Genomic DNA, 68,432 nt, shown 5'->3' with positions numbered 1-68,432 from the left:
AGGGAAGGCACCTGCTAAGGGCTTCACGTCCGTTATCTCTTTGGGTCCTCATTATCACCAAAAGGCCACCTCACAAAAGAGGCTCAGAGAGGTTAAGTGATTTGCTGAAGGTCCACACAGCCAGGTAGGGGCAAAGCAGGGATGGGAACGTAGGTTTATTCATTCCCAAGACTAGCCCTGGCCACTCTATCTAAGAAAGTGTCCTGACCCTCAGGGAAGGTGGGAGTTGGGGGCGGGAAGATGGGCAGACACAGCTGTGCCTCCGTCACAGAAAATTCTGTGGGTTCAGGAGGACCCCATAGAGAAGAATGGAAATGTGAGATGAGAATTCCTCCCCAAAAAGCCCTAGTGGAATATCTAAATTATAGTAACTATGGTGATAGTAATGAATATTCATATTATGCCTGCCATATGTTAGGTTCATTTATAAGGGTTTTGCATAGACTAGCTGATTTAAACTTCATAACATACCTAGGAGATAGGTACTATTATCTCCATTTTACGGGCAAGGAAACTGAGGCACAGAGATTAATTTATCCAAGGCCATGCCACTGATAAGTGACAGTGCGGGATTCAAACCCAGGCAGCCTGGCTCTTACCCATTACTCTGGGCTGTCCCACAAATGGACGGATAAATAAAATGATAAATAAATAAATGGGGGAGGTAGTAATGGGGCCTCAAAGGCCAACCCCGCAACCTCAGGGCTTGGGCCAGGATTGCTGCCTGGGAGTGGGGTACTCACCAGCCCTCCTCACCTTCTCTGCCCACAGGTGTGCCAGGCCTCCACGCCTCCTCCCACGTTGGACACCTGCAGCAAAAGGCTCATCACGCTCTGTGCAAGGCCCTGGAGACCTGGTGCCCAGCAGGCCAGGGCCGCTTGGCCCGTGTCCTCCTCACAGCCTCCACCCTCAAGTCCATTCCGCCCAGCCTGCTTGGGGACCTCTTCTTTCGCCCTATTGTTGGAGACACTGACATCGCTGGCCTCCTCGAGGACATGCTTTTGCTGAGCCAACCTGTTCCAGCCCAGGCAGAGATCAAGTGTAGGTTGGGCGGAGGCTGGCAGCGCTGACTTGGCCCAGCTGTTCCCGGGGGTGGCCTAATGCTCCCAGAGGGGGCAAGTCTGTATAGGCAGCGCTTCTGGAGTAAGCTGGTCCTCGCCCAACAAGATGGGCTTTGGGGCTCCGCACCCACCACACCTGTCCCCTTGGCCGTCCTTGGTTTGGCATGGTGCTCCAGCTCTCTGGCCATCCCTTAGTGATTCCTAGAGCCTCTGGGCCAAGATTCCTGTCCCCTCCCGAGGTGGGGATGGAAGATTAGATGACCCGTTGGGCCAAGAGTCCTAATGACTTTGTACAGAACTTATCTAAGTTATTGGTTTTTGTAATAAAAGGCATAACACCCTTGGAGCCTGACACTGTAATTTGTGCATGTGGAAGGGACTGTCCCACCTCCAGGGTCTACCCTGCCCCTATCAGAAGGAGTCCAAGAGAAAGAAACCATAAGGAGTGCTGGAGCCACTCGGGGAACTGGGATATTAATTTTTTGGTGTGGAATGCTTATTTCATTTTGGGGGATGAGATTTATTTTGTACAGGTCTGAATCCAGGGGATGGGATCAGTTCAGGACCCCCTCACTTCCTGGCGTTTATCTTTGGGGCTGGGGGTGTCTGTCCCTCTCCCCTAATCCGCTACTGACCCCTCCCTTGACCTCTGACCCCTACAGGCTCCCTCTCACCTCAACGAGCGTCAGATCACAGCCAGTGAGGAATATGAAGCAGTCCATTCCTAAACTAAAACAGACAAGGTCACTGGAATTCCTGCAGTTTGGGGTCGCTCACTTCCACCACCCCTGCTGATGACAGAAGAGGATAGTCCACTGCTCTCCCAATGGGAGGGGCAAGGGCATCTAGGGTTGACCTGGTGCAGCTGCTTGGAGGCCAAGGCTGGCTGAGGTTTAGCTGCCACACCAGATGTTCAAGTCTGAGACACTTCCATGGCAGTTAGTTCACAGATACTGCCCTGAGCTCCCCCCTACCCCTGAGTTCCCTTCTGTGGCCCCCCTGTCCCAGCCCTTCTCCTGGAATCCATTCTCATTGGCCACAACTAGAGGGGCAATGCTTGGCATAGCCATGGCCTTCAGGACCGCTCCATTCAGTGCATGGCTTGTGTCTGTTCTGATTGGTCAATGTCTGGCCCTCAGTGTTTGTTAAATATTTTGAATATCACCCAGGTTAGGGTAACTGACCTGCAGGCAGGAGGGAATGATAACAACACACATGCCTATAGGACCCCCTTTCAGGCCTCCCTCCTTCTTTAGCAATAAGGCCTGCCCCTACCAGTCCTACCCCCTTCACCACCGGTTTGGATTCTCTCCATGGGGCCAAGTTAATTATTGCTCAATGAGAGGTCATTCACTCAGGGACAACAGTTGAAGAGTTGTCATTCAGGCCTCTGCTGAAGGCCCCCAGGATACAGACCACAGGGAACTAACCATATACCCATTCTGGGCACCCAGTGCCACAGCAAGGGCACCCCATCCCTTACCCAATCACCTACTCACCACTCAGACACCCAGAGTGACAGAAACGCACAGCTCACACCCTACAACAAAGATACATACAACTCAGACCTACAGCTCTCTCTCTGTCTCTGTCTCTCTCTCTCACACACACACACACGCACACACACACACACACACACACACATACACACAAAGACGTACAAGTCAGACACACCTACAGACCCATAAAACAGAACCACCATCCGCTCACACACAGCATGGAAAAGCACAGCCAAGATGCACTCACTCAGTGACATACAGCAGACCCAAACACAGGACAATAGAGACATGCACCCAAGCCAGATGTTCACACATACATCCCTATGCCCAAGGGTGGGGCACACGCTATGGAGACACCCTCCCACTGGGGAATGTTCTCCATGTTCTGTAGGTCACAGGAAAGAGAACAGTGGCCCCCAAAGTAAGCAGACCTGTGTCTGCACATCTTCATGGTCTACGCAGAGCCTGCTAATCCAGCCCCAAACTGCCTGGCATTTTGGGCCTCAACTAACCAATCACCCCCTTTCCCCATGGTGACCCCCAACATCTACCCTCCTCTCAGACAGGCCATTTGCTCAACAGCTCCCCCAAGCCAGGACGTAATCAAATTCCCAAATAGAAGCATCCTTTAGAACCCAGAACAGGCCCTGCATTCCTTTGCCCCCTAACCTCCCACCAGAACTCCCCAACTCAGACCTTGGGCCGCCAGTCACCTCTCCCTGCCCTGCCCTTCCCAGCACTTTGACAGACACCGCCCATTTCACCTTGCAAATGCATGAGGCAACTCTTCTAAGAGCAGATGCCTTGTCTCCCCATAGGAGCCAAATTCAGAGGATTCCTGGATTTCAGGTCATTCTATCTTCTATGTTCCTTCAGTAACTGCCTCTGTTAGTTTACTGTTGCACCTCTCTGAACCTACAGGCTGGATCTTTCTGCCCTTTCCTCCTCCAACCGTGAACAGCCATTAGAAAGTGCTCCTCTCCACTACCCACCCCAGCCTTTTCCCTCAACTTATCTAATGTTTCCATCATCCGAATAGCTTCCCTCATTAGCCCTATCTTCCTCCTTCGCAAACTTCTTCCCTACCCCTCCACATGGTTATGGAGCTATACTTCTGTCTGTTTCTCATCTGTATCTCTTGTGTTGCTCCCTGTGCCCTGTCCAAACCTTCTGCAAGGAAGATAAAGACAAATCTAGCAAGACTAAAGAGAGAATTATAATACAATGTAATATGAGCAAGAATGCTTTCTCCATGAGACAGCAGGCCTTCCAAAGGTGGGGGACAGTGTTCCATTATCAGCAGCTTACAAGTGGGAATTGTGTCTCATAACCAGAGAGGGAAGAGGACGAAACAGGCTCAGACAGGGTATGCAACTTACTCAATGACTGATCACTATCTGTGCTGAGATTTGAACTCAGGCCTGTGTGACTGTGGAGGCCAGGCCCTTGCCACCAGCATAGGCTGGCATGAGTCATGGCCAGGAGCAGGCTGTCTGGAGCCAGCTCAGCCACTGTTTACTGACCATTAGCCATGATCCCTGTGCTCAGGCCCAGCCAGGGATGACTCACTAGGAATCAGGAGAGTGGCTGTGGCTCTGGGTCAGCGTTGGGTGCCATTTTATTATCACCATTATCTCTACCTTTATTAGCCTAATCACTGACTGCTTATTAAGCAGTCAGGCACTGAGCTGATGTGTGCTGTGTCATGTGCCAATACACCCTGACTTTCGGTGTCATAGAACCTATGATACCAGCAAAAAGCCAACACCCACTATCCATCCATCCATTCATGCCATCATTCAACATCTCTCTTGATGATCACTTGTACTAGACCTTGTGCTAGATGCTAAGGGGCACAAAATACACAAGATACAGTCCCTGCATTCACTGAACATCCTGTCGTTGGCAGAGAGAGACACATAAGTAATTGTAACACAGAGTGATCTGAAATGTGATAGAGGTATGTTCAATGGGCAGCAGGAGCTCAGAAGAGGGAGTGATTAAATCTGCCTGGCGGTGGAATAATGCTTCAGCCAAGTGGTCACTGCTCTGAGCTAAAGAGAATGAATAGGGGTTTGCCAGGTAACCAAGGGATGGACATTCCAGATAGAGGGAATGACAGGTGCAAAATCACAGAGGTGACAGAGAGCAAGGGGTTCAGGTAACTGCAGATGGTCTGGGAGCAACTTGGGCCCAGGGCAGCAAGAGATGGGCCTAGAAAGGTGGACAGGGACCACGTCACAGAACAAGGCAGCAGAGAAAGGCAATCCCAGTGAAACCGATGGAGGCAACAAGGCTAAGATCTCAGGGGAATCAGGTTTAACAGAGGAGATCATTCATTCATTCCTGGCAGGTAATTCTAGGTGACTACTAAATAATAACCAGCTAACATTTATTGAGAGCGATGCTCTCAACATATTACATGGGTTCCATTGCTCAATTCTCACAATAACTGTGAGGGAATTATCATCATTGTCTCTATTTTACAAATGAAGAAACTGAGGCACAGAGAGGTTAGGCGACTTGCTCAATGTTACACAGTTAATAAGTACAGTCAGGATTAAAACTCAAACGGTCTGAACTTTGGCCCTATGCTCTTAGTCACCAGGCTGTCTTGTGTCTTTAAAGGCCAGGGATTATCTGGGGCACCCGGCTGGCTCATCGGTGGAACATGCAACTCTGGATCTTGGAGTTGTGAGTTTGAGCCCCACGCTGGATGTAGAGATTACTGAAAATAAAATCTTTTTTTTTTTTTAAAGGCTAGGGATGATCAACTGGAGAATGAATGACAGTACCTACACCCCTTCCCTTCCCCACCACGCTACAAGGTGGAACGAGAGGGGAAATGTAGCCTCGGTTACCCTTGGGTTTAAGTTTTTGATGAGAAGTCCGGCCTGTGTGTTCCCCCAGGGAAGTGGCCCCCCTTTCCCTGGAGACAGTCCCCAGCCACTCCCAATGGCACATTCCCATGTTAGTGCCAGGAATATTCTTTCAATCAGCGGGGATTTACTGAGTCTACTACAGACTGAGTTCTGGAAATTTAGGCCCACAGTGGCAATGGTGTGGAACCATAAGTGCATACCTTCTTGGGTCAGCTAACAGCGCTTCCCGAGCTCACGTCTTGCTTGCTGTAATGCATTTACTTTTCTATTTTCAGATTTTTCAAAATATGGTTTTAATTCAACCTTTTCTGTATAATATACAGAAAAACACACAAATCACGCATGTACAGTTTGATGAGTTATCACAAAATGAGCCCCTCCCTGTAAGCACTGCCCAGCTCAAGAAATAGAGCTTTAGCAACACCCCAGAAACCATCCTCATCACCACGCTTCCCCTCCCCACTAAATGGCATCACTATCCCTGGTTTCCAGCATCATAAGTGAGACTGTTTGCCTTAAACTTTGTATAAATGGAACCGTACAGCATATACTCTTTTGTTTGTCTTTCACTTCCATTATGTCTGAGAGTCATTCTGACCCATTCATATTCATTGCCGTAAAGTATCCCATTACTACACTACAATTCACTTATCCGAGATACTGCTGATGACCCTTTTGGTTCATCAAATAATATTTCTTTTTTTTTTTAATGTTTATTTTTGAGACAGAGAGAGACAGGGTGTGAGTGGGGGAGGAGCAGAGAGAGAGAAGGAGACACAGAATCCAAAGCAGGCTCCAGGCTCTGAGCTGTCAGCACAGGGCCCGACGTGGGGCTCGAGCCCACAAACCGTGAGATCATGACCTGAGCCGAAGTCAGACGCTTAACTGACTGAGCCACCCAGGTGCCCCTCAAATAATATTTCTGAGACTATTCCTGCACACACCTTTTGGTGCACAGATGTTTGCAGATCTAATGTTATATAGCAAGAAGTGTCATTACCAAGTCATAGAATGTGTGCTCAACTTAAGTAGATCTTGTCAAGTTTTCCAAAATGGGTGTACCAATTTACACTTCCATCAGCAGATTTTAAAATCCAGATATGTAAAATGATCCTATCCACAATTACCCAGACTCTCATTAGAACTTTTTTTCCCTCAAACAGGTGTCTATTCGTGATCAACAAAAGTAAACATTTGCTTAATTGTTTTTTGAAATGAATTGTTTTCCCTTTTAAGATGTTTTACTAAAATTGAGTAAAACAAAATAGCATTTATAAAATATATGTTAAAAAAAAATAAATAAAATATATGTTAAGTATAGGGGCGCCTGGGTGGCTCAGTTGGTTAAGCATTCGACTTCAGCTCAGGTCATGATCTCATGGTTTGTGGGTTTGAGCCCCATGTCAGGCTCTGTGTTGACAGGTCAGAGCCTGGAGCCTGCTTCAGATTCTCTGTCTCCCTCTCTCTCTCTGCTCCTCCACCGTTCTCTCTCTCTCTCTGTCTCTCAAATAAAAAAAATTTTAAGTATATGTTAAGTGTAAAGAATAACAGTACAATGAACCCTCATCATGTCCCATAAATTTTGAAGTCACCTCCCTCCTAACGGTAATGATTACCCTGCATTGGGGGTTAATCATTTCCTTACTTTTCTTTCTTATTTTAAGTCATATTTATTTATGTATCACTAAAAAGTAGTTTTTAGTTTGTATTTTTTCAACTTTATATAAAGAATTCTATTTCCTACTTGCTCATTTTCCCTCATCATCATATACCTGCTGAAAAGTATTAAATGCCGGGGGCGCCTGGGTGGCTCAGTCAGTCAGGCATCTAACTTTTGACATCGGCTCAGGTCATGATCTCACAGTTCATGGGTTTGGCCTGTGCACTGGCAGTGCGGAGCCTGCTTGGGATTCTCTGCCCCTCCCCCGCTCATGCACTCTGTCAAAATAAATAACTTTAAAAAAATCGTACTAAATGCCAACTTTTTGCTCTTACAATCGCTGCATCTATGAATACTCATATATATTGTCATATAAAATACAAATCTGGACTCAGTAAGGAGAGACTTCTTTTTAAATGATTGTTGCAAGCGAAGAAAGGAACTGTTGCAATGGAGAAGAAACTTATTGCCATGGGACCATAAGATCTACACGTGCCTTCAAGGTTGAGACAAGAGGAGTGGATCATTCATAGGGAGGAGTAAACAGGGCTAGAAAGAACTGGGTCTGAGGAAGTGGGGTGATCAGGAGTGGCAGGATGAGACAGTAGATCAGAAAATGTTTTACCCTGAACCCAGGCTATTCTCAGGAGGGGTTGTGCGCTGGCTCACCACTTGGTGGGTGGGTGGGGGAGGCAAAGTTCAGGGACTTGGGGGAAGGAGAGGAGCTTAACCAAAGTTTGGTTAACAAGCATTTGGTTCTGATTGATCAGCGGGGACAAGCAGTTCATCTAAGCGTTTACAAGGCAAAGACTGGAATTTGGAGTCTGTGGCTAGCCTTGACATACATACGTACACAAGGGAGCACCCGTGAGTTTTATCTAAGTCATATAAGGAGGCGTGTTTCTTTGCAGTAAGCTGTGTTCTAGAACACAAAAGGGTGGGATCGGGTTTCTTAACCTTCACTGTTTTCCAGGATCACAGGGCTGGGTGAAGCTCAACATTGTCAATACAGGGACATATGCAAAAATTTAAGTATATACAGAGAAGTGGAATATGGGTAGCTTCACTTCCTTCTACTGGGTTATGTCGTATTGTTTTCCAAAGTGGTTGTACTAGTTTCCACTCCACAGCAGTGCATGGGAGATCCAGTTACTCTGCACTATCACCAGTACCTAGGATTTAAAAATTTTTGCCAATCTGGTGGATGTTAAGCACGTCTCACTAGATTTCCTTGATTATTAATGCGATTGATGCTCTTTCATTGTTAATTGGATGTTTAGTCCACTTTTCAGTTGGATTATCTCTTTCTTAGAGATGTGTGGGAGTGCTTGAATACGCTTTGGAAGAAGTGGCTGAGCCACTAAAATGTCTCTAAACTGAGAAAACTGAGATTAGGTGTGGGAAATCCCCAACAACTAAAAATCTTAAAAAGTGCCCCTCCCTCAGGCTTCTAATTTTATCACCACCAGAGTCTTACGAAAGCGATCTGTAAACACATTTCCCAAGTGATGTTTTCATCATCGCCGGCTGCTCTCTGCAGGAAACGGACCCCAAATCCCGCGCCTTCTCAGCTCCTCAACCACCACCCGACGGCCTAATCACCAGTTACACCTCATTGCACCACGGAGGCCTCGGTGCCGCGATATTCTCGCGAGAGTTGGAAACAGCCGATCATGTGACAACGCAAGATGGCGGTGCCCAGCGAGGCGGAGGAGGAGGCCACAGTCTACTTAATAGTGAGCGGCATTCCCTCGGGTTTGCGCTCTGCCCATCTCCGGAACTACTTTAGCCAGTTCCGAGAACAGCGCGGCTGTGGTTTCTTGTGTTTCCACTACCGGCATCGGCCTGAGCGGGCTCCTTCCCAGGCTTCTCCCGACTCTGCCCCAACTCCTATCGGCCAGGTTCTCGCCCAGACTTCAGTCACCGATGCCCGCACTCTTTCCCCTCCGGACTCTGCTCCCGCCCAGACCCGCACCTGCTGCTGCGTCATCTCGGTACGGGGGACAGCTCAGGCCCAGCAGCTTCTTCGCATGTACTCCGGCCGCCGGTGGCTGGATACTCAGGGGACTTGGTTGCCGGGTCGTTGTTACATCCGCAGACTTCGGCTACCTACTGAGGCATCAGGTACGGATGGGGAAGATAATAGACTAAGCCTACCGGCCCTGGAACAGAGACACCTTTCATGAGGGGATAAGTCAGGTCTCTGATTATCAGGCTCTTTAAGAGTTTAGGTCATTGCCGGACAGAGCTTCAGGCTCAACGCCATGTTAAGTTTAGGGGTGGAGGTCGTGGGGGGAGGGTACGGAAAGAGGCCTATTGGGATGATCCTTCTTTTTCCAGTTTATTACATTTCTTCTGAGACCTTTTTTTTTTTTTTTTTTGCTCTCTGAGAGGTCGATATTGCACTGACACAGAAGGAAAAAAAGGGAAACGAGGCTTCTTATTCACTTATTGTCTTTATTACATTTTTTTGTTGCTTCCTACCCAGCCCTCTCTTGGCAAGATGCAAATGAAAAGACAATCTCTTTTCTCTGGACAGCTCTGGAAGTCACTTTGATGGGTGGCAGGGAACAGCGCAGAGTTCTGTAATTCATTTATTCGACACATCTAGCTTTTGTGCTCACCCAGTGTGATTCTCGCTGCTGTGCAGAAAACAGACATAGTCTGTGCTCAGGATTCAGAGAGGAAAACAGATCTGTGAAAAAGTAACTGTCACAGAGATGGCATTCTAATTGTTAACATTTGCTGAGCACTTCCTGTGTGCTTACTAGGCATTGTTCTAAGCCTTTCATTTTCTTATTGACTCCTCACAACAATCCTATAAGGTAGGAGCTATTGTTACCCATTTTATAGGTAAGGATACTGAGGGATACAGAAGGTGTGTTACGTGCCCAAGGTTACAGAGCTAGGAAGTGGCAGCGTCACAGTACAAACCCAGGCATATTGACCCAGAGCCTATGCTCTGTATCAGCAAGTGTGAGATGACAGAGGAGGGAGAAACTGATCTCCTAGAGGGATCAGGAAATGTGGCTTTTCATCTGGATCTGAAAGATAAACAGGAGTTTGTGGGAAGGAACGGTGTTCAAAGTAAATGGCACTTGCAGAGACACAGACAGAGATGTGAAAGTCCATGGAACTTTCAGGGCATGTTAAATTGTTTGGTATGGTTGAAGCACATGGTTTGAGGATGCACAGGGAGTGGGGGTTGGTGGCAGTTGAGAATCAAAAATTCGACAGGAACCAGATCTAAAAGAAACTTGTGTGCTCAGCCAAGGTGATGAGAAATGGCATGAAATTGTTAGGTGGTTCTGGTCAGGAAAAGGAGGAAGTTACTCTGGAAAAGTATGAAAGGGAGGAACAGCATTAGGCTAAAAGATCTGAGCCAATTTCTGGCTCAAGTGTTGCTGGAGGCTTCGAGGTTTCAAGAGCCATTCTTTCTTCTGCTTTCCAAGGTTTCGGCTCCTTTCCTTTCAAAACCCGCAAGGAGCTGCAGAGTCGGAAAGCTCAGAGTGAAGCCTTTACTCTGGCTGACCTGAGGCAACTGCCAGAGCTGAACCCACCAGTGCTGATGCCCAATGGAAATGTGGGGACTCCTCTGCGGGTCTTTTTGGAATTGATCCGGGCCTGCCGCCTACCCCCTCGGATCATCACCCAGCTGCAGCTCCAGTTTCCCAAGACAGGTTCTTCCCGGCGCTATGGCAACGTACCCTTCAAGTATGAGGACTCAGAGACTGTGGAGCAGGAAGACCTTGTGTATACCGCCGAAGGTGAGGAAATACCCCAAGGAAGCTGCCTGGGGGACATACCAGTCAGCTCCTATGGAGAGCCGGAGGAGGAAGGGGAAAAGGAGGAGGAAGAAGAGTCGCACTCAGATGACGTGAGTAGAGCGAGCTATCCTTTCTTTGCTGGCAGCTTAGAGAGGCTCGGCCATCAATATACTACCACTCTTCAATTGTATATTACAATAGTTCTAAACCTGGCGGTGGGGTGGGGGTGGGGTGGTTCCCAGGAGAATTCCAAAGAGTTAGAACTCCCTGCAATTAAATATAAAACTATAAAACTTCATTTGCATGTGCAAATATGCATTTCTTTGAGGAGAGAGGCCAGAGCTTATCGCAAGATTCTCAAAGGGACCTTCTTTGCATTCTCTAGAAGGAATGTAAGGAGGGTCCTCTTCATAGATGAAAATGTACCCACCAAGAAGTAAAATCATCTAAGGAATTAGAGGCAGATGTGGGATGTGAACTTGGTCCCCTTTGCTGCTTGTCTAACCTCTGTGTGCTTTTATTACGTGGCTGAGAAATCACATCTATTTTCTGACCTTGAGTCTGTGGCTTGAACACCAGCTTCCACTCTCATTTTTTATCATGTGCGATAGACATTTCTTCTACCTCTTTCTCCAGATTTGGGTGTTCATCCGTAAAATTAGGAAAGGTGTGCTTTGGGGGGAAACTTTGTGCGTGTGCATACTCTGGGTGAAACAGTAATTCATCTGTGTCTTCCAACCGCCAGCCCAGAGCTGCTAACATCTGTACCACATCCTTAGTGTAGTACTCTCTGGACTTTTCCCAGCGCCTGCTCTGCAGCAGTGATTCCTGAGGCTTCTTGGAGTTTAACTAGGACAGGAGCCCCCAAGATTTCAAGCCAGGAGTCATCCTATCATTCTGCAAGTCTAGGCAAGCAGTTGTACACATAGGCTAGCGCAGGATTCCAGAGACATTCCAAGATCCATTTCCTGCCCTGGAAGAGCCTTAATATTGCCTGAAAAGAAAAAAACAGCAGCATCTGGAAAGGCTGTATGGTGTAGCCACGTGGGTTTGAATGCTGGCTCTGCCACTCTCCGTGTACTATCTTGGGCAAATCACCTTACTCCTCTGGACCCAGGTTTCCTCATCAGTAGAATGGGAATGATGGTACTCAACCTCACAGGGCTGTTGGGGTGATTAAAGGAGCTAAGTTATGAGAAGGGCCTGACGCACAGTAGACAATAGGTATTATTTATTGTCCCTTTTTTCTTTACGACATAACGTATAGAGGCCTAAACAGCGTGTACCGATTACCTCCAAACTGAGGAGTTTGGAGACGAGCGAGAGTGCTGTGGCCTCAGTGTGGGGGCTTCACGTGGGCTGTAGAACTTGAGGGATGAGGATTCACCAGGTGAAGAAAAAGTGGTGGGAGAGGAGGGCAGATAGTCCCAGCAGGGGGAACAGCATGGCCAGAAGCACAGGGATAAGAGTGAGTTGGGCTTGGGGGAAGGCACCAAGTGTTGTGACACGGGATGGAGAGATGTGTTGGGCAAGGCTCCAAGGACCAAATGTGTGCTGCTTCTAAGAGAAATTTGGAGGAATGGAGCCTGCTGTGCTCTGAGCTGCCCTCCTTGTGGGCATGAGGTCAGGAAGCTGAACAGACAGATCACCTCTGTCTACCTTCTTCAAGGACGATGACCGCGGTGAGGAGTGGGAGCGTCATGAGGCACTGCATGAAGATGTGACCAGGCAGGAACGTACCACCGAGCGGCTCTTTGAGGAGGAAATCGAGCTCAAGTGGGAGAAGGGCGGCTCCGGCCTGGTATTCTACACTGATGCCCAGTTCTGGCAGGAGGAGGAAGGAGGTAATGCTGGCATCCAGGCAAGGGTAGGAGTGATCCCTGCTGCATCCACTCAGGGCTCTCCATTCCACATGGGGATTCTCTGGCAAGGAGGCCAAATATGGGGCTAGAGAAGAGACTTACCTTGATTGTGTGTGAGAGGCCAGTCATCCTTTTTGGGGGTGGCGGATTAGTGGAATGAGGGAAAAATGCCCTCCGCCCCTGCAAATTCTGAATGCCCCCCGGCGGAGATATTTTAAAATATAATCAAAAGTCCCAAGTTCTAAGGGCACCTGAGTGGCTCAGTCGGTTGAGCATCTGATTCTTGATTTCAGCTCAGGTCGTGATCTCATATTTCGTGGGATCGAGCCCTGTGTCAGTGTGGCGCCTGCTTGGGATATATTCTCTCTCTTTCTCTCTTTCTCTCTCTCTTTCTCTCTCTGTCTCCCCCTCTCCCCCCACCTCTCTGCCCCACTCGTGTGCACTCACTCTTGCTCTCTCTCAAAATAAATAAACATTTAAAAAAAAGAGCCCCAAGTTCTAGAACATATGTCTAAGTCTAGATTTAACTCTCAACAGAACTGCGAATCCTTAGTTTACTCTCTTTGATGCTTTTTATTTGCAGACTTTGATGAACAGACAGCCGATGACTGGGACGTGGACATGAGTGTATACTACGACAGAGGTACTGGGCCAGGGATTACAGTATGGGGAGGTGGAACTGGTGCCCTGACCTTGCAAGGACACTCTACTAGGGCTTGCTTAGCAGAGGCTGAGACAGGACCAGTTCCCCTGGGGTAGCCCACTGAAAGCGTTCCTCTCTTAAATCATCTCTAGTTGTGTGCATTAAATACTGGTTGTGGGCAGAGCCCTTTTCCTTTGTAGAGGAAGGACATGTGGGGTCAGCCCTCAGGAGGCTCTGGTTCTGATGGGCAGACCCTGGTAGAATGGGAGGTTGAGGTGTTCAGGCTCTGGTTGAGAATTTAGATTCTGGAGGGGTGCCTGGGTGGCTCAGTTGGTTAAGTGTCCGACTTTGGCTCAGGTTGTGATCTTGTGGTTTGTGAGTTCCAAGCCCCACATGGGGCTCTCTGCTGTCAGTGTGGAGCCCTCTTTGGATTCTTTGTCTCCCTCTCTCTGCCCCTCCCCACTCGCTCTCTCAATCTCTCTCTCAAAAATAAACAACAACAAAGATTTTTTTTAAAAAAGAGGGAATTTAGATTCAGGAGTCAAAAATGACCTGGGAGAGGTTGGGGTAGGAGGAGAAGACCTGAGTTCTAATTCTGTTTCTCATCTCATGGCTCAGTGACTTTTCTGTACCAGTTTCCTCATCTGTAAGATAGGAAAGCCAGGGTTCCTACTTTTGGTGAGCCTCCAGTCTAATGAGAGAGATCATAGTAAAGTAATAAAACACCATAAAGATGAATATGCAAATCTTGTGAGGAGGTCCTAGAAACCTGATTTTCCCCCTTTCTGCTGAGAGAGACCCTTCTACAAACTGAGCTCTGCTCCCTCAGATGGTGGAGACAAGGATGCCCGAGACTCTGTCCAAATGCGTCTGGAACGGAGACTCCGTGATGGCCAGGAGGATGGCTCTGTGATCAAATGCCAAGTGGGCACCTTTGAGCGCCACACCAAGGTAAGCACTGTGTCTAGCCCATCGACCCCTCTCTTTTCCTTCTCTATCTCCATTCTTTCTGCCACCCCCACCCCCCTGCCCCGCAGCCCCATGTCTTGAGTCTTTGCCCTTCCCTCCACAGGGCATTGGACGGAAGGTGATGGAGCAGCAGGGCTGGGCTGAGGGCAAGGGTCTGGGCAGCCGGTGTTCAGGGGTGCCTGAGGCCCTGGATAGTGATGGCCAGCACCCTAGATGCAAGCGTGGATTGGGGTGAGTATGGCCAAGAGACTTTCCTGGGGGCCCAAGCTAGGCTTTCATCTGTACCCTGGTTTCCCCCCTTCCGTCTGGTTTTGGAAGGGTATTGGAGACTCCTAGGGTTGAGCTTCAAAGCAGAATTAGAAGGAAAAGGTAGGTCTGGCACTATTAATTTTTTAGACCAAGCTCTAAGGCTTGATAGGATCACTGATCTCCTGTGGAAGTCATACCCCCTGGTCTGAGGAGTTTGGACTTGATTGCTGTTAGGGAGTGCCTGTAAGTCACAGAATGGTGACTGTTTTTTCTAAACTCTATGTATTATTTAAAATGAAGGCAATACGTGAGACCTCTGGTTGCTGGCACTGTCGATGGAGAGATAAGAGGACTGAAGAGCAAAGATCCAAATTTAAAGGCTCGATCTTTGGGACAAACCAGACGTGTAGTAGCTACTTCTCTGTCTTTTCCCAACCCTTTATTGGAGTTTGAGAGCAGGCCTCCCTCTCAGTTTGAGCCCTTTTTAATGCAGGTACCACGGAGAGAAGCTACAGCCATTTGGGCAACTGAAGAGACCCCGTGGAACTGGCTTGGGGCTCATCTCCACCATCTATGATGAGCCCCTACCCCAAGACCAAGGGGAGTCGCTGCTCCGACGCCAGCCACCCACCAGCATGAAGTTTCGGGCAGACGTGGCATTTGTGAGGAGTTCCAGCTGTGCCTTGGACAACCCCTCAGAGCATGAGTGACAGCTTCGGGCCTTCCTTAGTGTCACTCATAACTGCACCAGTGGCAGCCCTCTGCCTTGGCCTTATGTCCCACCACAGCCGAAAGAACTCTGGGACCAGTAATCTGCGCAGCTTGTTCACAGTGTTCTGTTCTGAACTTGCCTTCTGGCGCTCTACCTCAAGGACATTTTTACCAAAAGCCCCCTGTCCTCTTTTAATATTAGGGCTGAATGACCTCAGTGGTCTCCTAACCCCAGTCCCTGTTTGGGCTTGCCCATGTTGCCTCCTCCAGTACCTTGAACAGTTGGATTGACTGAAGTTGTCAGCACAACCTTCGCTGAGCGGGGGGTTCACTGTAAAGGTCAGAAAGAGGGGGAAACGGGCCTGGAAGAGGAGAGGACCCGCGGTGCTTGGGAAGGGACGATCTCGGGGCGGGCCCTCCATCGCCTCCACCCGTGACTGGCTGGGAGCCGACAACGGAAAGGTCGCGGGAAGGTGGCCCGGGTCTGTGACCTAACGGGAGAATAAAGACGTTTACTACCAGATTTCTCTTTATCTTCCAATTTGGGCCAGGGGAAGCCCGGGAAAATCTGGGCTAGAGTTCCCACCACCACCCCAAACCCGCTAGCGGAGCCCAAACCCGGAGGGGAAACGCTCCGCGTCGCCACGCCCCTCGGCGTCAAGCAGCGCCGTCATCCTGGGGGCGGGACTTCCTCTCGGGGCTCCCGTCGTTTCCGACGTCGTCCGGAAGTCGGGCGCTGGTCCCCTTACACTGCGCGGGTGTGTGCGGTTCCTCCTTCGGCTACCCCGGGGCCGAAGTGTACGTCGGGGATCCCGTAGCCTTCGGCTTGTGTCTCAGCCGAACTACCTGCTCCGCACGGGGCTGCGTGCAGCCTATGGCGGGGGCCGCCCCGACCACGGCCTTTGGGCAGGCGGTGATCGGCCCGCCTGGTTCGGGGAAGACCACATACTGCCTGGGCATGAGTGAGTTCCTGCGCGCGCTGGGCCGGCGCGTGGCGGTGGTGAACCTGGACCCGGCCAACGAGGGGCTGCCGTACGAGTGCGCTGTGGACGTGGGCGAGCTGGTGGGGCTAGGCGACGTGATGGACGCGCTGCGGCTGGGGCCCAACGGCGGCCTGCTGTACTGCATGGAGTACCTGGAGGCCAACCTGGACTGGCTGCGTGCCAAGCTAGATCCCCTACGCGGCCACTACTTCCTCTTCGACTGCCCAGGCCAGGTGGAGCTCTGCACGCACCACGGCGCTCTGCGTAGCATCTTCTCCCAGATGGCGCATTGGGACCTCAGGGTGCGTCTTGGGTCGAGCAGGCTTCTTTTGCAGATGGAGGAACTGAGACAGGGAGGACAGATGCCACGCCCCCATGTCACACAGCGAGGTAGGGGCCGAGTCGCTTTGGAGTAAAACTGGTGTGAGTTCGAATTCAGGCTCTGCCACTGACTCGCTGTGTGGTCCTGGGTAAGTCAGTTTCTCTCTCTGAACCTCAGTTTTCTCATCTGCACAATGGATGTACTAGCACCCAATTTGGGGTTGTTAGAAGTATGGAAAGGGTTATGTAGACAGTGGCATGGTGATTGCTGTTGTGACTTGGTGGGCAAAAGTAAATGAAATAGAGTCAGATGTAGTCAGAATGGAACTAGTTGCCCACCGGGAGACTTGGTGCAAGGCATCTTGTAAGGAATAATGCCCCATATCTCCTGGCAGAAGGAAATGAGTGTGGCTATTAGAATGGAGCAGAAGCAGGAGGAAACTAATGGGGAAGGCTTGTACTCTGTCCTCAGAAGTCCTCAGTCTCTTGAGAAAGACATAGGCCCCGATGTTTCCTGCCTTCCCAGGCCACTCACCCCGTCTCTTCCTCTCCTTCCAGCTGACTGCTGTCCACCTGGTGGATTCTCATTACTGCACAGACCCGGCCAAGTTCATTTCGGTACTGTGTACTTCTCTGGCCACGATGCTACATGTGGAGCTGCCCCATGTCAACCTGCTCTCCAAGATGGACCTCATTGAGCACTATGGGAAGTTGGGTGAGAGCTCCTGTTCTGGGCAGCCAAGGAGTAGGGAATGAAACATCTCAGCTGCAGGGAGCTGCCTCCAGGTCCTGACTCCTATTTATTTTGTGCACACTCTGTATGCTAGATATTGTTCTGGATTTGGGGGACAAGAGAGCTATAGATGGGGATATGTACACTGCAAAGGAATTAAAGTGAATGGTTGGGAGTGAGTTGAATGAGCAGCGCTATTTGAGGATGAGATCTGAATGGTGAGAAGGAGCCAGCCAAGGCTGAACTGTTCTAGGCAGAGGGACCAGTAGGAGGAAAGGCCCTTAGGGAAGGAGTTTTTTTGTGTTTAAAGAAAAAGTGGGGGGAGGGGAGGAAGCCCAGAGTAGTTGAGGTAGCAGTAGGGGAAGGGTGGTAGGAAATGAGGTCAGAGAGGGGGGCCAGGGCTAGAACCTGTACTGTTGAAACACTGGGGAAAGCCAGTGATGAATATTAGGCAAGGAAGTAGCACGAATTAAGAACATCATTATGGCTGTTTTGTGGAGAACGAATGAGAATGAGCAAGAATGCAAACAGAGATGTTGAGGAGGTTTTTTGCAGCAGCCTAAGCAGTGGTGGTGGGAATGGAGAGAAATGGATCGATCCAGAACTTACTCAAGAAACAGCGTCTCTTGGTGGGTTGGATGTGGAGACTGAGGAATTAAGGATGACTTCAGGGGTGCCTGGGTGGCTCAGTTGGTTAAGTGTCCGACTCTTGATTTCGGCTCAGGTCACGATCCCGGGGTCATGGGATGGAGCCCTTCATCAGGCTCCGCCCTGAGCATGGAGCCTGCTTGGGATTTTCTCTTTCCCTCTGCCCATCTTCCCTACTCACATATGCTCTGTCTAAAAATAAATAAGTAAATAATTTTTTTTTTTTTAAGGCTAGCTGTCAGGTTTCCAACTGAGCCAGTGGACAAATAGAGGCACCTTTGTCAGGGTGGGAAAGATTGAGGGAGAAGCAGGCTGGCACAAGGCAGGAGAGTTGCCTAGGGGCCTCATAGCCAGCATTTTTTTCCTGCACAATAAGTGCTCTCCTGAGCTGGGAGCATCAGCTCCCTAAATAGCATCTCCAGGCACAAAGGAACCTAGAGAACAAAAACTGAAATGACCAGCAGGGAACAGGAAGAAAGGTTGTTGGGATCATGGGGTCACAAAGTGTCAGGGCATTGTCCAGGGAGGCCTACTGGCTCTCAGTCAGGACATGGAGGGATGTCAGCACCTTGGAGGGGCTACCTCAGCTCAGAGTCCTGGTCCATCTCTTGTTAAGCCCAGAAGCCCTATTTTATCAATGCCCAGATTTGCAGTCTTCCTGAGCCCCTCTCCTCGCCCTTCATGGCCCCAGATGGCTACATGGTCATCCCTGACCTTTCTAGCTCTGACTCTGACCAGTCATCCTTACAAAAGACTGTTGTGCAAACCAGATGAGGCCATTGAGGCCCAGAGACATTACATGAATAGCCCAAGGTCAATCACACAGCTGATGTGTTAGCTGAGATGAAATCTAAACCCACATGCACCTGGCTCAAACTGCTTAATTCCTGGGGAGAAATGTACCTATCAGGCAATCCAAGAAGTTTGTTGGAATGCCCAGGACATTATTCCTTGCAGGCAGAGGAATGTCAGTTTCTGATTAGAACACAGTAGCCAGAATGCAGGGAGTGGGTCAATCAGTCTCCAACAGCCTGATTGCATTAGCTCACTGTGGGCCAGACCAATAGAGTAGCCCAACTGACTTGAGTTTTTTGGCAGAAATGGACAGTGCAAGGAGGCCCAGTTTCCTTTTCTTAGAGGAAGTTTGTATTCATAGAACTCCGAGTCATCTAGTCTGATGTCCTCATTTTACATTAAGAAGGAACTGGCCCAGAAGGGAAAGTGATTTATCCAAGAGGCACCTTGCTACAATCCTTATAGTGCGTGTGCTGGGTCCTGGGGCTACTACCTGACTGTGAGTTCCATGTGGCACGGACCAAGCGCTGTTCTTGGCACACATTTGATACCGTTATTTGTTACCATTGAGCAAGTGCTTCTCTGTACCAGACATTGGGATTTAATAGCATTTAGTCCTCACAGCAGTCCTGTATAGCTACTACGTGGCAGAACCAATGGGTAAAAGCAAATATTTTTTTCTTAGTAACTTCATTTCACTGCCTCAACAAATATTTGTTGAATGAATGAATGAGGGAATAAAGACAAAAGGAAGAAGGAAAGGAAATGTGGTTCCTGTCTTTGGGTCTTTTAGCCTGATGCCAATTGCTCCTGAACACCAGTTTCTCTCCTTAGCCTTCAACCTGGACTACTACACGGAGGTCCTGGACCTCTCCTACCTGCTCGACCACCTGGCTTCTGACCCTTTCTTCCGCCACTACCGTCAGCTCAATGAGAAACTGGTGCAGCTCATTGAAGACTACAGTCTGGTCTCCTTCATCCCTCTCAACATTCAGGTACTAGGAACTAAGAGGCCTCTTCCCTTGCCTGTAGGCTCTGACAGTGCCTGGAACTTCACCAAGCAAGGGTACAGGAGGCTCGGAAGGCCCAAACAGTGGTCTTTGTCCTGGGTCCAACTATCATTCAGTCCTCTTGGTTTTAGGACCAGTGGCTGTCATGGGCAGGATTCCAATAAAGAGAATAGACCAAACTTTGGCCCCGTCTATTCTGTTTTGCTGGGTTTTCTCCACACATGTTCCCTCATCCGTGTGAAAATGGGTGATATCAGAAAGTCACCATCAAGGGACTTGACCAAAGCTTAAGATAGGTCTCTCGACCTCATTTAGGATGGGCAACTATGTGTTGACTTTGCAAGGTAGTACCCAACCCCTGTGCATGGACTTGAGCAAACTTATCTCTTCCCTGTTTAATGCCATGCTTTTCTCCTCTGAAATGAGAAAGTGAACTCCACAATATTAATCATAACAATTACCACTTACTGAAGGCTTTCTGTACTAGGCATTATGCTAAGGACTTGTACGTGCATTATTTTGATCTTTTCTTCCCATCATGTGATGTATGGACTGGTCTTATTACTTTTATGTGAATGAGCAAGTAGATTATATGCAGATTTATTGGGTGCCTAAGTGAGCTAAGTACTGTGCCAGGCACTGAGGATACCTCCACAGAAAAGTCCCTGACCTCATGGGGCACACAGTCAAATAGGGGAGGCAGAGGAGTTAATAACTTGTCAAAAGTAAGCTCTAATCAGAGCTGTAGGATAGACCCAGGGGACTTTGGGTGTGCATAGAGGAGCTTATCTGTTCTGATTTGGGTGGGTTGGTGGTCAGGAGAGATGGGATGTAGCCAGGCCTCTGGGGACAAGTGGAACTACTCCAGGCACAGAAGCTGCATGAGGCAAGGTTGAAAGGGATGTTTGGAGGCTGCGGGCACTTTGAAATGTCCTCAGTTCCACATACCTCTGTTTTACTCACAAGGCTGTTTCTCTCCTCCCCACCCAGGACAAGGAGAGTGTCCAGCGGGTCCTACAGGCTGTGGATAAAGCCAATGGCTACTGCTTCGGGGTCCAAGAGCAGCGAAGCCTGGAGGCCATGATGTCCGCTGCAGTGGGAGCTGATTTCCATTTCTCCACGTATCCTTGCTCTCTAGCCTCTAGGCCACGGCCAAGGGGGAGACATGAGGCTCAGGAGTGGCCACATCTCCCCTTGTAGATGACTGATCTCTTGCTGACCAGTTGGGCTCCTTGGTGACTGTCTCTCGGGTGCAAAGGCTGGTCCCTTAGATGGCTTCAGTGTTGGTTGTACCTGAGGACAAAGGAGGATACTGATCAGAAGGAGCAGCAAATACGGATGCAAAGAAATGAAAAGGCATTGGTCGTTTGGGAGAGATGCAAGGGGTTCAGTTTGCTTCTTGTCCTGACTGTGAAAGGGAAAGGGGGGTGTAGGGGTGCAGGGGTAGTAGGCAGGGCTGACGGTGGGGGGCTGGCATGCCCTGCTGAGGCGTGTGGACTTCCGCTTGTGGGTGGGCGGTGGGAACCAGCATAGCCTGGTTGTGCAGGGTGTGACATGGCCAGGTGTACGTTATTTAAAAGCCCTCCGAGTGCAGAAATTGCGTTTAAGGGATGTGAGCGGAGGCGCAAGAGCGTTTACAGTCTGTAGATGGAAAGAGATGAAACGTTAGTAGTAAGAACGGAAAGAAGGGTACAGAGTGGATAAAAGGAGGTGGGCTACCAGCGTTGGTGACTGGGTGGTTATGGGAATAGATGGAGGTGGAGCAGAAGTTAGATTCCCAGGTTTCTGGCTAATACAGCGGTACGCGTGGGCAGTTCTGTTGGTCACTGAGGCAAGAGAAGGAAGGGAAGAGGACAGGCTTATCACCTGGATGGGAGGGATGGACGCTGGCAGATGTGCTGTGTTTGAGGGGACCGTGCGACAGCCAGAGCTGTCAGCTAGACCTCCGGAACTGGAGCTGGATTCGATGGCCAGTGGGATGGAGCTAAGGTCACGTGCAGGTGTCCCGCACGTCACCGAGGCCGCGAGTGAGGCAGGACAGGGAAGCGCAGGCCCACTAGGATGGTTTCAGACATTTGACACTTACACAGCATGCCGGACACCAGGGGGGCTCGAGAGCCCTTGGTATGGAGGAAGATCATTCCAGCCAGTACCTTCTGATCTGTGTCCGGCCCTTCCACACGTGGGAAACCAAGCTCGCAGGGAACCAGACAGGTTGTAAATAAAATGATGGCGGTAGAGCGCGCAGTGCTCACTGAAGGGGTTGAGCTGCTACCTCACACTTGCAGTTAATGTCGGCAAGTTCAACTGCAGGTGCTCAGCAAAAACGTGAAGGGACAGTTTCAGTAGTCCTGAATTTTTTTGTACGCTGTGCATTGCTTTATGCATCCGTACGTGTTATGTAAGGTTCTGTTTGTAAAACGGTACACTTTTTGATAGATGATTTAAGGGATTTTCAAAGGTATTTTTAACCGTATGCATTTGTGCTGATTTTATTTATTTATTTATTTATTTATTTAAAAAAAAATTTTTTTTTCAACGTTTATTTATTTTTGGGACAGAGAGAGACAGAGCATGAACGGGGGAGGGGCAGAGAGAGAAGGAGACACAGAATCGGAAACAGGCTCCAGGCTCTGAGCCATCAGCCCAGAGCCCGACGCGGGGCTCGAACTCACAGACCGCGAGATCGTGACCTGGCTGAAGTCGGACGCTTAACCGACTGCGCCACCCAGGCGCCCCTATTTTTATTTTTTATTAAAAAAATTTTTTTGCGTTTATTTATTTTGAGAGAGAGAGAGAGAGTGGGGGCAGGGGCAGAGAGAGAGAGGAGAGAGAGAAAATCCCAAGCAGGCTCCAAGCTCAGTTCGATATCTTGAACCATAAGATATCACCTGAGCTGAAATTGAGAGTTGGGACCCTTAACTGACTGCGCCACCCAGGCGCCCCTATTTGTGCTGATTTTAGATTCTGCCCCCTACCCTAATCCTCATAAGGTTCAACTTCATTCCACATCTAAGACAGTTAAGGATTGGGGCACCTGGGTGGCTCAGTCAATTGAGCGTCTGCCTCTTGATTTCAGCTCAGGTCATGGTCTCACGATTCATGGGATCGAGTCCCGCATCAGGCTCTGTGCTGCCAGCACACAGCCTGCTTAGGATTCTCTCGCCCCCTCTCCCTTTGTCCCTGCCCCAGCATGCTCAGAGTGCACTCAAAATAAATAAATATTTTTATAAAAAGAAAACTAAGGATTGGTATAAAGAAGGGAAACGTCAGCTCTCCTGAGGAGCGTGTGGGTCAAGGAAGCTTCACCAAGGCAGTGGTGCTGGAATTGTGTTATCTTAAAGTGAGGGTTAACCAGGCTGATTAAGAGGGAAAGGGAATTCAAAGCAAAGAGAGTAGTATATACAAAGGCATGGCGGTTCAAGGTCAAGGCACGTCTGGGGAGTTGCAAGTAGAATAGCACGACTAGTGGGCAGGACGGGGCTTTGGCTGAAGAGCAGTGATAGGGCCAGACAGATGGTCAAATAGATGCAGGGTTCCATGTGCCCTGCTCAGGAATGTGGACTCCAGGTGGAGTCCAAATGCAAGTTTGAGGTTATTTCATGTCAAGCAAGATGGACTCCACTCATCCTGAGTGATTCTCAGGGCGACTTGCACAGGAACAAGGCATTATTTCTTGAGAAAAAGAGAGGGGGAAGGGGCACAGGTTCAGAGTCTGCTTGAGTAGGGGTGCCGTGGATTTTGGTGGATGGATCCCTAAGAGATGAGAAAGAAAGTCCGTACCCTGAACATCATTTAGTGAACTACATACTCTACTGGAAAAATCTCATTTAATCCTCATTCGGTCCCTTCTTTTTTTTTTTTCTCAAGTTCATTTATTTTGAGAGAGAGAGTATCCCAGGTATCTGGACTGTCAGTGCAGAGACTGATGCAGGGCTCGAACTCAAGAACCGTGAGATCATGAGCTGAGCTGAAACCAAGAGTCGGACGCTGAGCCACCCAGGCGCCCTTCAGTCGCTTCGTATAGGTGAAGCAGTTGGGGCTGTGAGAGTGACAGGTCCAAGGTCCTTCTCCCAGGATGTGCTGGAAGGACAGTTCAAACCTCCGTCTCCCTGGTTGTGGAACCTAGTTTCTACTAGGTGAACCTCACTGGAGTCACCTAGTAGAACAGCCACGGTGGCCATCCTTCCGTGTCCAACTGCCATCTCCTCCTCAGACCCACACCCAGACCTCAGGCCGGCCAGCCTCACGGGGCTCACTCAGCAGTATCACAGTCTTTTCCTCCGTGAGTCTGATTGGCATCCTTCCCACTCCATGTCCCTGCTGTCCCAGAGAGGTAGAAAGAGAGAGGTAGAAGGCACCGGATAGCGCAAGCAGAAGTTAGTTGTTATCTTTGAGCTCCCCTGAGTTCCCTCCCGTGGCAGAAGAGAAGTCGGAAACACTTAGCACCTGCTGTGTACTAGGTGCCACAGTAGGCACTTTGTATTGTCTTCTTTGAGCCTCACAACTCTATCTTACAGACGAGAAAAAAGGATGTGGCAAACTCAGGATTTAAACCCCCAGTGGTCTGGCTCCAGAGCACGTGACCTAACACAGCTGCAGGGTTAGTGCCGTCTGGTCCTTTGATCCTCAGCAATGTGGGGAAGAGGCGAATACAGAAGCATTTGGGTCTGGATTGTTTGTTTAATGTTTGTGTATTTTTGAGAAAGAGCAATCATGTGCAGAGGTAGGGGAGGGGCAGAGGGAAGGGGACAGAGGACCCGAAGTGGGCTCTTTGCTGACAGCACAGAGCCCGACGTGGGGCTTGAACCCACGAACTGTGAGATTATGACCTGAAGCGAAGTCGGACGCTCAACCGACTGAGCCACCCAGGGGCTGGGGTCTGGGTGTTTTGAGGGGCCTCTCAGACCCAGTGGGTGCCTATTGCCTGGAGCTATAACGGTGAGAAAGGGAGAGGGGTGGGAGCAGAATCCGCCAGACGTGGCTATCGCGCCGGCATCAGTAGAGGTCGGATCCTGCCCAGACCAGTTCCCCACCCTTGCCTGTGCCAGCATCCTTGACACACCCTCCCTCAGCACCCTGGGCGTCCAGGAGAAGTACCTGGCATCCTCAGACCAGTCAGTGGAGCAGGAAACCATGCAGCTGTAGCAGCGAGCTGGGCCCTGCAGAGCAAGAAGCAGAACCCAGCATTGGAGAAAGTGGCAGCCGCCAATGACCACGGACAGCCCTGCCGCCTCAGATCGAGAGCAGTCTCCCCAACCAGGCAGAGCACTCACCGCACGCTCAGTGGTTGCTGTTGCCAGGAATTCAGCACCGGCCCCAGTCGGGCTACGATGGGATGTGCTACAAACACAAGAGTTTACTTTCTACTCTTTGTGACCTCCAAGCTTTCCTCAACCGTCTAGGTCCAGAGAGTTGGGGCAGAACAAGGGAATGGGACCTTCCCTTAGAAGAGGCCTATGTCTTCATACAGGACGTCATTCCCGTCCAAGCACAGGACTGTGCTAGAACTGACACTCAGTCTCCGGTGGTGCGGTTTTGTAAATTCGCAGTTGTAGCAGTGAGTCCGGTGCCTCAGTTTCCACAGGTGATGCTCCCTAGCAGATCTGAGTGTTTTGTTTTCATGGTATTTATTTTATGGTTTTATTCCTTTGGGGCAAGGGTCAACTAGTTTTCCATTTATACTCGTCATTAAAAGTTTACTTTGAAATTGCAAAAAGTGAGTTGTTTGAAGAAAAATATTAAGTATACAGCATGACCTCACAAGGAGTGTGGCTTGAGGTTGGAAATAATGGGGTTTGCTTCCTTTGGTTCTTCCTGCAACTGGTTGAGTGTAATTCATATTTTCAACCAATAGGTGGCAGTCCAGGCTTAGCAGTCACAGCCCGGAGGCAGCAGGGGACCGATGGCAACTGTGCCAGAAGTCTCATTTGCAGACACTTGGTCCTGTTAACATGTGAGAAGGGCTCGGCCTTTTACAAAGTGCTTCCACACACATGGTTCTCATGTGGCTCTCACAGCCATTCCCGGAGATCTAGACAAGATGGAATATTAGGAAGCCCCATTTTACAGTGAGGAAACAGATGAGTTTGAACTTGGCTCAGCCTGGCTGTCTCATTGTCCACTTTGCTGACTTCTTTTCTTTCTTTCTTTCTTTCTTTCTTTCTTTCTTTCTTTCTTTCTTTCTTTTCTTTTCTTTTCTTTTCTTTTCTTTTCTTTTCCTTTCTTTTCCTTTCCTTTCTTTTCTTTTCTTTTTTCTTTTTTCTTTCTTTTCTTTTCTTGTTTATTTGTTTACTTTGAAAGGGAAAGAGAGCATGTGGAGAGGGCCAGAGAGAGGGAGAGAGATTCCCAACAGGCTTCACACTGCCAGCACAGAGAGCCTGATGTGGGGCTCAGACTCATGAACTGTGAATTCATGACCTGAGCCGAAATCTAGAGTCGGACTCTTGACAAACTTAGCCACCCAGGCGCCCCTTTGCCGACTTCTTAATGGTGAAAAGTCACGGCCCTTCTCCCACAGGATTTGTGGCCAATCAGGGGGAAGAATTTAAACACCTGTAGAGTATTCCTGAATCATAAATCAAGGGGAAGATAGGTCACTGGGGGTTTGGGCAGTTGGAGAATTCAGCTTAGGAAAATCTGTTCCGAAGTGGCATTGAGACGGGGGTGACGGAGCTTTGCTTCCCAATTGGAGGAGTCAGAGCAGAAGGCAGAAGAGTGAGGGGCTGTGAGGAGGCTCCTCTAGCTGGGAGAGTATGAAAGCAGCCGACCTCTGCTCCCACGCCTGGCCGAATGGGGGGTAATTACTAGGTGCTGCTTCCCCAGCCTCTTTCATCTGAGAAGTTCAAAGCACCGTACCCCTATTAACACCCTACAGTAGGTAGGGAGGATCAACAGCAAGCCAGGGAAACTGAGGCCACGAGGCGCAGCCTGGGGATGCCTGTGAGTCACTTGTGGGGCCCGGAGCCCAGGAACCCTGACGCCCAGGTTGCTGGACAAATCCCTCATCAGGTAGGGTGTGAGGGTGGATCCTGTTTTGGAACGTAGGACCAGTAGCTGTGGTCAGGGGTTCTGCTGCTTGCCCCATCACCCTGGCACTTACCAAAGCAAACCAGCTGGAAGGAAGGTGCCATTTGAACTTTATGGCCTTGCATCCAAGCACTCTGAGCATTTATCCTCTGCAGTCACGGAGTGGAGAAAGGCGGAAGTCATCCCACAGTTAATTTTCAGGCCTTGGAGTGACAGCAAGGGTATTTCCTCCTCCAGGAAATGTAGCTCTGTTCACCTACTGATGGCAAAATGATTTTCTGTTCCCCTGCCATGGTGGGGAGGAGTTGGAAAATGAAAAGAAAATAAGTCACCCATGATCCCATAACATATAAATAATAAAAAATCTTTGTAATCTGCAATAAGTTTTATATTCAAATGTATAAATATATTTTGTGTTTCTCAGTCTTTTCTATACATGGAGGGGGGTAGCTGGAGCATTTGTACGAGTGGAATATGTTATACTTGCTCTGTAACCTGCGTTTTCTAGTCAACACTTATTTCATCCAGTTAAAAATAGAGAGACCTTTTTAATGTCTACATAATATTCCATGGTAAGGCTATGACATTGTTTACCTGTCCAGACTCCCATGGTTAGCCTAAGTCATTACCAATTGTTTGCTGTTGTGAATTGTGCCGCGATTATATTTTCATACTCAAATCTTTGTCTGAGCCTCTGATTTTTAACTTCTGGAGAGATCCTAGAGATGAAACAGCTGATACTTCCCAGGTTCTGGATTCATATTGCCAAAATGCCTTCCAGAAAAGTGGCACTTTGCCTCTCACAGACACTGTCTGAAAGTGCTCTTCTCACTTCCAGACCTCACTTGGCAATCATGAACAACTCCTGGAGGGAGGAAACCATCTCTGAGTGCCTTAGAAGGGACCTTCCCGGTCTTCTCTGCTAACCACTGACATTAGGATATATGCATTTCCTGGCTTTGAAGTGAGGACTCCCCCCGCCCCGCCCCACCCCCAAAATTGGAAGATACTGTTTGGAACTTAGCAGAGGCCACAGCTAATTGAAAAGGCTTCCAGCCCAGATAAAGAGGCTTAGGAGTGAACGTGATGCCCTAAAACCCACAGAGCTGAAGCACAGCCAGGCTGCTCTCAGCTGTTTCTGAATTAGCAAGATGCTCACCCACAGTTGGCTGAGAATAGGAAGCCTGATCCCATTAGAGTCTGTGGGAAGTTCTGTCTTAAGAGATTCTCTCTCCTTTCCCAGGGCTCCTGAGAGAGGAGGGGAGTGATGGCAGACCCATCCCAGCCCTAGGAAGAAGGAAGAGTCCCAGATTAGTGCACACTTTGATGAAATCAGGCCTGCTGAGGGGAGGGGAAAGCCCTACACCTTATTTCCAACCCCTCGTGTCAACTCATCGTGTCCTTCATTTCCAGCCAAGGAGCCAACTTCAGACAGCCCCAGATGTCCAGGTGGCCTAAGACTGAGGAGCTATGAGGGGATGGGCTGGGGATTTGGAACCCAGACGAGGTGAGAAAATATGAATATTGGTAAAAATGCTCCAGACTAGACTACATCGCAAAGTTTTAATTTTTTTTTCCCCATCCAAAACCTTGAAGCAGTTGAGGGAAATGACAGGCTCCTTCAAAGCCATCCCCATCGCATGAATCTACAGCCTCCTTGCTGCAAGAATCTGAAATCAAGTTTTTCTCAACTGGACATTTAGACATTGGAGGGTGTGTGTGTGTGTGTGTGCACGCGCGCAAGCGTGCACATGCATGTGTGTGAATATCTGCTTGTTGTGCAAATACGGTGTCAAGAGTTCCTAGTGCTCCCCTTCCCACTGATCACCACCTCTTCCTGGACATTAATCCTGAAGCCTTCACAGTCCTCGTGGAATGAAAAAACAGCAAAGGAGGAAGGAACACTGGAACGTGGGTAAGATTTCTCCCAACTCTTGAGTCGTCCCAGTGGTCACTAGCCTATTCTGACCTAAACATCAGGCCACTCTACAGTCAGACAGGGACATTTCAGGTTCACTTTATCTGGGGGGAAAGCGGGGTGGGGTGGGGGGGCATATGTCTTCCTTCTTTTCTTCTAACAAATACCTCTTGAGTACCATCATCTGATGTATTAAATACTGTGCCTAGACACAGACTGAAGACTCCGTGCTTTCCAGAGTCTGAGGTTTCCTCCTTTATCTCTAGACAAATAATGAGTTAAATTTCCCAGAGAGCAGCCAGTAGATTGGGTGGAGATGAGAGATGAATCAGCCTCTGACACCCCCAGGGTGACATACCTGTCTGCTACCCCCACAGACATTCCTGGCTCCTGACTCAGTGGGTAGGTGAGGCCGTGGGAAGGGGGGGGGTTGGGGGGGGGGAAGGTTCTGAGAGGAGGAGCACCTACCCTGCAGAAACCTGCCTCCCTCCCTCCACCTCCCCCACAGCAGGGATGGGGCGGGGGGAGGCCCTCTGAACAGAATTGAAGAGGAACAAAGAATGTAACCAGGGTGAAGAAACCTTAATTTAGTGAACGTGCCAGCAAATTGGTCCTCTGCACAGTCTTTTCTCATGAAGACAATTCCTTTCTGCCGGGCCCCGGGGTAGTGTTAGATTAAGAAGTCTTCCTTGATTCTTAGAAAGTCACCAAGATACGAGCAGGGCGGCATAGCATAATGTGGTCCTTTTCAAACTTATTTTTAACTCCTGAAACTCCAGTATACAAAACAGACCTATGTGTGGCTATCTTAGCCAACTCGTGCGGAAACGGGCAACCCAGACTGCTGGGCTCCTGCCCTGTGGCAGTTTATGGGGAACCCTCCGAACACTATTTGGAAACAGCGGTTGTAGTTTAAAAACCATGGGCCTTGGAGTTAGACGTGCTGCCCTCTCTAGACACAGAAGTCATTGTATGACCTTGGTTATTAGGTTATTGAACTGCTCTGAGCCTCGGTCTCTTCATACACAAAGATGATATGTATTGCTGTGAGGATCAAGGTGTGAACGTGGCTGGCACATGGCCGTCATGCCAGCTGCTATGATTACTCTGTTCTCTAGGAAGAAGGACTGGGGCACTGTGGGTCAGTTGTGCAATCTTGGTGCAAGCATCCAAGATTAGGTCTTCCCAAAAAGCACCGGACATTTGGACATTGGATATATGTGTGTGTGTGTGTGTGTGTGTAGGAGTATCTTGCCTTTCTGGAAGGAGCCATAGTGGCCTGCCTGACCCCAGTGACTTGGCCTCCCTCAGGTGCCTGGTTAGTTCGGAGAAGGTACCTGACTCCAAAGGCACCCCTTATCTCCCATTCCTGTGGATCTACAGAACCAGTTTGCATTTTGCTGTCTCAAGGAAGTACATATATGAGAAGATACCTTCTTTAGAAAATTTCAGGTTGTAGATTTTCCTCATACCACTCACATTCTTGGGAGAGGAAGATCTTTGCAAGGGCTTAGCCTCCATTTCCTGGGGGGATAATCTGGCAGTACAGGAAGGATAGGGCTGGGGTTACTTGAATCTTTGTGAGCCCAGTCTCTGTCTAGACAGCCCTGCCTCATCCCAGCTTTATTTCCATTTCTGCAATAGCACTGACACTAAACACGGTTTCCGGGCGTTTGGAAGGATGGTTTTAAAACTGAGTTCCAAGGGGCGTCTGGGTGGCTCAGTCAGTTAAGCATTAGCCTTCGGCTTAGGTCATGATCTCACGGTTTGTGAGTTTGAGCCCCACATCAGTCTCTACTGTCAGCACAGAGCCCATTTCAGATCCTGTCTCTCTCTCTGTGTCCCTCCCCTGCTCTCTCTCTTTCAAAAATAAACATTTTAAAAGAATTCTTTAAAAATTAAAAAAATTAATAAAGCTGAGCACCTTCCTGCACAAAACCCTGGCTGGAGACACTGTAGGAAGAAAGGAAAAATGATTAGACAAAGCTACCATTTTTAGGAAGCTCTCTGAGGAGATAAGAAATAAACTCAGGACCTAGCTGCAAACCCAGAGGCAGAGGCAAGTAGATATGAATCATAACTGGATTAATGTACCTATATAAACTAAAGGAGTTGGTAGGATATATTCTGTAATACTGTATGTGTGTTAAAGGGAGGTGGCTACCCATGTTTTGACCTGAAGATGGGCTTTGAAATTTGGAAAACCTGTGGAAAGGACAGTGGAACCAAAATAAAATGCACCTGCCACAAAACTCGTCCTTCTCGAGGGTACAGTCAGGGGTTTTTAGTATATTCACAAAGGTGTGCAAATACCAACTATTTGAATCTGGAACATTGCATCACCCCCCCAAAAATTCTGTGCCCAGTAGCAGTCGGACTGAAGAATTTTACCTGTCAAATTCTGGCCAGGAAGAGACGGCAAGAGATGCTAGACCCCACTCTGGGTAGCAATAAGAATGCTTTAGAGAGATTATGTCGTCAACAAAAAGGTCCAAGGCTTTCATGGTCAGAAGCCGGTGCCTAAGCCAGCTCACATCTAGCCATCTGATTTGGTGATATTCCAACCCACAGCATCTGCTTTTGAAATCTGTCAGCACCAACACACTACCTCAGGGTGGCTCATTTCTTTCCCGATATAGGGCATGAGTGGTATAGAGGGGAGAGGCAAAAGTCAGAGGCTGAGAGAAAAGAAGAAAGAAGTACCTTTCCCAGGACCTACTCCATTAAGAGAAAGTCACCAGACCTGCCTGGTAAGAGAAACTGGGTCACTTCCAGAGCCGAGGGAGAGTCATTTGCCCTAGCCCGGAATCTCTGCCTGCTTTGGAACTTTGAAACCCTACACCCTTCCAGGAAAGGAGAGGAGAATACAGGCGATTTAGAAGGCAGCAGGAGTGGTCCTGCCAGCTTCCCCTGTAGAATTAGTATCTCTGATAAAAGCCTTCAATTTCAAGTCCCCTGGTTGCGACCAAATTTGGACTCTGGGGAATCTGATGAGGCTGGACCGAGATCCCATTTTGCCAGGGGAAGCAGTGACCACTTGATGTCAGGACCCTGTCTCGGGTGGACCGGTGAGCATGCAGGTCAGCTTTGGCAGTAAAGGTGCTCCTCAGGACAGGGGCTGATTATTGGCACAGAAATGGATAAATCCTCGACTACTGTTGCTGGAAGGATTCATAATACCTAACGTGTATTAAACATGCACTATGGGCTACTATGTGTGCCCGTATCTTCTCAAGCTTCATAGCAACTCTTAGAGGAAGGTACTATTTTTTAGGGGCACCTGGGTGGCTCAGTCGGTTAAGCCCCCGATTTCTGCTCAGGTCATGATCTCATGGTTTGTGAGTTTCGAGCCCTACGTCGGGCTCGGTAGGGACAGCTCAGAGCCTGGAGCCTGATTCGGATTCTGTGTCTCCCTCTCTCTCTGCCCCTTCCCCACTAGTGCTCTCTCTCTCTCTCTCTCTCTCTCTCAAAAATAAACATTTTTTAAACATGAAAAGAGGAAGGTACTGTTTTTTAACCCCACTTTATAAACGAGGGCACAAACACACCATTGTTCAGGGCCTTGACCGAGAAGGGCTGGGATTCAAACCCAGGCAGTTTTGACATCACAGTTTGTTAGACTTTTGCCCAAGCCCTTTGATACTGAAGGGGAAACTGAGACCCAGGGGATGTATGGCTTTTCCAAAGTCGCACAGCCAGTCATGGACACAATCCAAGCCTGTCGGTTCAGGGCTGCCTGGATGCTGGAGTGTAGTGGGGACGCCTTGGTGGCAGGGCTGCCGACCCTGCCCGCCCGGCCAGGCCCGGGCACCACCGCCCGGTAGAGCAGATGACTCAAAGGGCGGGGACTGCTTTTTCCGCACGGCCCCTCCCCGTCCCGCTGCTCTGAGGTTGCGGAGCTCTCGGGCCGGGCGGGTGGCAACTTGTCTGGGTGAAACCGGCAAAGCGCCGCCCCTGGCCCTTGGCGGGTGGCGGGGGCCCCTCAGTCCCGCTGCGCGTCGCGACGCCGGCGGGGCGGGCCGGGTGGCGGGAAGACGCCCCGCGCGCGTTTCGCCGCTCTCTCCCCCATTGGCCAGTCGGGCCCCAGGGGCGGTACCCTGAGCGGCTCTCCGCCGAGATTGGACGGCAGCGGCCTGGGGCCCGCCTCCAGCCCGGGGCTGCGAAGGCTGGAGCGAGCCAGGCGGCCGCAGGTCGCGGCGTGCTGGAGCCGGGAGCGGAGGCGGCGAACAGGGATGGCCTGGGCGGGCCTCGGCTCCCCGCGGCCCTGCCCACCCAGCTCGCGGCTCCTCCTAGCCCGCCCGTTTCAGGTCGCCCCCTGGTCCGAACACGGGGGCGGGCATTCCCCTCTCCTCGGATGTGGGCTTTTAATGGCGTCATGCCCCTGCCCAGATTGTGCTCCCCTCCTCTCAGACCCGAGCCCCTGATGGGACTGTTCCTCCCTTGCAAATCTAGGGTGCGCACTGCCGCTCACTACAGCCTTTCCTTGCGGCGCTGACTCCCTGCTTTCCTGTCCCCCGCAGGTCTGAGATCTGGAGCCTCCCGCCCTGCGGCCGGCGCCGAGCAGCCTCAGAGCCGCCTTTGCGCTCGCCTGACCCTCCCAGGACCAGACCGGTTTGTTGGGGGCCACCGTGAACACCCGCCCCCCCTCCCCACGATTGGCACCAGCCTCTCACCTGGAATCACTGAGCCAGCCCCTTGAGAGGTCAAGAAGCAAAAGTCAAGGTCTCTGTAAATCAGAAGCCAATCCCTGTCCCACCCTTCCGCCAATAACTGGAAGAGACAGGAGGAGTGTCACAGGGGAACTTTATTGAAACATGGTCACACCCAGCAGACACACTTTCCCGCTCATCCTGGGTCTTGCGCTCTCTCTCGCTCTCTCTCTCTTTCTCTCTCTCTCTCACACACACACACACGCGCACACACACACACACACACACACACACTCATCTCCACACAGTCCAGCTCTCAGCCACAAGGGTGGGACACTCCTCAATTCCTAAGATTCAGAGGCAACAGGGGGCGGGAGAGAGGCGGGGGTGGGGGAAGAGGTGGCCCGGTTGGCGGTGGGAGGGGTGGAGGAGGGGCGCAGAGAGCAGGGGTGGGTGGGCTGACCGCTGGTGAGGAGCATCGACGGCCGCAGGAAGAGGGGTCCCCCTGGCTCCAGCTGGCCTCCGCTCTGCTGGTCCCTCTCTCGGAGCTCTTGTGAGCCGGGGAGCAGAGCATCCGGGGAGAAGAGTCGGGCCTCCCACCCCGTACTAGTCCTCTCTGCCACGGGCGGGGGCGCTGGAGAGGGCAGGGGCGCGGCAGGAAGGGGGCGGGCGCGGCTCAGCTCTGGGGTTCCTCGGGAGCCTCGCCCCCCTCCTCCCCGGCGTTGTCGGCCGTCCACAGCGTCAGGTTGTCTCGCAGCAGCTGCATGATGAGGGTGCTGTCTTTGTAGGAGTCCTCGCTGAGGGTGTGCAGGTCAGCCATGGCCTCGTCGAAGGTGGTCTTGGCCAGCGAGATGGCCTCCTCGGGGCTGTTGGCGATCTCGTAGTGGAAGACTGAAAAGTTCAGCGCCAGGCCCAGGCGGATGGGGTTGGTGGGCGGCATCTCCTTCTTGCTGATGTCCATGGCCTCCTGGTAGGCGGACCGGGCCGAGTCAATGATGCGCTTCTTGTCGTCACCAGTGGCCACCTCAGCCAGGTAGCGATAGTAGTCACCCTTCATTTTCAGGTAGAAGACCCGACTCTCGGCGTCACCGGCCTCCTTGATGAGGTGGGTGTCCAGCAGGCCCAGCACTGTGTCACACACGCCCCGGAGCTCAGTCTCCACCTTCTCCCGGTACTCTCGCACCTCCGGGCCCTTCTCTTCCGAGCTCTCCTCGTTGCCTTTCTGCTCGATACTGGACAGGACCCTCCAGGCAGCCCTCTGGCCGCCCACCACATTCTTGTAGGCCACTGAGAGCAGGTTTCGCTCTTCGCAGGATAGCTCCTCACCCTTTTCCACGGCGCTCTTCATGAAGGCTGCCATGTCCTCGTAGCGTTCGGCCTGCTCTGCCAACTTGGCCTTCTGGATCAGACTGGCTCTCTCCATGGCTCTGGCGACAGACACAGGCGGCGGGCTAACTGGCTGCCTCGAAACCAATGCCGGATTCTGTGCCTCTCCTGCTGTCTGCCTGCCTTTTGGCTGGGTGGCCTGGCCTCGGAGAAGGGTGGGGAGGGACAGAGGGCGGGGCTGGGGCCCGGACCTGCCTCCCGCTTCTCTTCTCTTCTCCCCACACCCTTTCCGGCTCTTCCTTAAAGGTAAAAGGCTAAGATGTGGGGTGAGTCATCAAGGCAGTCAGCAGGAGAAATCCGGCCCCACCTGCACAGACACCTTTCCAGGCTCCAGGCTGCCCCCTCTTGTTCAGGGCTTCGATTTACATGGGTGCCCACAGAGCGGCCCCACTTTCTCAAATCAGATCTTCCTTCCTGGTGTTCTTCCAGGGGCTGAGGGTTCTTCAACCAACGGGCCGCTTCAGCCTGGCTAGAAGCCTGGCTGGGCCAGGCTAGAAGCCTGAGCCTGGCCGCTACCAGCCTTGCTTCAGGAGGAGCTAATTACGTTTAGGTAGGGCTGTGGTTTCCCAAGCACCTTCACGATTGAATTTAATCCCTACCGTGTCTCTGTGAGATGGGCCAGACTGTGACTATTACTCCCACTTTAGAGATGGGAATGCTAAGGCTCAGAGAAGTATGAGATTTGCTCAGGGTCACACAGCTACTAAGTCCCCAGCATCCTACTTCCTTTGGCTTCTCTCGTCGAGGCCTCTGACTTGTGAGCTCCAGGCTGTATTTAGAAGTGAGATCCAGACTTCTTCCAGAGTCGGCCTGAGATGGCGCTATCCCCTGGTCATCACTGCCCCCCAGCGTTCCCGCTGAGTTCCCAGAATGCACAGGTGGCATCTTTCAGGGTGCCACTTAATGAGGTGTTTAACGAGCGGCCCCTGACGCTCCAGCCCAGCCTTTGTAATTAATCACCTGGTAGGTTTGTTGGACACCTTCCCCATCACAGCACAATTTTCCCTTTCAACTTGGTGGCCTGTTGCCACTTGTTTGAGGACCTACCCTCTGGCTCTCCACGCCAGGTCACCTACCCCCTCCAAGCCGCCTGCCATCATGTATCAGTGGGGTTCACACAGGGTGGGGGCCCAGCTCTCCTGACTGACTCAGCCTGCCCTCTGTCAGAGGCTGGGAAGCAGGCCACTTGGGTGCTCAGTCCAATTTGGTTCCCCAGGGGGGGACGCTAGCACCTGGGGAGAGAGGACTGAGAAAAAAGGTGGTGGTGACACATACCATTTTGTTTTAGGGGGTAGAAATCCCCAGCCTGCCTCTCAGAAATGTCCCTGTCCCTTCTGTTTGACTATGGCCCTCCCTCTGACCCCTGGCAGAGGCCTCAGAGATGGGAGACTTCTTTCTGGCCAACCTTCTGTCCCTGTTTGCTGGGATGCTGTTCTCATTCAGCCAGGAGTTTCACCTAAAGGTGTTGGCTGTGCCTGTGAGGGTGGGTTCCTACTTACCTGCCCCACCCCTAGCCAAAGCTCCGATGGGGCTCAGGGGTGGGGCTCCTCTCACTGGGATCCAGCCAGCTTAATCTTTGAGCCAGGACCATTTCATAGGCCTGTTCCTCCCTAGTTCCTCATGGTGCCCGAATACCCACCTTCCCCTCCTGGAGGCAGGCTTAGGCCAGAACTCTGAGGCCCAAAGATGAGATCTGTCTCTTTGGAGAAAAAGTAGGAACATGCCTGGGCTGATGCTACACGTTTTCCAAGGAAGCAGAAGGGATTTTAGGCTTGCCATCCCTAAGACTCGGCTCAGATTGGATCCCCGAGACAGAAAATGATGGAAAGGAAATGCACTAAGATAACTAGTTTAATAGAGCATATCTTTAGGTAGTGGTATTCTGAGTGATTTATTTCCTTTTGATTTCCCTATTCTCTTCAATGATAAATATGTATTATTTTTCTACGAGACACAGAATAGCCTAGTGTCGTTGGAATCAGACTGCCTGGGCTCAATTTTTGGAAGCTGTTAGGACCTTGACCAAGTGACTTTAACCTCTATAAGTCTCCATCTTTGTAAGTGTAAAATGGGGCTTGTTGTGAGGATTAAATGAGTTGATGGAAAGCACTTAATAGAGTGAATGGTAACCATTATTACCATGTGAAAAAAATCCAACCAATCTTATAATCACATACACTCAAAACACTAACATGGAGCTGGGGGTTCTGACACGAGAAAGGGTCTCAAACCAAGCCTCAGCCGAGTGTCCCTGGGGGAGAGAAGACAGGTGAATGGTCAAATGCGCTCCCTCAGCAAGGCCTCCTCCCTCCCCGTCAGACATTCCTCTGGCCTAAGCAGGCCCTAGGCTCTCTAGGACCGTCCTTCCTTCGCACTAGTCATCCAGCCCAGGCTTTCCCAAGTCCTGGGAGGGGGAGGGAGGAAACTAGAGATCCCAGAACACCAGAAACCTGGAAGGCACGGCCTGGCAGGCCCAGGCATTTTGGAGTTGCTCTGTCTCTAGGGAGGCAGCATTCCCTTCCTATCGCTCAAGCCAAGGGACCCGGTGGTGGTTCACACCACAAGCTCCAGCCCTTCGGCCCAGCCAGAAACCCAGAAACGAGAAGACGGAAGAGAAAACTCTTCACTCTTCCCCCTCCCCTGCTGAAGCTTAGGGGTGAATCTGGGAGCCAGGCTGCCTAACACCTCCTGCCCGCTCTGGCCTGTCGATCCTGACTCAGTTCCTGTCTCAGACACCTCCCTTTGCCTCCAGGCCTCCGTTTCCCAAGTCCAGAAGCCCAGGCAGGCAGGAGGCGGCAGGCCCCAGCAGGGCACTGAGTTCCACTGTCAGCCTCCTGAGTCAGCAGGACAGGAGCTGGGGCCTCGGCCCCAGGGGGCATTCCTCATCTTGCCTGCTACCTCCCCATCCTTCCATATAGCATCCAACCTGCCAGCAGGTTCAAGGCTCTGGTCCAGCCCTTAGCTGGTAATCACGGGCTTCGAAGGGTTGTGGCACAGAGAAGGCAGCAACCGGTTGCTGTCCATCTCCACTGAGAACAGAGGACAGGGCTCCAAATGCAGCAGGAGGGACTCTGGTTAGATTCCAGAAGGAACTTCCTACAAAATGTTGTTGAGTCTTGGAATGATCAAGTAACTGGAGGAAGCTATGGTACCTCTCCCGCTGGTTAGTTGTAAGTAAGAGTTCAGTTATCCAGACAAGAGCTCACTCTACTAGTTGCCTTTGGGAGGAAATATTAGATTAGTTTTAAGTGACTCAGCTGTCCTGAGTCCTTTTCTCCTCCAGGCACTGTTGTTTAGAGTATCCCACATCTCCTAGACCAGTCCAGTCTAGGACATAGTGTGGGGTTTGTGGAAGAATGGAATGAGGTCAGGCTGTGGGACTGCATCCCACCTGTTATAAGGTCTCGGACAGGTCCCTTCCTGCCCCTGAGCCTCAGTTTCCCCATCAGTACAGGAAGGCCAGTACAGATCATCTCTGATGGCTATGGGTAACATCTTGTAATTGGGTTTCTCCTTCTGAGATCCCCTCCTCACCAAGCAGCCCTATTCATTCCTTGGGTAGTGCAGAAGGGTCAGGGGTTGGGGCAGAGATGGGGTCCAAATCCTAGATTTGCTGCTTTATCAGCTTCGGGAGAACCTTGGCAACTGCTGTGCCTTCCTTGAGCCTCAGTTCCCTCCTCTGTAAAAAGGCTGACATCACCTCTCTCATAGCTTTAGGTGAGAAAACGGGCCTGGCACTTGGCTAGCCCTTGCTAAATGGCTGCTGTCATTATTTTTTTTTAGCTCTTAGCATACTGTGTGTGCCTCTCAACGCAGGCCAGCTGCTGGGGAGAGGGAAGGCTCCTTGACATGGCTACCCTGGGCTGGGCTCAGTTCAGGGGGTGACAGTCCCCGCTTGGGTTGGGACTTCTCAGAGCTGAGGTCACCTAAGGCTTGGAGGCCTCTGGCACTGAGACCAGTTCTAGAAGGGCAGAGTGAAGAGGACATTGGCCACTCCTCCCGTGTCACTTCTGGCTTCGCTGTGCCTTTTTTAAATCTCCGGAAGGGCACTGACCGACTGGAACAGAACCGGCAGTGGGGGCGAGCCAGATGTTCTGCACACTCATCACAGGCCTCACACCTGGACCCCGAAGGAAAGGTGGCACCAGACAGCCAAGGATATGGCAAGAAGAGGGAAACCTTTATTTGGTTAAAAAAGGTACAGACAGCAAACAAGCAGCCCCCAGCCGTGGGCTCAGCAGACTTCCTAGGCCCGGCCCAGTTTCCATTAGCTCCTCTGAAGAACGCCAGGCTGTGGAGCCAGCCCGGTCCCTCAGTGCCCGGAGCAAAGGGTACAAGCATCCTCCTGGCATCACACCTACTTGGGGTAGTGGGGACGGAGGGGGCCGTGGGAACAGTGTCAAACCGGTTGTGCTTAGAACAGTCACCAAACTTGTTCGGCAGCGTCATCAACCACCAACACCCCAGAGGCTCCCGAAGGAACCTGCTCAGCCCCACTGTGGCTCTGCCTGACTCTGGGAGGGGGCAGGCTGTAAGGCAAGATTCCTGAAGAGTCTCGACACCTTACAAATCTGGGGAAGGGGAAGGGGAAGGGGAGTGGAGACGGGGGTGAGTTTCAGCGTCGTATTGTATCACCGTGCTGACAGCTGTGGTATGGCTTTCTACACTCTGGCGTGGAGTGGGGGTGGGGGCAGAAAGGCCAGCCCCCGCCCCCTGTGGGGGGCTCTGGAGAGCACAAGGGCGGGGTGGGCTTGGGGGCAGACCCTGTAGGCACGGACGGTGGCAGGTGGGCCACAGGTTAGGCAGGTGGAGGTGCCGGGTGCCGGGCTCCCCTCAGGCCGCTCCTGGAGAGGCAGAGAGCAGCAGTCCTCAGGAGGTCCTTAAGCCCCCGCACACACTGGAGATCCCCGCAGGACAGCAAAGAAGGAGAAGAGAGAGGGTTAGCGGACCCAGGAGAAGACAGGAGGCCTGCGGGGGGGTGCCGCCTGCTCTCCCGGCACCTGCCTCTTCCCCGCGGGAGGGCCACGGCTGGGGCAGCAGGCAACGGCGACGCGACGCAGCAGAGACACGGGCAGGGGAAGCTCAGCGGGGACGGAAAGCAGGACACAGGTGTTCGTGACTGAGGGCTCCTGCACACCAGGACACCCCAGAACAGGCCCAAGCACCTTCGAGCAGGTCCGCCGCCCCTCCCCAACCTCACCCTTCACCTCCTGCTCCAGTGGGAGCTGCTTCCTCAGTCCAGAGCAGGGCTGGGCCCTCAGCCCTGCCTTCATGCCCCCGTCCTTCTGCTTGGGGGGGAGGGGGGAGCCCTGGGGGCCCTACCACCGCCAGCACACACACCACACCACACACCAGACAGATGAATGGGCTCCATGGGGTTGGCAAGGCATGCGATGGGGATGAGATGGCGTGTGAGGGGACTAGGCGGTGCTGGCCGACAGGGGAGACACGGTCTTACCAGCTAACCCTCTGCAAAGAGGCCTGTTAGCTCCCCTCAGGCTGTGCAGGAGATGGCAAAATCCTGACAGGTGTCCTCCTGGGGGAGATACCAGAGAGGTGGGCCAGGGTTACGAGTCGTCTGGCTGGGCCCTGCTGCTCAAGGCGGGGCTGGGGGCCAGGGAGGCTCCGGCTCGCAGATTGGAATCTAGGGTCTCGTAAACATTTTCTTAGCTGAGCGGTCACTGGGGGTCAGAGTGAAAAGGCAGCAAGGAAAAAGAACCTGGGGGTCTCCAAATCCCGGAGGCAGGGGAAAGTAGAGGGGACAAAAAGGGGACAGGATGGCCTCTTCTTACATGCCTATGGGGGCCACCTTGCTCAGTCTCCAGCGGACAGACTCGGCCAGGAGAGGAGACCCTTAGCCACATCACTGGCCTTCCTGCCTTCTGTCTCCCCAGGAAAGACCAAGTTTGGCTGAAAGAACAGAGGGCTGCCAGTCGGAGCCTCAGCAAAGAAAGAGCAAACAAAAACCAAACCAAAGCAAATCAACTCTTAAAAACGAAAATTTTATTACAAGCAGGAACAAAGAATACTGGCTTAAATAAAAGGCAGGGGGCTTCCCCTCCTCTAGCCAGCCCCCTCCCCACTTCCCAGTGCCACTGCAGCATGGCCCGGGGTCCTGGCGCTGGGGCGAGGCTGTTTCTCCCAGGGGGGACCCTCTGCAGCTGCCAGTTCTCAGCTGCCTGTGACCCACTAGCTTCTGCAGCAAGGAAGGGCAAGAGGCGAGGACTTCCTAGGTCACTTTCCAAGGGCTTCAGCCCACTTGAAGGGCCAAGGAGGGAGACAGAACAATCTCCTATCTACTTTGACAAGAAACTACAGTTCCCCGCAGAGAAGAGACATCTTTTGACTTTGGGGCCCAGACGTAGGCCAACCTTCACTCGCTTCTCGGCCCACCCTGCTCCTTCCTCCCTTTTCTCTGGATGGAGTCCTCCAGCTGGCAGAGAGTCCCTGTTCTCTGGCCGCTGGCACCAGGTCCCATACTCAGAGCCGGGAGGAGGGTGTGCGGCTTGCAGAGTGGCAGCCGCTCCCCACAGCCATTACCCCATCCACCACGCCCAGCCTCAGCCAGTCTGGGCAGGTCCCAGGCTTCCTGATGTCCGAGGAGGAAGGGAAGATAGGAGGGTGGGGGCTGAGCTGCAGCGGGGAACCCAGAGGTCTCTTGCGATCACTGCACAGGCTCCCTGTTGCCGTGGCTCAGGCCGCTCCTTGCTGCTGCCAGCTGACACCCGAGGGGGATGGCAGGGAGAGGGGCAGCCCAGGGGATGTAGGGAAGCGGGAGCCAGCCGCATTCATACAAGGGCACACGCGAACACACGCACACACACTCACTCACAGCCAGACGTTCTCTTATAAATTTGTAAAACCCAACTTGCTTTCTGCTAATCTTTAACCTGGCACTACACAGATAGCAATGTGGCCGACTGTTTTTTCTTCCACTTAAAAAATGCTACGTAGAAAAGAGGTCTATAAAATTGTGCAAAATACCCAGCATTAATAAACCCGTTTCAAGTATTGCCAGCAAGAGGATAACCCACCAGCCCAAGAACTGACTTGGGAGAGAGGTGGGGAGGCGGGGAGGTCAGACTGGGATCCCTTAGAGAACCCTCCATGGGTAGAGAGCAGGCAAGGCCCCCACTTCCTAGCGTGCTGCCCAGGAATCACGCAGGAGCCGAGGTCTTGGGTGCCTCGCTGGCTGGTTCAGCCTTCTCTGACACAGGCTGTCTCCCACCACCCCCAACTCTGCCCTATCCATCTAGAACCCCAGCTCCATCCTATTGGCCGACGCCATACGAAAAAACACGAACGGAAGAAAGAACAATGGTCATCACAAAAAGAATGAAGGAGCCCACAAACCACAACAGCCCACGGAGGCATCCTCTCCCACAGCCCGCTGTCCAGAGCCGAATGCTCTTAAGTCCCACTTCACCCCCAGGACCCCAGCTGAGCAGAGCCCACCGGCCCCTCCACCTGGGAGGTATCGCACGCAGTCTGCACCCTCATTCACACAGGGCTCGCCCCGGCACAGACAGAGACTCGGCATGGTCCCCTCGTGGCCTCAGGGGCCCTGGCCTCTCTCTCTCCTGTCACTCCTGCCGCTGATCAGCTGCAGGGATCTAGGGCCCAAGGCTGTGGGAACCTGGGTTTGGGGAGCAGAGGGTACAGCCACGGAAGTGCGGGGCAAGCCACGCAGGGTGGGAAATAAATACGGAAAGAGTCTTTGGCGGCTCTGCTTCCCTTGGATGGAATGGGGAGGGTCCCGGCAGGTGTGGAGGGCGGCAGGTGAGTGCGGAGGGGTGGACAAGCCAGCAGGTGGCAAGTACCGAGCCCAGTTCAGGGGTGGCCTCCTACCATGCTGGCGTCAGGCTTGGCTCCGCAGGCTGGCTCATCGCTTCTGATGGGCGAGGGCAACACGGCGTCTGACTGCACAAATCCCCTCCGGTCAATGAGGCTTCCAAAACACAAGGGGGGACATGAGGGCCCTGCCCAACACCAGCAGTCCAGGCCTGGGGCTGGATGGCAGAGTCCATTTTCCAGCCAAGAAAAGACCCAGCTCTAGAAAGCCTCAGAAAGGGGAGCTGATCTCCAGCTGGGGGCTCAAGACCCTTCCCTTTCAGAGCAGGGGAACCAGAAGGGCCCTCTCTGCACCCTGGACACCTGGTTTTGGACCACCTGATTGATGCACTGTGAATTCAAACTGGCCCATTTTTCGTCTGGCTGCCACAAAGCCAGGCTGTGGGTGAGGGGAAAAGCAGGATGGAAGAGCATTTGGAAATAGTGCGATTCCCACTGTGACCTACCCCCACCCCCACTGCAAGGATGACACTCATAGGAGGCAGGAGAAGTCGGGGACAGTGTGGGGAAGGTCTGGGTCCCGCAGTGCCCACTGCAGTGGAGCTCCTGTTCTGGCACTCTGGTGCCCCCTGGTGTGAAGACAAGGGCACTTCCCAGCAGGGCTGAACCCTCAGGGCGCCACCAGGAGGGAGGATGGAGACCCCGCCCGGTCCAGCCACCAGCACCGGAAGGGAAATGTTGCCCAAGAGTGGCCAAAACATTAATTGTGGTGATCACTGGGGAATAAGATTACATGTGATAGTTAGTACTCTTCTTTTTAAGATTTTGTACTCTATGTTTTTCTACAATGAGCATATGTGATTAAAAATTACACAGAATTCGGGGCGCCGGGGTGGCTCAGTGAGTTAAACGTCCGACTTCGGCTCGGGTCATGATCTCACGGTTTGTGAGTTCGAGCCCCGTGTCGGGCTCTGTGCTGACAGCTCAGAGCCTGGAGCCTGTTTCAGATTCTGTGTCTCCCTCTCTCTCTGCTCCTCCCCTGCTCATGCTCTGTCATTCTCTCTCAAAAAAAAAAAAAAATTACACAGAATTCTTTTGTGATAAATGCCTTGAGTGCACCCTGCAGGGGATGGTGGACAGAGGGCTTCTGTGGTGTGAAGAGAGACCTGCTGCTTCCAGAACCTCTTTGAGAGGTGTGGACTCGCAGGGCTATCCCCCCACTGGCTGGGCCAGGCCCTGTGACCTCTCCCCATGCTCACCCCTGGCTTACCTGGGAGGTAGGGGGCCGCAGAGCACAGCACAGCAGTTGGTGATAACACTTTTATGGCTGTAGGGATTGACGGAGGCCTCCCCGCCCCTCTTGCTGGACCACGAGCCTTTGATCTGCCAGCAGGAAGGAGGTCTGAGTCAGGTACCTCCTTTTACTTCGATTTTCTAGGAGGGAGGTCTAGAGGCTGGGAAAAACTGGTGAGAGTTTTTCCAATTCTGGGTAGACTATTGGAGGGGACATGTCTTTAACCCAAGCTATTCAGTGAGTGTGGGGGACTGCTGGATGTCGGGGGCACCTAGCCGAGAGGAGGAAGCCCTAATCAGGACAGAGAGCAGCGCACAGCCAAAGAGAAGCCTCCAAAGGAAACTTCTTGGGTGCATCCTCCCTTCTCCGGCCAGCCACCTCTAAGGGAAGGCAGTATAAGAGGACAGAGCTCAGGCTGACCTGGCTATGAGCCCTGGCCCTGCCCCCGACACACTGCATGACCCTGGACAGAGCACTTCCCTGAATCTCAGTCCTCATTTGAAAAACAGGGAACTGTGATAGCATCGTTGGAGATGAAATCTTGCCTTCTCTAGATTTGTGAGGCCAGCTATCAAAGGCACTGAGGAGTTTAGCAACGAAGGATACTTGCTTGACTTTAACCCAGAGTTTCCCAAACTCATTTGGCTATAACACATCTTTTTGCTTAACCCCTAGTAACATCTTGAAGAACCAACACCCACAAAACCGCCTTGGGAGATGCTGGCTGATGTCATTTCTGCTCTGTACCAATCATTCAGCACATGAAACCCTATCATGAGTGTTAAGTTCTGTTTCCCAGAATGAGAGGCTGAGGTCAAGAGATGTATTTTCTGTTGGTCATGGGCCTCTGAGCAGTATCTGATGGTGGCCCTGGCACAGATGCTGTCATTTGCTTTTTTATCGTTTGGGAGAAAAGAAGGGGAGGTCAGGTCGGGCCCGGGGCTGAGCACACAGTGGGCGCTCAAACAATGCTTGCTGGTGGGGGTCTGAAAGGCAGCAGGTAGGGAGGGTTGACATAGCCCCATAGTCCTATCCTCGCTGTCTCCCTCAATAAGGATGCCCAAGGGAACCCCAGGGGCACCCTGAGAATAGTCACATCTCTTTGCCTGTAAGTGCAGTGTGGTGGGGCAAGGGTAGCCAGGGCTTTTGGCCACAACCCTGACTCTGTCCCTTTCCGGCCGTGTGACCTTGGGGCAAGTCACTCAGCCATCAAACAGGAGAAAAAGCATCCCTGTTCCTTCTGCCTCAGAGTTGGCAAAAGGACCCAAAGAGATGATGGGAGCTGAAAGAACTCTGGAGACCGTAACACGCGGGCCAAACGTAAGGACTGTTACGGTGGAGCACTGCCTCTGGGTTAGCGAGAAAGCCTGCGCTGAGGGGCCAAGGCACGTGGGGGCCTTAGAAGACCCTGTACTGGATCTCCCAGGGCCAAGCCAGGAGCACTGGAAGGCAATGTCTGGCCACCCTCTGTCCCCACCCGTGTTACCCCAGCAGCCCAGTCAGGTGAGTCAGGCTGCTCTGCGGCCGCTGCAGGCCCCCTCCGCCCAGCCTCCTACCTTAGGGCCCCGCCTCCTGCCTAGGGCCCCGCCTCCTACCCAGGGCCCCGCCTCCTGCCCAGGGAGTGGAGGTTGCTCCAGCCTTACTCACGTCTTCGTTAGTTGTCAGGTTGGAGGCGACGAGGTAAGTATGAAACCCTGAGAGGCCCAGGATGGACCAGATGGAGAAGAAGCAGATCACCAACTCCAGCACAGTGAGCAGGGTGGTCAAGGACCCACACCGGGACAGGGCTGGGGGCCTCCCTGGCCCCTGGAGGCCTGCCATGCCCAACCCTTCTCACCTATCCTTCCGTGAGCGATTTCCCCAGAAAGGAGATGGGTTTGTAACCTTCCTGCGGTCCAGTCACCACTTCTCGACAGGATTACCTCTTGAGCCCTAAGAAGGGTTCGGGAGCCCATTCAAGAGCAGGACGGGTGATGGACAGTAGGGGGAACTGAAGATGCCAGGCACCAAGAACCCCGCACAAGAACCCCGTCCCGGTTGCTTGGTGTCTTAAGGGAAGACAGGGACTGTGGCTCCTGAGAGGTCTTGGCCACCCCAGCCCTTTGATCAGACTGTTTAGGATCAGCTCTAGCTGGGGAGGAAACAGAAGCAGCTGGTATATCAGATTATTCTAGAGGACAAACATTAGCGCTACACCATTCCCCCCCGGATTACAGGATGAGGTGTGGGGATCCACCCCAGCGAAGGGGCCTCGTTCCCACCAGGGCATCTATTGGCTGACAAAGGATATCTCGCTGGTGTCTCCTTCAGAGTGGAGAGGAAGTTGCTTCCCTGAGAGCCTGGGGAGGAGAAAACAGGACAGGGCACAGCTCAGATGGACAGTGACCACAGCCCCTTGACTTGGCAGAGCTTGCCGGCCCACCCCTCCTGCACACCCCTGCCCCCACTCCCAACTCACGCAGCGTCAGGTGGGTGACCACACAGGCGAAGATGAAGGCCGTCAGGAACGAGAGGGAGAGAATAAACGCATAGAAGAAGCGGTAGTTCCGTCTCCCCACACAGTTGCCCACCCAGGGGCAGTGATGGTCAAACCGTTCTGGAAAAGGGCCCGGGGGGGGGGGGGAGGGAGGAGGGGAACAGGTTAGTGTGCCTGGGCTGCAACCAGCACAGGTGTTTGGAGGCCTCACGCCACAGCTGGGGCTTTCTTCCCCCACACTCTCTCTGTACCGGCCCATTCAGCCGATTCGCAGCTCCTCACACACTCCCTGCTTCTGGGCCTTTCTGCAAGCTTCCCACTGCCTCACACATTCTTCTCTGTCTCTTCACCTGGTTAAGGGCAATTCCTCCTTCATATCTCAGCTGCAAAGCCACTTCCTTAAGAAAGCCTCCTCTGATCCCAGACAAGGTGAGGGCCCTCTGTTACCTGCTGCTACTTATCTCCTGCGGCTCTTTGCCCATGTGTGTTTACATACTTATTAATAATTAGCGGACCGGCCAATTACCCCTGCTGGATTGTAAACTCCATGAGGGGGCCGGTGTTGGCCTCACACCGAGCTGAGTCCCACGTCCAGCTGTGCGTGGTACGAAGATGCACAAAAAGTACTTGTCGCCTGGCCTACGACCCTGGCCACCTGCGACAAACAATGCTCCCCATTCCCTGCTCTAGAACTAGAGGCTCAGGGAGGGGCGGGGCCGCTCTATAACTTGTGGAGAGCTGGCATGTAAGGCCTGGCCAGAGGGCTGAGCTCACACTAGCACCCCAGGGCGGTGGGTGGGGGCGGGGGGGGGGGGCTGGTGTCACACCCAGACTGGTAATGAAAGTCCTCTGTGGGAATGTGGATCACAAGCCCACTGCAGGCCTCCTACCATGGCCAGCACCCTTTGCGGATTCTTAGGGAAGAATAACGCCCACTGAGTCACCCACTCGGCTGCCTGCTGTCATGGGGTGTTCCCTACTGTTCTCTCAGGGAGTGCTGAGCTAGCGTGATGAGCTCACTGCCCTGGGGACCATGCTCAGTCACCATGGCTCAGCTCACCTGGATCCTCTTACATAGCATTTCCCTTATGACACCCTTCCAGGGGCACACCCTCGGTCCCCATCAGAGCTGCCCGGCCTCTGGAGAGCAAGAAGAGGAGACAAAACAGCCTCTGGTTCCCCAGCAACCACCGCAGGTGTGGGCCTGGAGCTTAGCTTCCAATCCTGGCTACATCCTCTCTACCTGACTGGCTTGAACTCCCCTGTTCTCAGATTCTTGTCCCTCCCAAACCCTGGGAATCAGATCAAAGTCATTCAGTATAGCTGGCTCTGGGCTGCTGGATGGTAAATCATTCTCTTTCTGGCCCCAAAGTATCTAGAATGTTATTGCTCTAGTCTCTGGCTCCTAGAAACTTGGACCTACTGAGGACCAGGCTGAGGCCTGGGAGAAGGGTCCAGGGTCTCTCTGTCTCCCCCATACTTCAGAGCTGGGGGAAAGGAATCTACCAATCCTGGGCTGAGGCCAAGATACCACTGGTCACACTCTGAGCCTCTCCCCACAGCCCTTCCTCAATCAGAGCAAATTTGGGTGACTTCCTGCCCAGCTCTGGCTATTTCATACACACCCCCGCCCCCATGAGTGACTCCTCTGTCTTCAGGGCTCCCTGCACCACTCCCTGCTGCCTCCCACTTACCCACACAGTTGTCGCAGACACTGCAGTGTGAGGTCCGGGGTGGCCGAAACATCTTGCAGGTGAAGCAGTACTTCAACTTGACCATCTGCCCGTTGATCATCACCTCCCGGGTCCGAGGGGGTGGCCGGTACGTGGAACTGCCTGTGTTATCTGGGGGTGGGAGGACAGAAAGATGGGGAATGTCCAAGCCCAGAGCCAGAAGCCCCAGCTGGGTGGAAGCCACTGCTGCCTGGCACGGACAAGAGAAGCCTTAGGGAAACTGTTTCCTGGGAACAAGCCATTGGCGGGCCCAAGGAGGGGACAGATATTAAGAGCTGCTACCTACTGAAATTTGCTGTGTGCCAAGCCCTGTGCTAAAGCATTACCCACGTGCTCACGCACTGCTGGTCTTACACAACTTTGAGAAGGCGACTCTGGGAAGACTGGGGGAGGCTTATCTAGTCAAGTCTAGACCTAAGTTCCAGTTTCTAGGAGGTACAGGGGATGGAAGACAAAGTAAACAACACTATGAGAAAACAATCAGATCCAGAATGTGGGGCACCTACAACACCACTGATCCTGACATCTAACAAAATCCACGTCACTTACAAAGAGAGGGAGATTGTTCTAAATGCAGAGACGTGAACACATGCAATGCATGATTCTAGGCCGGATTCTGTCTTGAATTTGGTGGGAGAGTGGTGAAAAAGGCCTATAGATTAGAAATTTGGGAACTATTAATTTTCCTAGCTATAATAACAAAATTAGGGTTATGCAGGAGGTTGTCTTTAGATTTTGAAGACACAAGTCGAAGTATTTATGGATATAGTGTCTATGATAGCTACAATTTACTATGAAATGGCTTCATAAGAATTGTAAGTACAGGGGCACCTGGCTGGCTCAGTCAGTTAAGCGTCCGATGTCGGCTCGGGTCATGATCTCACGGTTCGTGAGTTGGAGCCCCACCTCGGGCTCCATGCTGACAGCTCGGACCCTGGAGCCTGCTTTGGATTCTGTGTCTCCCTCTCTCTGCCTCTCCCCTGCTTGCACTCTGTCTCTCTCAAAAATAAATAAACATTAAAAAAAAAAAAAAAGAATTGTAAACATAGGGGCGCCTGGCTGGCTCAGTCGGAAGAGCACACAACTCTGGATCTCGGGCTTGTGAGTTCGAGACCCATGTTGGATGCAGAGATTACTTAAAAATAAAATCTTAAAAAAAAAAGAACTACAAATATATATGACACAAATAAGATACACTAATAACAACTATTAAATCTAGATGATGAATATGCATAAATTAATTATATTGGGGCGCCTGGGTGGCATAGTCGGTTAAGTGTCTGACTCTTGGTCTCAGCTCAGGTCATGATCTCACAGTTTGTGAATCTGGGGCCTGCATCTCGCTCTGCGCTGATGGCACAGAGCCTAGTTGGGATTCTGACTCTTCTTCTCTCTGCCCATCCCCCGCTGGTGTGCGCGCATTCGCTCTCAAAATAAATAAATAAACTTAAAAGAAAGAAACTCATTGTATTTCACACTTTTCTGGATGTTTGAAGTTTTTCATAATAAAAATTTTAAGAGGAAAAGAAATGCAGAGATATATTGCATTCATGGATTAAAAGACACAATTTAGGAAAGGTTTTATTCTCCCTAAATCAATCTGTAGATCAACATAATCCCAATCAAAAATCTCAGTATGTTTTTTTTTGGGGGGGGGGGTTGAAATTGACAAACTCGTTATAAAATTCATAGGGGCGCCTGGGTGGCGCAGTCGGTTAAGCGTCCGACTTCAGCCAGGTCACGATCTCGCGGTCCGGGAGTTCGAGCCCCGCGTCGGGCTCTGGGCTGATGGTTCAGAGCCTGGAGCCTGTTTCCGATTCTGTGTCTCCCTCTCTCTGCCCCTTCCCCATTCATGCTCTGTCTCTCTCTGTCCCCAAAATAAATAAACGTTGAAAAAAAAAATTTAAAATTCATATGGAAATGCAAAGGGCCAAAGACAGCCAACGCATTCCTGAAGGACAAAGCTAAGGACTCCTATGACTAGAGATCAAGACTAATGATAAAAAGCTAATGATTAAGAAGGCCTGGTTTGGGTGCGAGGGTAGAAATGCCGATCAATGTCGAACAGAAGAGAGAATCCAGAAACAGAGCTGGCATGTAAATGACCAAGTGGTTTACGACAAGGGTAACACTGAAGTGGTGTGAAAGAAAATGGGCCCCCAATAAACAGTGCTGAGTCCACTGGGTAAACAAATGGGGGAAAAAGTATCTGTATCCTGCCTCCCACCAAACCCAAATTCTATTTCAGACAGATTGTAGCTCTAAATGCAAAAGCCTGGGATTAAAAAAAAAAAAAAAAATAGGAGACATGACTGTGGAGCAAAGATTTCTTAAGACCCAAAGGGGCAAATCATAAAAGAGCAATTTGGTATAACTGCATCACATCAAAATTAAGAACTTCTTTTTCTTTAAGTATATTTGAAAGAGAGTGCGAGCCGGGGGAGGAGCAGAGAGAGAGGGAGAGAATCCCAAGCAGGCTCCGTGCTGTCAGCACAGAGCCCAACATGGGGCACAATCTCACAAGCTGTGAGATCATGACCTGAACTGGAATGAAGAGTCGAACGCGTAACTGACTGAGCTACGCAGGTGCCCCCAAAATTAAGAACTTCTATTTGGGGCACCTGGTTGGCTCAGTTGGTAGCACGTGCAACCCTTGATCTCCGGGTCGTGAGTTTGGCCCCATGTTGGACACAGCAATTACTTAACAAAAATAATAATAACTTGTGTTCATCTAAAGATACAATTAGAAAAATGAGGGGTGCCTGTGTAGCTCGGTCAGTTGAGCTCCGACTTTGGCTCAGGTCATGATCTCACTGTGAGTTCAAGCCCTGCATCGGGCTCTGTGCTGACAGCTCAGAGCCTAGAGCCCGTTTCGGATTCTGTGTCTCTCTCGCTCTTTGCCCCTTCCCCTGTCATGCACTGTGTCCCTCTCTATCAAAATAAATAAACCATAAAAAAAAAGTCTTAAAAAAAAATGAAAAGGTGACCTTCAGAGTAGAAGATTTGAACAAGAACAAAGCATTTGTAACCAGAACATATGAAGAATCCCTATACGTCAGTAAGAAAAAGTTCAGGCATCTCAATTCAAATGTGGACAAAAGATTCAAACAGGTATTTCATAAAAGAAGCTGTCCAATGGCTAATAAACACATGAAAAGGTATTCATGCTCATTAGTCTTCAATGAAATGCAAATAAAACCATAAAATGTTACCACCACACATGTACCAGAATGGCTAAGATGAAAACAATTTTAAAAATCAAGTGTCGGTAAAAATGTAAGGCAACTAGAAATCTCATATAACCACTCTGAAAAACTATTTAACACTAACCACCAAAGTTCAACATATGCACCCCCAGCAAGCCCACTCCTAGGTATCTCCCCAACAGAAATGTACATGATTAAAAAATTCTTTAAAAATTTTTTTTAAGTTTATTTATTTTTGAGAGAGAGAAAGAGAGACAGAGCTCGAGGGGGGAAGGGCTAGAGAGAGAGGGAGACACAGAATCTGAAGCAGGCTCCAGGCTCCGAGCTGTCAGCACAGAGCCTGACGCGGGGCTTGAACTCACGAACCGCGAGATCATGACCTGAGCCAAAGTCGGACGCTTAACCGACTGAGCCACCCAGGCGCCCCATAAAAAAATTTTTTTAAGTAAACTCTACACCCAACATGGGGCTCAAACTCATGACCCTGAGATCAAGAGTCACATATTCTCTGAGCCAACCCGGCCCCCTGAAATGTGCAAGATTTGATATGCACCAAAAGATGTACAGGAATATTCACAACAAGAGTCTCATAATAGCCAAAATCTGGACCTACCCAAATGCCCATAAATAGTAGAACAGATTAACAAAAGGTAGTATGGAGTTCTGTAGAGCAAAGAATGAACGATCCTCAACCACACATAAGAACTATGGATAAATCTCATAATCATGTGTAAAGTGAAGAAACCACACACGTAAGAACACAAAATGTTCAAAAACAACTAAAAGTAATCTAATATGGTAGCAGTCAAGATCATGGTCACCTCTGGAGGGGTGACACTGACCAGAAAGGCAAGGGGGAGCTCCTGGGACACTGCTCATATACTGTTTCTTGATCAGGGTGCTGATTACATGTGTGTGTTCAGTTTGTGAACACTCAAAAGAACACTTAGGATTTGTACACTTTTTTGTAAGCCCATTATATTTCAGTAAAAACTTAACAAAAAGAAAGATTTAAGGGGCTCAGCTGGTTGAGTGTCTGACTTCAAGCTCAGGTCATGATCTTGCAGTTCGTGGGTGGGTTCAAGCCCCACGTCGGGCTCTGTGCTGACAGCTCAGAGCCTAGAGCCTGCTTTGGATTCTGTGTCTCGCTCTCTCTCTGCCCTTCCCCTGCTCGTGCTGTGTCTCTCTCTCTCAAAAATAAATAAACATTAAAAAAAAATTTTTTTTAAAGAAAGAAAAGAAAGGTTTAAGTAACTTGTGCAAAGTCACAAACTCATATGCTGGCAAGCAGGAATCCAAACACCTGGTCTGTCATATGCAAAAGCCCACAATTCTACCCACTGAGCCTCTTGGTCTCCCAGACCTCAAAGGACCAAAGTCCCCAGGGCAGTGGCTTATTTCTGGACAGAACCTGAGAATCACATGAGGCTGCCTGTGATCCCTAGCCCTTTACTATTCTCCCAGCCATCACTTCTACTGGATCTACTCCCCAGATAGTATCTCCAGTTTGGCCACCTGCCTCCAATGATTACTGAGTGTCCGGCAGGTGCCAGGCACTATTCTAGGCACTTGGCACGCATCAATGAAGCACACAGACTTGTGTCTCACATTCCAGTTACCAAACAGACTCTTTCTTACTAGGCTGTTCACCATCCCCCCAACCATAACATGTTTAAAATGGAACTAAGCAGGGGCCCCTGGGTGGCTCAGTTGGTTAAGCGTCCAACTTTGCCTCAGGTCATGATCTCATGGCTTCTGAATTTGAGCCCTGAGTCGGGCCCTGTGGTGACAGCTCAGAGCCCAGAGCCTGCTTCAGATTCTGTGTGTGTCTCTCTCTCTGCCCCTCCCCAACTCGCACTCTGTCTCTCTCTCAAAAATAAATAAACATTAAAAAGAATAAAAATAAAATAAAATAAAATAAAATAAAATAAAATAAAATAAAATAAAATAAAATAAAATGGAACTAAGCATCTGAACATCTTTTATTTTTTTTTTCAACTTTTTTTTTTTTTATTATTTATTTTTGGGACAGAGAGAGACAGAGCATGAACGGGGGAGGGGCAGAGAGAGAGGGAGACACAGAATCGGAAACAGGCTCCAGGCTCCGAGCCATCAGCCCAGAGCCCGACGCGGGGCTCGAACTCACGGACCGCGAGATCGTGACCTGGCTGAAGTCGGACGCTTAACCGACTGCGCCACCCAGGCGCCCCGTTTTCTTTATTTTTAAAAAATGTTTATTTTTTTATTTTTGAGAGAGAGAGTGAGCGAGCGCGTGAGCACGAGCTAGGGAGGGGCAGAGGCAGAGACAGAGGATCCAAAGCAGGCTCTATGCTGACAGCACAGAGCCTGATGTGGGGTTCAAACTCATGAACCATAAGATCACGACCTGATCAGAAATCGGATGCTCAACCGACTGAGCCACCCAGGCGCCCCAGAACATCTCTTCTTTAAAACAGGCAGCATGACAAAGGGCAGGGGGTTTGAGGCCAGTGGACACACTCTGAAACCTGGTTTTGCCACCCAGTGGTTAGGTGAAATGTTAAAGCCAAATGTACTTCTCTGAGCCTCAGTTTTCTCCTCTGTAAAATGGAAAGAACAGGTAGAATGGAGCACGAATCGTGGCCCCACGTCTTTTTATCTGGGTTTCTCCCGGGGATATCGTCTGCTAGATGTTCAACAGGGCAAATCGTTTAACCTCTCTGAGCCTCTGTTTCCTTGATCACTGAAAGGGAGATAATAACAGTACCCACATCACAGGGTTGTTGTGAGGGTGACCTGAGGTAAAAACGTGAAGTGACACAAAGTAAATGCTTAAGAAGCGCGCGGTTATTATTAGCTCCCAGAATTACTAAGAGAAAGGAAGAGTCAAGGGAAAGAAACACTACACTGAGCGCCTCCTCCTATATGCCGAGCACTTCGTAGGCATTATCTCCTTGCATCCAGAGAACATCCCAGGAGGCAGGATTACTAACGTCAGTCACCTCCAGGTTACAGTTCAGGAGACTTTTTGGTGACGCTCAGTGACATGTCTGAGGCCGCTCCTGGCTAGGAAGTGGCAGAACCGGGATATGAACCCAAGTTTCCAAAACTTGGGCTTGAGGTCTTTTTGTAAATTTCAAAGTGTCATAATGAGTGTTATTTAACCCTGCCTGGTTCCTCATTTCTGCCAATGGCACAACCCAAGAGCTGGAAAGAACGTCAAAGAGCATATAATGCAGCGCCCAGTGCATAGAAAACGATAATTGTCTCCCCACTGACCGCCTCTCTTCTAACCCCTTCAGTTTACAAATGAGAAAACAGGCCCAGAGAGGTCAGGGGATTTGCCCAAAGTCACACAGCCACTGAGTGGCAGAGGCAGGAAAACCCAGTTTGGAGGCCTTTTGCAGACCCTTCCTTCTACCTCACCCTTTCCTGGCCAGTCACTAGGTCTTCTCAGGATCTTCCTTCATAATCTTTCACTCTCCTCCCAATGCTCTAACCCAGGCCAGAACCCTGTCACCAAACAGCCTCCCCTGAAGACTCCCTGCTTCCAGCCCCTCTGCCTTCCAACCCACCACATTTCTCTAAATAATTCCTTTTGGGGGCACCTGGGTGGCTCAGTTGGTTAAGCGTCTGACTTCGGTTGGTGAGTTTAAGCCCCACATCAGGCTCTCCGCTATCAGCACGGAGTCTCCTTGGGATCCTCTGTCCCCTTCTCTCTCTGCCCCTCCTCTGCTCATTCTCTCTCAAAATAAATAAATAAACTCAAAATAAATAAATACATAAATAAATAAATAAATAACCCCTCTTGAGTTATAACCCTTCCCTGGCCTCCCCTAAAAAAACAGATAAAAGGACAACTTCCTGTCCTGATACTAGGGACCTCCACAATTGGGCTCAACCTCCACTCCAGGCTTTTCTCCCACTATTTTTGCCCTATGAGTCCCTGCAGCCTTGGCTTCCTGCCCCTGTCCTGGCCAAGCCCTGGCCCCCGCCTTCTCCTTGCTCACCAGGACTCTCCGGCTCCCTGCCTAGCCTCCAGCAGCTTCTCTGAGCACTGCTGCTCCCGTGCCTTGCACACAGGCTGGGCTGTGATGGGCCTGCTGTGTGCAGACACCTAGACCGCACGCCCCCGGACGGCAGGGATGGTGGGATAAACAGGCAGTCCCATCCAATGAACCATGAGGGAGCAGGCAAAGAGGAGAGAGCACAGGCTTTGGACCAAGGCAGGCCCAGAGTTCAAATCCTGACCCTTCCATTTATTAGCTAGTACCCTCAGGAAAGTTACTTAACCTCTGTGAGCCCGTTGTGGCATCTGAAAAAGCAGACAAATAATAACCACTGCCTGGAAGGTTTATGGAAGGATCAGAAATTGTACATGTAAAGGAACCGGCACTTGGGGAGTACTTACTAACTGCTGTTCTCAGAGGGACGGCAAGGCACAGGCTCTGGAATCTGAAACACTAGGTTTGAATCATGATTTTGCTGCCTCCTTGCTACTGAAGAAAGTCCCTTCACCTCTTGCAGCCTCAGTTTCTTCATCCATAAGATGGAGATAAGACAGTCTTGATCTCACAGGATTGTGGTAAGTGCCCAATGAGATGCTGCAAGGCCGCCCTAAGCACAGTGCTAGATTCGAAGGACCCTCAGTCGTGACACGGTTCACACTGGGACACTCTAGCCTGCAGAATTCTCCAGCTCTTCCCAAAACTCTTGATGCTACTCCAAACCCAGCCTGTAACCCTACTCCACGGGCCCCAGGTCCAGCTCCTGTCCCTGCCCACTGCTGTCTTCCAGGCTTGGACACAGGCTTTGGAGCCAGACAGACAGGTGGCCCAACCACAATTAGCCATGTGATGTGGGTCAAGTCTCTCTGACCCTCATCTGGTAAAAAAGAAATGGGACATAATCAAATCCGCCTCCTAGTGCTATTTGGAAGATGCAGGAAGAGTTCGGCAAGTGGGTTTAGCAAAGCGTCCGGCACCTGGCATGAGCTTACTAAATATTAGCCGTTATTATTGTTCTATGAGACGCTATATTCCAAACAGCTGATTTAAGAAGAAACTTCAGAAAACAACCCAGCTGTGAGTGAAGGAGAGCCCCAGACCCTTTCAGGAAAGAGGAAGAGAGAAGTTTCTGGAATCCTCACTGGATTCCCACAAGCCCTCGCCAAGGCAGGGAGGGAACTCCTACCAGCACACCGTGCCCTCCGGGGGCCAGGCTTCCCCTCTCTAGAACTCGGAAAGAAGTGACGCTCCTCTTTAGGCTGCCAAGAGGAGTGTGTGTCACACTGGAGCAAGGGAGCCACCCAGATGCCAAATGAAAGTCCCCAACTGCGGGGCCCTGAACAAGCTGGCTCAAAGGAGGCCCTGCAGCGGGGTCACTGTGGGAAGCGAACCCCACTCGGGAGGGAGGCAAGGAGCTGTCCCAGGGCTTATTCTCCGGCCAGACCACGCTGCCCAATCACGGCCCTGGCCTCAGCCTCAGTTTCCTCTTCACCAACTCCTGCTAGCAGCCAGCGCAGGTGGCAGCTCCTCAGGGCCGGGAGCAGGCCCGTGTGCCATTCCTGAGCACGAGGCTCAGCCTCTTAAGTTTCAACAGAGAAAAACAATTTTCAAAGGGTACCGTTATTCCCGGTCTCACTGGATGCATAAAAAACGTTCTGGGCCGGGCAAGGGGACATGTACCCCCATTTTACAGATGAGGAAACAGATTTCAATAGCATAAGGTGGGGGGGGGGGCGCTGAAACTGGAACCCTTGTCTTCCAAATATTCTCTCAAACATTACCAACCACTATATCAAGACCTAGAGGTGGCAGGTGAGGGGAGAAGAGGCAAATACAGAAGAGTCAAATGTGTTTGCTTTAAAAAAAATTCACAGGGGCGCCTGGGTGGCTCAGTCAGTTCAGCATCTGACTTCAGCTCAGGTCATGATCTCACGGTTCGTGGGTTCGAGCCCCGTGTCGGGCTCTGTGCTGACAGCTGGGTTTGGAGCCTGCTTCCGATTCTGTGTCTTCTTCCCTCTCTACCCCTCCCCCACTTGTGCTCTGTTTTTCTCTCCCAAAAATATATAAACATGAAAAAAAATGAACAGTGAAAACATTTTTAAAAAGCGGGGTCAGGGAGCACGCCTGGCTGTCTCAGTTGGTAGAGCAAGCATGTGACTCTTGATCACAGGGTCGTGAGTTCAAGCCGCATGCTGGGCTTTGTGCTAAGAAAGAAGAGAAGAGAAGAGAAGAGAAGAGAAGAGAAGAGAAGAGAAGAGAAGAGAAGAGAAGAGAAGAGAAGAGAAGAGAAAAAAAGAAAGAAACATTTGCTTTGTTCACCCAGTCCAGAAAATATTTGTTGACGAAAGGAAGGAAGTCAGAGTGGGAAGAGATGTTATCCCTGCTTGAAGGGAATCTAAGATCTACTCCAGGGCTCGCGCGCTCGCTCGCTCTCGCTCTCTCTCTCCCCTAAGAAGTCAAGTCCCTCTCAGGCTAGTAAGGCCTCCCTGCTGCCTTGCGGGTGGGAATCTATAGCCCCTGGGGATGTGAAATGAGGGCGAAGGCTCCTCACTGAACGGCGGCGGCGGCCGTGAGAAGCAAATGAATCTCCCCACACTCTCCTCCTGACCAAGGGGCATGCTCTGGGTCTCGCCCCAACCGCAGCCCATGGAGGGGAGCAGGCAGGCACTCCACTCAGAGCCAGCCGGCTGGCTCTGTGACTCAAGCCCAGTGGCTGGCACGGAAGCACCCTGGGGCTGGCAGGCGCTACCGAGTCGGCATTAGCGAGGGAAGGCTGGGATCTCCACCAGCCTTGCTGGGTCCTGACCGCTGGGCCTTCCATTGCCCCCACTGGTGGAGGAAACAGCTGCAGGGCTGTGGTCTCCCCAGCTTCCAGGTCAGTTCAAGGTCAGCCACAGGACCCGGGGCTGGGAGCACTGGGTCACTGTAGTCCCCACCTGACCCTTTCTGTTCATTCCGGAGGTTTATGGAGCACCTACAGGATATCAGCTTAGTGGTGGGCTGGGGGGCGGAGATACAGGAAGAGCTTGGCCTCAGGGCCCAGTGAGGGGGGGAAGCACATAATTACAGAGTCTGTGTAAGAGGCACTGCGAGTCAACTGTGGGGACTCTGGGCCCAGCCAGCCTGATCTCATTTTGAAACCTGGTCTGGCCACTTGCTGGCTTGTGACTTTGAGGAAGCTGCTTAACCTCTCTGAGCCTCAGTTCCTCACTGGGTAATAACATTATCAAACTTGTAAGATGATGATGTGAATCAGAGATAACAAAGGTCTACCCCACAGCTCATGGATTCATGGTGTTACTGGTGTCTGTAGTGGAGACGGGAGGGGGAGGAAATGTGTGGGGGTGGGGGCAGGAGGCAGCAAAAGGTGAAGTGGCAGTTAAGCAGGATCAGGAGGAATGACCCCTTGGGCTCACCAGAAAGAGGGCATGGCCATAGAGGGGCTGTGGGAACAAAGCACAGGCAGTGGGGCAGAAGGCTGCAGGGGTGGGAAGTGCGGGCAGGTAGGCTGGAGTGTGCCTTCACCCTGCAAGTGCCTCTGCAGGCAAGTCTGCAGGAAAGTGGAAGACAATCTGTTTCCTGGCCGCAACACTAGGCAACACGAATTCATGGGATGAGAAAGTTACTCCCTCTTCAATTTTCACTCAAGCCTTTGACTCCATCAAGGGGAAAAGTCTCAACTTTAAAATAAATTTTAAATGTATGTTTATTTTTGAGAGAGAGAGAGAGAGAGAGAGAGAGAGAGAGAGAGCAGAGAGAGACAGAGACACAGAATCCGAGGTAGGTTCCAGGCTCCGAGCTGTCAGCACAGAGCCCAACACAGGGGCTCGAACCCACAAACCGCGAGATCATGACCTGAGCCGAAGTCAGACCCTTAACCGACTGAGCCACCCGGTCGCCCTAAAAAGTCTCAACTTCTAATACCTAATACCTGTGATCCTCACAGGCCTCAAAGGGACTGCTTTTTGCTAGCAACTGTAACCACAAGAGTTCTGTAACATTGTTATGTGTCTGTTTTTATGATTAGGTTCTATTCCCAGTAAGAGGCTCTTGGCTTACAAGGTTGGTAACAATGTTCCTTATAAAATACACTTAAAAATGAGTCACCTAAAGGAAACACTAAGGAAATTGAAGGTACAAGATGAGGTGCAGAAAGGGAAAAATTGCGAACGTTGTACTCAAAAGACCGATCTTCAGGAAATACTGTTGAGGGCACCCGGGAGTCACCCGAATTCTAAACCAGGGAGGGCTGGGGCCAAATCTGAGTCCTGGGAAGACAACTACGACTGAAGGGAGACGCCAGGTGTTGGGGCCTGGTCAGCAGTCAATCCAGGCGGCAAATGAGACAGGTCTGCCCTAGGGCAGTGGGCTTCAGAAGGACCTGAGGGGAGACACCCTGGGCACAGACAGGCTGCGGTTTGTGACCTGCTGTGTGGTGGCGGAAGGAGACGCAGCCTTTATGTCCATTCTGTGAGCTGTAAACGTGTCTACATTAGCGTCTGTCACTCAGATCTGGATGTTTCTATCGTCTCCCATCAGACTGGGAGCAATGTTGGCACCTCCTACCTCTTTTCCAACTTCCCAAAGTGCCTGGACTCTGTATGGCCCTGTGGGATGACCCAGCTACAGGGCTTGCCAGCTGACAAGTCAACATCTCAGCCACCCCGGTTCGCCTGTGCCTGAGGGGTTTCCCGGACTGGAGGAGCTGGTCACCCCACTTCAGACGGTCCTTGAAAGGCAGGAGCCTTGGGCTAGAACCTGTTGGGCTGGAGTGGCTGGCCTATGGGGCCAAAGCGAGAAGCCCACAGTCTGCATGGGCCCCGGTGAGCATCAGTTCATGTTTATGTGGACAGCACCATCCACCTCAAAGTAGGTCTCCAACCTTCTGGAAAAGGCTCAGTGACCTTTGTCCTTTTCAAGAAAATATATTTCACCCTGATTAGAAACCTCCTTGGCCACACCCTCAAATTTGGCTCCTGTTCAAGTTTCAGAGTTCAGAGGCCTCAAAGATGTCACTTTCCAGGCTTAGCAGCTGTTCCCAAAGGAAAGTCTCTAACCCTGACATTTAGGGTCCCGTGGGACTAACTCCACCCCATTCTCCAACCAGAATTTCTCTAATTCTCTTAAGTATTGCTCCTTTTCCAGCCAATATGGCCTGCTCAGGGTTCCATGCCTGTCCTTGCTCCTTCCCACTCTGTTCTCTCCTCCTCTGTTCCATCTGCCTGGAGGCTCCCTTCACACATATTCCTGGGCTTGAACTCTACCCAAACTTTAAGCTTTGGCTCAAGGCACCTCTCCATGAAGCTTCCCCATATCCTCCAGGCAGAAGATACTCCTGTTTCTCTGATCCACTTCCAAAGCCTGATCTCACCTGTAGCAGCTGGTTAGGCCTTCTACCTGGGACTGAGCTAGCCTAGAAACCATCGGAAGGCAGGGTTCACATCAGGTTCATTTTTGGCCTCCCACCTCCACCCCTGTAGTCAGGAGCCAGCATATAGAATTAACACATAAATGATTAAACTGTAATGCCTAACTGGGAGAAGTTCCAACTGTCTCTCCATCAGTCACCTAGGGACATCAAGGAGGGCCTCTACAGAGGCTCAGCCATTCAGCCAATATCCCTGGACCCTCCACTTGGCAGACTAGGTAAACAAGACCTCACTGTCCAGGAAAGGCTGCCGGGCCTGCCTGACAATTCTGTAACCACCACCATGCAGCACAGGGCCAAGAAAGGAAGGACACGGAGCTCTTGGAAGGTGTCATGGAAGGTCTGGCCCAACTGGGGTCATGAAGGCTTCTCAGAGGACGGAATACCTGGGTCGAGACATAAGAATGAAGATCGTGTGGCCACAGAAGACGGGGAATGCATCCCTGTGGCCATCTCAGAAGAGAGAGCAAGGCATTTGGGAATCAAGGCACACAGTCCGTCTCCACGCCTCCACTCCCTGGCCACATGATCCCCCTGCCTCAGTTTCTGCATCGGCACAGCCGGGCCGCTGAGAGGATCTGTGGGGATAATGGATGGAAAACACTCACTACACGCAGCCAAGCGGTCCCCAAACATGAGGGATTACAGTTGTCATTATTGCCCACACGACTCACAGGAGGCCAGAGGATTCCAGGTGGCCAGATCCCCAAGCTCAGGCTGGACTGGACAATAATCCTGCCTCACGATTAGCCCTGAATTGGAGGCAGGAGAAACGGGTTGCCACATAGCCTCCCCTGTTGCCAGGTGGACCGCCCAGGTCAGACTGCAGAAATCTGAAGGAGCAGAGTTGAGTCTAAGAGGCCAAGTGGTGAGCGGCCCAGTGGGGCAAGGGGGAAGGAAGCTGGATGCAGGCAGAGGAAGACAGCAATCGAGGGCGTGGCCGAAGACAGGCCTGGACAGAGGGATGAGCCGAAGAACGAAGAGCAAGAGAACATCCTCACCCTTCCTGCCCACCCTCCCGAGCTGTGCCAGAGAAGCAGTGAAATGACTCCCAGTGATGGATGCAGCAGCTCTGACATTAACAGGCCACCGGGTCTGTTCAAGGCCAGTCAGACGTTTAAAAGCCTGTCTGAAAGCCACCCTGTGAGGGGAAGGAGCCAACCACAGACCGGAAACCCGGTGTGCAAAGAGCCACGTCACTTCTCCCCAGGAAGTGCGAGGGTGCAGCAAGCTGAGATTAAGGCCCAGCACCCAGCCTCCCAGGGGGACCCACACAATGGTCTGGGAGGAATCAAGGGCTATCTGCGGTGCCTTGGGAGCACAGGTTCTTTCTGGCCACAATGGCCTTCCTGCTGTTCCTTACACATACCAGCTTGGGGCGCCTGGGAGGCTCAGTTGGTTAAGTATCCGATTCTTGATTTCGGCTCGGGTCGTGATCTCACGGTTCGTGGCATTAAGCCCCGCGTCGGGCTCTATGCTGACAATGTCAAGCCTGCTTGGGATTCTGACTCGCTCTCTTTCTGCCCCTCCCCTGCTCATGCTCTCTCTCTCTCTCTCAAAATAAATAAATAAATAAACATTAAAAGCAAACAAACAAACATACCAGCTTGTTCACCACTTCAGGCTTTTGCTTTTACTGTTTCCAGACTGTGCGTTACTGGCTCCATCACACCATTCAGAGCTCCTCTCAAGTACACCTCCTCCTACAGGCCTTCCCAGATCACCTACTCTAAACTCCCCACTCCCCACACCTACTGTGCTTTTCCCCTAGAAGCCTACAGAGTTCAATCCCTTGTCTCTTCAGGTCTTTGCTTCTTTGCTCAGAAGTCACCTCCTTCACAAAGTATTCCCTGACCACCCAGTTTAAAATCATACACCCTCCCCCCCCTCCCCAGCTCTTATCCTCCCTCCCTACTGTACTCTCCCCTGACGTCCTAGATATTTGTTAACTGTCTTTCTCCTCCCACTGGAACATCAGCTCCGAGAGCGCAGGGGATTACTGTCCTATTTGTTCACTACTGTATCGTCAGCATCTAGAAAAGGGTCGGGCACATAATAGGGGTTCGACAAATGATGAGTGAATAAGTGTATATGAATGTTTAAGAGCAGGGCCTCTGGTCAGACTGTATGAGATCTCATTCCAGCTCTTCCACTTCCTGTAATGATCTTGGACCACTTACTTTACTCCTCTGAGACTTAATTTAATTAGTAAAAGGAGAGCAACAACAGTCCTGGTCTCATAGGATTACTGGGGGATTAAATAAGATCATGCATGTAAAGAGGTGAAGACACTGCCTGACCCCCAGCGAGCACTCAGTACTAAGCTGACGGCCATGGTAGCCTTCATCGGCTAGCATTTCTTACTTGCTCCTCTGTTCCCTTGTTTATCATGCGTTTCCACCCTAGGGTCGGCTCCAGCCTGCCTCACTCACTACCGTGCCCTCAGTTCCTGGCAAGGTGTGGGAAGAGAAAATCGGGCCTCCTCTCAAACCAAGGAATGTGGAGGCGGGCGACGCAGCTTCAGCTGGAGTAGGAGCCTCACCGATTTGTTTCTCTAGAGCGGCTGCCTCACAGACGGTGGCCCGGGGCAGGATCCCAGGGTCGGTGAAGCTGGTCTGCAGCAGGCAGCTCATGACGAAGAAGAAGAGGATGGCAGCGATGATGGGGATGGCGAGGGTCAGCTGGCGGGCCAGGAAGGGACAGCTAGAGAGAGAGAGGGAGAGAGAGATGAGCAGATACCCCAAGGGCTCCCTGGAACACAGGGCTACAGCACTAGACAGGTGTCATGCCATCAACACCACTCCGCATTCTGGCATACAGCCTTTCCCTGAGGAAGAGGGACAGCTCCTAGGTGAGCGCAGCCACTCCTCCAAGAGTGCCTGGAGCAGACATCACTAATTGATCTTTGCACTTTCCCTCTGAGCCAGGAGCAGACATGATCAATAGAGCCCAGAACTTTTTTTTTTTTTTTTTTTTTTTTTTTTTTTAAATGAGCTAAGGAGAGAGGTCTAGATCCCAGCACTCTTAACCCCGGCACTTAGCTGCAGCTTCAGAATCCTTCTAAACACAGAGCTTCAGGCAGCCGCTACCAATGAACTAGGCAGTCACTTGAGTTGACCGTCCACGACAATGTTCACTTATTCATTCATTCAGTTACTCCACAAATATTTAGCGAGGTCTCACATGTGCCAGGCAATACCATCAACAAACAGCAGGAATAATGGCAGTGAATAAGAGTGTTGTTTCTCCACCTGTCATGAGGCTGCGGTCTAGTGGGGAAAAGACAGGTAAACAGAGAGAGGTGCTACACAGGGCTTTGTGTGCTAACACGGGAGAGAGGAAATCAGCAGAAGAGTCAGGAATATCTGGCTGGGGGAGATAATGTCTAAGCTAAAATCTGAAGAATAAGTAGGGGTCAGCCACATGCAGGGGGTTAGGGGAAGAGCATGGTCTGTGCACTCCACTGTCATCCCAGGGCTGGCATCCCAAGCCCATGCTTTCAGGTCCCTGACCCCAGTTGGTTTGGAGGACAGCCTGTGCTCAGGCTGACCCTGAGGCCTGCCCAAACTATTAACCGCTGTCCTACGCTGCCTTCCCTCCCAGAGCTAGAGTGGCACCTGATGGGGTGAGGAGCTGCTACTTGGGAAATGACAGGCTGCTGGGAGGCCAGTATCAGAAGAGGCTCCAGGAGCTGGCACAGTCACAGAAAGCAAACCTGTGGACACATACTCTGTTTCCACAGCCTCTACTCCCAGAAGCTCTGGTCTCCAGAGAGGCCCTTCCCTTGAAGAGCAAAGACTGCCAGGTCCAACGGCTCCAACTGGACCACATTCCGCCCCAAACATCTCAGTGGTCCCTGGGTTCAAGACTCAAAGCTGGGCCCTCTGTGTCACCCACATGCCAATCAACCAGTTCATGCATAACCAGACTTTTGGGGGGACGGAAACGAAGTCTGAGACTTGTAGAGCACTCAGAAACACCAAGTGCTAGCTCCCTGATTTTACAGAGGGGGTATCTGAGGCCCACAGCCACATTCAAGGTCACCCTGTCAGCCAAAGACAGGACTGGGGCCTCCGGGCCCTCATCAGCTACTCTCTCTGTTCATTCAACAAATATTTACTGTCCTGAATGCCTACTACCCACCAGGCCCAGTTCTATGCACCAAAGACAAAACAGTGTGGAGAACGAAGCCCTTCTGTGGCGAAGAGACAGGCAACAAACTAGCAGAAAGTATAGGCATAGTATGTTCAGATGGTGGCAAGTGTTTCCAGAAAACAAGTAGTCAGGGAAGAGGGGATAGGAGGGAGGGGAGTGGTTTGTTCACTTATAGGGGCAGTTAGGGAAGGAGGGAAAAAAAGTGAAGGAGTGAGCCATGAGACTATCCAAAGGAAGGGTATTCCAAATGGTGCAAAGGCCCTGAGGCAGGAATATGCAAAGAGGCCAATGTGCCTGGAGGAGGACGCACAGGGGGATAGTGGGGGGAGATGGACGGAGAGAAAGACTTTGGTTCTTATCCCAGAAAGCCAGGGAGAACTCCAGGGGGAGCCTGGGATCTGACTTAGAATTAAAGGGGCACTCTGGCCTCCACGTGGGGTGGGAAGTGGGGCAGAAGCCAGATACCCTGCTGAGAGCCCTGTGCAATAATTTACCCAACCAAACAATGAAGCAAAACCATTCTCAGCAGGAAAAGCCCTAGAGAGCCACTCTACCTTTTTCCAGAGCAATGGAAGAGTGTGAGCTCACTCACTCTCCAGCGTTCCCACACCCTGGGTCCCTACTGAGGTAACACCCCAGTCTAGACCCAGGGGAGGTCTGAGCCCAAACCCCAAACCCTCCTGCCAACTCCACCAGCCCAAGTGAAGAAGGGCAGAGACAAGGCAAGATGATTCACAAGCCCTCCCTGAACCCAGAAGTCCTCTTTTCTCCCTTCTCTGGGGGACAAATCTGTCATCAGTCAAGATACCCACGCAACCCAGAGAAGATCCTGCTTCTGAACTAACCGAATCCCACGCCTCAGTGTCACAGGGCTGGGGGCGGGGGGGGGGGGGCGGTCAACTTCCTCCTGCTCAGGCTGCAGCCCTGGGGGTACTGGAAAAGGAACTTTCAAAACACTCATGCGGGTCGTGTCGGGTCAGCTCAGCAAGGTGGATCTGAAACTCAGCCCAAGGAACACACTGGAGGCTGGGGGCTCCCCAGAGCTCCTGCGTGTTATATTTTCCTGGAACTTTTCATCCACTCTGACTCAGAAAGGAAGGGTGAAAGGGAGAAGCTAATTTGTAGGAAGTCCTCACCTTGCTTCAAGGGGAAACCCAAGGTTGCAGATACATGATCTGGCAGCTGGAGAACCCTCTCCACTTGGGGGTGGCGTCTTTGTGGCAGCCTTAGCACAGCCACAGGCCCTTAGGACGTGTTTTATGGTGAAGAAAACAGCTAATAACAGCAGCCAGCGTTAAGTGCTTGTTACTGGTTAAAACCTTACGCACATGACATAGTGCCACCCTCATGACAACCTATTATAAACCCCATTTTATAGATGACGAAAGTAGGGCTCCAAGGTGAAGGGACTATCCCAGAGTCATGCGGATAGTGTGTGGTGGGGCTGGGATTTGAACCAGGTCTGTTGGCTCCAGAGATGGAGTTCTTAACCACACCGCACAATTAAGCAAGACCACAAAGGATGGGGGAGAACCCGGAGGGGAAGCTGTGTGGGTGAGTGTGAGTGTGTGTGCAAGGGATCACACAGCAGACGGCTCAAGCTAGAGACCAAAGGTGGAGTGCAAAACTTCTGGGAAGTGACAAGCATTCCTCCTCCAGCCAGAAAAGGGAGCTACTGTGTGGGCCTACCCTGGGTCACGGGGGATGTGAAGAGGTCAAAACCCCACAGGGGCAAACAGGACCTATCACACCAAAGCACTGTGGACTCTCTTAAAAAATAACAAGGCACTGCAGCTGTTCCTGCCATGGGACAGGCCAGAGGTTTGCTCCAGAATGGTGAGAATGCAAAGAAAGCCAGGGGTACATGGGGTGGGGGGGCAGGGACCTGCCAGAGTCAGAGGGAAGGACTGGAACCACTGGGGAAACTAAGGAAGGTACTGGAGAGGGAAGGGAGGCCTAAGAGGCCCAAAGCAGTCTGGGAAGATTGCCTGAGGCCCTAGAGGGAGAATGACTGAGGTGAAAGGAAGGGGGAAGGGTCTGAGAGTAAGAGATGACAGGGGACCCCAGAAGGGACCCTGGTGGGACACGGAGGCAGCTGGGAGAATTGTGATGGGTAGTATAAAGCCAAAGGACACAGAAAAGATCCAGAAGTTGTCTGGAAGGGATATAAAGCAAAGATGCCTCATGGGGTCAGAAAGAAGTGGGGGCTGGCCAAGAGATGGTCCAGCAGAGAGGTGAGGGCCAGGGGATCCGGGAGGCCTGAGCCAGGTTCTGAGAGGGAAGAGAGGATGGGTCGGTGCAGGGACTGGCAAGTGTGGGGCTCCTGGCCGAGGCTGGCAAAGGCAGGGTGCCAGGGAAAGGCAGGGAGGGACAGGAGACAGGCCAGAGGATGGGGCGATGGGGCCCCGTGTGGATGGAGCATCCAGATGGATGGAGGAAGGACAGTAGGGGTGGGGTTGGGGCGGTGGGTGGTGAGGGCCAGGGAGGGCCGATGAGAGACACGCGAGGGGACTGGAAAGGCCTGGGGGCAGATCCTGAGCGGGCGAGGACGCAGGCCCGGGAGGAGCAGGGAGGAGAGAGTGCCTGGCAGGTGCAGGGAAGGGTGGAGCGCCCGAGGAGGTCGGAGTGGACCGGGCGCCCAGCGGGAGACCAGAAGGGCGGGAGTGCTCGCCGAGGAGCCGGGCGGGTGGAGTGCGCGGCAGGAGGCGGAGGGGACCGGAGGGATGGGGGCGCCCGAGGGGGCGGGGCCGGGGGCACCGCGGGACTCACTCGAAGACGAAGAAGAGGATGGTGGTGGTGAGGATGAGCAGCAGCGTGAGTGCGAAGACGCCGCCGTGGCCGGCCAGCATGAGGCGGCCGCCGCAGTAGAAGCGGTTGCGGCCCGGGAACACCTCCCACTTGCGCCGCGGGCGGCGGCCGATGCTCCCGCTGCCGCTGCCGCTGCCGCTGCCGCTCCAGCGCGGCGCGCTGGCGGGCGGCGGGGGCCCGGGGCCGGGGCCGGGGGGCGCGGCTGGACCGGGGCGGCGCGCCCCAGGGGAGGCGGGCGGCGGGGCGGCCCCGGGGCTGATCTGCTGGTACTCGCAGTCCTTCATGCGGCCGGCCGCGGGCCTCGGCTCCGCGCCCCACGGGCCGGCCGGGCCGCAGCGGGACCGGGGCCGAGCAGCGGAGGTGGTAGTGGCGGTGGCGGCGGCGGCGCTCGCGCGCGCGCGCGCGCGCGGCACTCGCTTGCTGGGGGCGGCCCCGCCGCCGCCCCGCCCCCGCCCCGCGCGGCCTCCCGCCGCAGCGCCCCCTCAGCCTGGGCCCGGGATGGCGCTCGCGCCCCGCGGCCGGCCCCGGCCCCGCTGCGCACCCTGAGCCGCGGCGGTCCCCTCTGCAAGATGACGGGGCAGCAGATGCGCGCTCCCGGGCGCCCTCTGTTCCCTTGCAATGAAATCATTTCTTGGGTGTCCCCTGTGTGCCAGGCACCTTGCCAAGCGCCGAGATTCGAGTGGTGGACTTCTTGATCTACTTCTGGCAATCTGTAATTCCAGGGCCAGGCTTTACCCATCTCTGAGGTCTGACTGGATAGGTATTGGGGGGGGGGGGGCG

At 51.8% G+C, this 68,432-nt stretch overlaps 5 protein-coding genes across 6 annotated transcripts in view; 3 read left to right on the top strand and 2 right to left on the bottom strand.

Annotated features, from left to right (window-relative positions):
* NR0B2 (nuclear receptor subfamily 0 group B member 2) overlaps positions 1–4,819 on the top strand; it is a 5,426-nt gene extending 607 nt beyond the window's left edge. The window contains exons 2-3 of the mRNA XM_030323599.1: positions 772–1,041; positions 1,724–4,819. Coding sequence (XP_030179459.1) covers positions 772–1,041; positions 1,724–1,764 — 311 coding nt within the window. The 3' untranslated portion in view covers positions 1,765–4,819. The remainder of the gene's footprint in view (positions 1–771; positions 1,042–1,723) is intronic.
* Positions 4,820–8,753: 3,934 nt separating this feature from the next.
* On the top strand, positions 8,754–15,826 carry GPATCH3 (G-patch domain containing 3). Its single transcript, XM_030323590.1, has 7 exons — positions 8,754–9,226; positions 10,555–10,979; positions 12,539–12,713; positions 13,315–13,374; positions 14,204–14,325; positions 14,447–14,574; positions 15,086–15,826. Exons 1-7 carry the CDS (start codon positions 8,791–8,793, stop codon positions 15,300–15,302), a joined length of 1,563 nt encoding a protein of 520 aa, XP_030179450.1. The 5' UTR covers positions 8,754–8,790; the 3' UTR covers positions 15,303–15,826.
* A 200-nt stretch (positions 15,827–16,026) lies between these two features.
* GPN2 (GPN-loop GTPase 2) lies at positions 16,027–27,501 on the top strand. Its single transcript, XM_030323598.2, has 5 exons — positions 16,027–16,588; positions 17,166–17,322; positions 19,618–19,778; positions 20,784–20,914; positions 24,869–27,501. The coding sequence occupies exons 1-5, from the start codon at positions 16,178–16,180 to the stop codon at positions 24,939–24,941; spliced, it is 933 nt and encodes a 310-aa protein (XP_030179458.1). The 5' UTR covers positions 16,027–16,177; the 3' UTR covers positions 24,942–27,501.
* Positions 27,502–33,526: 6,025 nt separating this feature from the next.
* Positions 33,527–35,937, bottom strand: SFN (stratifin). The gene has a single exon (XM_030323600.1). The coding sequence runs from the start codon at positions 34,810–34,812 to the stop codon at positions 34,066–34,068; it is 747 nt and encodes a 248-aa protein (XP_030179460.1). The 5' UTR covers positions 34,813–35,937; the 3' UTR covers positions 33,527–34,065.
* Positions 35,938–38,934: 2,997 nt separating this feature from the next.
* On the bottom strand, positions 38,935–68,034 carry ZDHHC18 (zinc finger DHHC-type palmitoyltransferase 18). Of its 2 annotated transcripts, XM_030323597.1 has the most exons (9): positions 61,364–61,490; positions 61,076–61,267; positions 48,031–48,180; positions 46,319–46,456; positions 46,151–46,199; positions 45,508–45,610; positions 43,837–43,949; positions 42,624–42,723; positions 38,935–39,619 (listed from the first exon to the last, which is right to left on the bottom strand). In XM_030323597.1, exons 1-9 carry the CDS (start codon positions 61,473–61,475, stop codon positions 39,437–39,439), a joined length of 1,140 nt encoding a protein of 379 aa, XP_030179457.1. In that variant the 5' UTR covers positions 61,476–61,490; the 3' UTR covers positions 38,935–39,436. The 2 variants fall into 2 exon arrangements, with proteins under 2 accessions (XP_030179457.1, XP_030179456.1); XM_030323596.1 differs by lacking the exons at positions 38,935–39,619; positions 61,076–61,267; positions 61,364–61,490 and adding exons at positions 63,232–63,392; positions 67,614–68,034 and having other exon boundaries at positions 40,757–42,723.
* Positions 68,035–68,432: the final 398 nt, after the last annotated feature.

The sequence above is a fragment of the Lynx canadensis genome, chromosome C1 (assembly GCF_007474595.2).
Source record: "Lynx canadensis isolate LIC74 chromosome C1, mLynCan4.pri.v2, whole genome shotgun sequence".
NCBI lineage: Eukaryota > Metazoa > Chordata > Mammalia > Carnivora > Felidae > Lynx > Lynx canadensis.
This window is presented reverse-complemented; position numbering and strand designations above follow the sequence as displayed.

Excerpts from the sequence above, each read along its gene's own strand:
- GPATCH3 (XM_030323590.1), top strand. The coding sequence starts at position 8,791 with ATGGCGGTGCCCAGCGAGGCGGAGGAGGAGGCCACAGTCTACTTAATA. Across the intron at positions 9,227-10,554 it reads GCTACCTACTGAGGCATCAG|GTTTCGGCTCCTTTCCTTTC; the intron begins GTACGGATGGGG and ends CTGCTTTCCAAG. Across the intron at positions 12,714-13,314 it reads CTGGCAGGAGGAGGAAGGAG|ACTTTGATGAACAGACAGCC; the intron begins GTAATGCTGGCA and ends TTTTATTTGCAG.
- GPN2 (XM_030323598.2), top strand. The coding sequence starts at position 16,178 with ATGGCGGGGGCCGCCCCGACCACGGCCTTTGGGCAGGCGGTGATCGGC. Across the intron at positions 17,323-19,617 it reads TGAGCACTATGGGAAGTTGG|CCTTCAACCTGGACTACTAC; the intron begins GTGAGAGCTCCT and ends TTCTCTCCTTAG. Across the intron at positions 19,779-20,783 it reads TCATCCCTCTCAACATTCAG|GACAAGGAGAGTGTCCAGCG; the intron begins GTACTAGGAACT and ends CTCCCCACCCAG.
- SFN (XM_030323600.1), bottom strand. The coding sequence starts at position 34,812 with ATGGAGAGAGCCAGTCTGATCCAGAAGGCCAAGTTGGCAGAGCAGGCC.
- ZDHHC18 (XM_030323596.1), bottom strand. The coding sequence starts at position 67,936 with ATGAAGGACTGCGAGTACCAGCAGATCAGCCCCGGGGCCGCCCCGCCG. Across the intron at positions 46,200-46,318 it reads GGTCACCCACCTGACGCTGC|GCTCTCAGGGAAGCAACTTC; the intron begins GTGAGTTGGGAG and ends TCTCCTCCCCAG. Across the intron at positions 45,611-46,150 it reads CTGAAGGAGACACCAGCGAG|TGTGCTGGAGTTGGTGATCT; the intron begins ATATCCTTTGTC and ends CACCCTGCTCAC.